The sequence below is a fragment of the Gordionus sp. m RMFG-2023 genome, chromosome 1 (genome assembly GCF_954871325.1).
Source record: "Gordionus sp. m RMFG-2023 chromosome 1, tfGorSpeb1-WG-v2, whole genome shotgun sequence".
NCBI lineage: Eukaryota > Metazoa > Nematomorpha > Gordioida > Chordodea > Parachordodidae > Gordionus > Gordionus sp. m RMFG-2023.
Genome location: NC_088775.1, coordinates 13,482,069 through 13,554,157, shown reverse-complemented (window position 1 = coordinate 13,554,157; position 72,089 = coordinate 13,482,069). Strand labels below are relative to the sequence as shown.

At 26.8% G+C, this 72,089-nt stretch overlaps 3 protein-coding genes and 1 long non-coding RNA gene across 11 annotated transcripts; 2 read left to right on the top strand and 2 right to left on the bottom strand.

Moving 5' to 3' along the window:
• The first annotated feature begins 7,310 nt into the window (after positions 1 to 7,310).
• LOC135931839 (uncharacterized) lies at positions 7,311 to 9,325 on the top strand. Its single transcript, XM_065469149.1, has 5 exons — positions 7,311 to 7,320; positions 7,366 to 7,516; positions 8,299 to 8,545; positions 8,661 to 8,856; positions 8,946 to 9,325. The coding sequence occupies exons 1-5, from the start codon at positions 7,311 to 7,313 to the stop codon at positions 9,323 to 9,325; spliced, it is 984 nt and encodes a 327-aa protein (XP_065325221.1).
• Positions 9,326 to 25,657: 16,332 nt separating this feature from the next.
• Positions 25,658 to 60,744, top strand: LOC135922996 (uncharacterized). 4 transcript variants are annotated; one of them, XM_065457574.1, is made up of 11 exons: positions 25,658 to 25,840; positions 25,886 to 25,996; positions 37,983 to 38,131; positions 38,622 to 38,844; positions 44,284 to 44,454; positions 56,301 to 56,589; positions 56,875 to 57,044; positions 57,438 to 57,671; positions 58,922 to 59,005; positions 59,234 to 59,421; positions 59,903 to 60,744. In XM_065457574.1, exons 1-11 carry the CDS (start codon positions 25,765 to 25,767, stop codon positions 60,380 to 60,382), a joined length of 2,175 nt encoding a protein of 724 aa, XP_065313646.1. In that variant the 5' UTR covers positions 25,658 to 25,764; the 3' UTR covers positions 60,383 to 60,744. The 4 variants fall into 4 exon arrangements, with proteins under 4 accessions (XP_065313646.1, XP_065313645.1, XP_065313648.1 ...); XM_065457573.1 differs by having other exon boundaries at positions 59,231 to 59,421; positions 59,903 to 60,742; XM_065457576.1 differs by lacking the exons at positions 25,658 to 25,840; positions 25,886 to 25,996 and adding an exon at positions 33,635 to 33,747 and having other exon boundaries at positions 59,231 to 59,421; positions 59,903 to 60,742.
• On the bottom strand, positions 33,485 to 40,185 carry LOC135922998 (uncharacterized). Of its 2 annotated transcripts, none has more exons than XR_010571091.1 (4): positions 40,005 to 40,185; positions 39,839 to 39,956; positions 39,649 to 39,767; positions 33,485 to 33,639 (listed from the first exon to the last, which is right to left on the bottom strand). It is a non-coding gene; the product is annotated as an uncharacterized LOC135922998 (long non-coding RNA). The 2 variants fall into 2 exon arrangements; XR_010571092.1 differs by having other exon boundaries at positions 40,008 to 40,185.
• A 736-nt stretch (positions 60,745 to 61,480) lies between the features above and the next one.
• Positions 61,481 to 70,964, bottom strand: LOC135931590 (phosphatidylinositol 3-kinase catalytic subunit type 3-like). 4 transcript variants are annotated; one of them, XM_065468919.1, is made up of 14 exons: positions 70,760 to 70,964; positions 70,604 to 70,719; positions 70,481 to 70,556; positions 70,336 to 70,441; positions 69,962 to 70,191; positions 69,702 to 69,879; positions 68,274 to 68,378; positions 66,110 to 66,215; positions 65,268 to 66,019; positions 64,624 to 64,809; positions 64,229 to 64,433; positions 63,864 to 64,050; positions 63,249 to 63,508; positions 61,481 to 61,823 (listed from the first exon to the last, which is right to left on the bottom strand). In XM_065468919.1, the coding sequence occupies exons 1-14, from the start codon at positions 70,962 to 70,964 to the stop codon at positions 61,758 to 61,760; spliced, it is 2,778 nt and encodes a 925-aa protein (XP_065324991.1). In that variant the 3' UTR covers positions 61,481 to 61,757. The 4 variants fall into 4 exon arrangements, 3 of the variants coding, with proteins under 3 accessions (XP_065324991.1, XP_065324924.1, XP_065325056.1); XM_065468852.1 differs by lacking the exon at positions 61,481 to 61,823 and adding an exon at positions 62,108 to 62,349; XR_010573148.1 differs by lacking the exon at positions 61,481 to 61,823 and having other exon boundaries at positions 63,369 to 63,508; positions 63,864 to 64,012.
• Between the last annotated feature and the right edge of the window lie 1,125 nt (positions 70,965 to 72,089).

The window sequence follows — 72,089 nt, the reverse complement described above, 5'->3', positions numbered from 1 at the left end:
GAAAGACATTAAAAGATTACTACGGAAAGATAGGAGAATTTTTATAGCTAAAAGGGCGGCTGATATTGATAAAGATATGAAAGAAAACTGGATCTATGATGCATATAAAAAATTAAAGTACTTCTGTAAATCCAATTGCTTCGTGAAACTCCCTATGATTGTCTTAGCGAATGGGAAAACCATAACAGACCAAGATGAGCAAATGGCACTGTGGCTGGATTATTATATGTCGATTTTCGACTCCCGCAAGGCTACTCCTTTAACTATCATACAATTATATCCCCGGCTGGTTTCTCTTCAAATGAAATTTCAAACATTATAAAGAAACTACGGAACAATAGAGCTCGGTTTGGATAACATTATTGCTGAATATTTAAAAATATCCCCGAACATAATCTCTTCTTTTCTCCTTGCTCTCTTTAACAAAATTTGGGAAAGTGGGAAAACTCCGACAGAATGAAATAAATCTCTCCTGTGTAACTTCCCGAAAATCAAGGAACCTAAGAAATTCGCGGACTATCGGGCAGTAACTCTGACCTCCTGTGTATCGAAAGTCTTTATGACACTCATCAAGAACAGGATCTTAACTTCCACACCCCATCTTCTTTCTAAATATATCTGCGCATATAGGCCAAATAAAAAAATTTTGGAACCTATTTTATCGCTGAAAATAATTATGCAAAAGTGCTGGAAATACAGGATTCCGTCTTATTACACTTTTATTGATTTTAGTAGGGCCTTCGATAATGTAGACCATAACGCCTTATGGGTAGCACTATCAGAGTGCGGTATCGAACAAAATATTATCTCCATCTTAAGAAATCATTATTCCAAATTAACTTCATGTTTTAAAACAAACGATAAAATATCACCCTCCTTCAAGATAAAAAAGGGAGTAAAACAAGGTTGCACTTTATCACCGCTTCTCTTTAACATCATAATAGATAAAGTCATGAAGGAGGTAAATGCTGCTGCAGACTTGGCTGACTTTGGGTCTAATGAAAATTTTCACTTTGTTAATAAGATCGTTTCGTATGCCGACGATATTGTTGTAATATCAAAAAAATTGAAGAGACTGTAAGTCTGATCTACCTTATCGAAACCATAAGCCTCAGAGTTGGTTTAAAAATTAATTTCAATAAAACGGTTATTCTTTCCTCGCCAAATACACCACCGATTCAAAATCTTTTGGTAGGCGGGAACGTTATCAAAAAAGTAAATAATATCAAATACCTGGGTGTGATGCTCAATAACAAGGGGGAATGCAAAGAAGAAATGAAGATTAGAATGCAAAAAGCCAAAAGAGCGTTCTATATGTACATGAAAATCTGGAAGTCTACGGAAATATCGGTTTTTACGAGGTTGAGGCTATTCAACTCTACTATTATCCCCATTTTATTATATGGAAGTGACATATGGGAAGTTAACAAGACTGACTTAAGACGCATTCAATCCTTTATAAATAATTGTCTGAGAACTATAAATGGTATTTTTTATCCCAGAGTCATCTCTAACTCTAACCTCTGGAGGAAATCTAGCCACACTCCAATAAATATTACGTTAAAAAAACGTCGGATACAGTTCCTAGCCCATATAATAAGGAACTTAGATCACAACCTTGCACATGATGCTATTGTTTGGTTATATACACATAAAGGGAAACAGTATACTAAATATAAATCGTTATGGTATTACAAAGCTATAAAAGACGTGATGGAGCTGAATGTAAACATGAAACAATTTATAAAGCTTAATAATTGCAAAAGGTCTATCAGAAAACTCTTTCGCATCAAAGATAGATATTTCAGATGAAAATTGTTCCTAGGGATCTCTAGTTCACATACCTTTTTCTTAATTTTCTTCTTCGATTTCTCATGTGGATTTATTCCTCTCGAAAGTATTTTTCTTTTTACCTCTAAAATAAATAAACTTACAGTAAAACTTTTTAAGTTAAATTATCCATCTCCCACCTTTAAAGTAATTAATTTTAAAAGCAGTTCTTGGGTATAGGCTATTTTTTGGTCCCGCTCTTTTCCTCTAAGCCTATAGACGTTTTAATAACATTTCTTAGAAATGTTGTGCGTACAAGTACGTGCGGCTTGCCCACAAACGTGTGGAGGGCTCCTCATATTTTTTTTTCTCCCCCAAATTAATAAATTCCAATTAGATGGAAATGAGGAAAACCTAGCGTTCCTCTGTTGTGTATTCAACGTTAGAGGGCGAATGCGCTATATATCACGTATCACGTAATTTAGCCAGATCTTGTTCAAGAGACCCTTCAAAACCTGTTTCTCCTCTAGGTAAAACATAAAACTTTTTAAAAATTTATTATTCTTAAACATTAGTATGAACATATTTATATATTAAAGTTTCAAAAAAAAATATCATATGATTATTTAAATATTCCAATCAAATATTGGAGGAAATTAGTTCATTTTTTTGTGAAATCATCTTAAACATTTTTATATAAATCAGTACGTTATAAAATTTATCACACTATGTTGTATTTATCGCACCATTTACAACGACCTTGACCATTGGCTTTAATTGACATGACTTTTCTCTACCTTTCGGATTGAATCATTTAGGCATTGATTGTCCCGGACGGTATTGCTTTTCAGGTGTATTCCTCATTATAGATCCCACTATAAATATTTTGAATAGGAGATGAGATATATTTCGAGTCGAAGATATATGTACCCTCGGCTACAACCCGTAAATTGAGTTTAGGAAAAAGGCACCAGGACCAATCTTTTTGCTGCGCAGTCGGGAACGATAGCCTCTTAAAATCTATCAAATTAATTAATTCATCTCATACATTCTGAGGGAATAATATTGATTGATCGATATTAAAATAAACCTTGTGCTAAGAACTCCATCGCTTGTCTTTATTTAGATGATATTTTCCTTAATGCTAGCTCACCACTCCTACTGGACGCCTATCATTTTACACAAAGCAATATTTTTATTAATGATGGCTTCATAATACTTCTATGACTTTCATTAATGTTTGGACAAAGAACATTTTTCGATTTATGCGGATTGTTCCTGCATAACCTAGATCTTTTCTTGTAACATTCTTCATAAATTTGTGGATGTAAAAAAAAAATTATCTAAGAATAGTGTAGGTTCTTAAATGCTAGAAATAATTTTTAATTATCTCAGGACTCCATCACCAAAATGACTAGTTTTATTGTTACCCTTCCTTTTATAACTATCAAAATTAAAGGAATATGGACAAGGTGAAATAAAATCCAACTTTTACACCAAATTTTACTGGCTTTCCTGTCATCTACATTTTTATGATTTTATTTCCTTAATTGAAGATCATTTGTTTATCCAGACTTAAATTTTTTTTTGACTATCTCAAATTTGAAAATGGCCTAACCTTCGCTTATTTATTAGTTATCAATATTGAAATTGTTTGCCAGATGTAGGAGATAATATCCTAATAAACCAAATGCTAATTTATAGCTCTTTAAAATATTAACCTCAGAGGTGCTCATTTCCCAAAGATATAAAGCAAAATATTTTTAAGTTCCATTTTTTAAACATTGGTAAATAGCAGACTAATAATGTGTCAAGGCATTTTTAAATTATAAAATTTTTGTCAACTATTAAAAATCTAAAAAATAATTATTATAAAAAATTGAAATTTAAATATCGCTATTTGCCAATGTTTATAAAAATGAATCTTAAATATATTTTGCCTTATATTTTTGAGAAATGAGCACCTTTCAGACTAATATTTTAAAGAGCTATAAATTAGCATCTGGTTTATTAGAATAAATTTTTTTTTGAATTAAAATTTTATCACTAATTTTTTTAAAGTATTTTATGCTCGAAAAAAATCATAAAATCTGGAAATTTATGCAAATTTAAAAAGCCAATAAATTTAACAAAACGAGTTCAAAAATTTGTGTTTGCATATTTAGAAATAAAAAAATATGGCGAGACAGGCCACACCTTTTTTAATTTAGATATTATAAAACATGGGAATTATTCAACGCCAAAGTTGATGTTCCAAAAATTAAAAATTAGAGATCAATGTTAAATTTACAATGCGTAGTAAATCAAATTATGAGCATTAGCAATCAAATCAATAAATATCTTTAAAAAAATTATAATACATATGAAACATAATAATAATATGTGAAAACCTTTATGAATTACAACAACTTTATCTGTGGGGTAGGAACAGTTTGTATCCTATTTTTTTGAGGGGGTAGGGGGTAAGCTGCTTTAATGGGGTAGGATAAATTTTTTTGGGGGTTATCTATTAAATTTTGAGATAAAATAGGACAAAATTTATTGCTGTAAAAATTGATACTTTTATTTTAGTATTATTATAATACAATTCATCGACCAAATCTATATATTGCAAACAATCATACACATTGTTTTCCAAATAAACTATCCTTTTAAATGTAATTTAAAAGGTTTAGATATTTCAGCAAGCTCATAATGGCATAATAATTAGTATATAATAGAGGTTTTAATTGAATTTATTTTCTAAAAAATAAATTTTTTATATTCACAAAATATCGATAGTTGGTAGTAGAGATAGGTTAATTTAAGTTATCCTTTTTATTTTCTTTGAAAAGAGTATCAATAAATAAAAAATAATGATAAAGACACACCGCCGCCGAAGGTGGTGGAAATTTTTCAGGGGGGTAGGCAAAGGTTTTTGAAGGGGGTTTACATCCAGTGAAAATCCTGTCATGTAGACGCTCTCTGTATATAAGCAAGAGTATATTGCAAGGGACACCACGAGGGGCTAAGCTCTCGCGAATTTATTTTTGATTTCTAGACCCATTTCTATGAAGAGGTTCTGAATCCCTAGGCCAAAAAAAATTAATTTTTTTCAAAAGTGTTAAAATTAAATCCCCCTTTTATATATTATTGTTATGAAAATTAAATTTAGTCAAAATCTTTTTAATATTAATTTTATAGCCATCTAGTGAATAGAGAAACTAGATTTAAACCTAAAGTATAGCCTAATCTTGAAAAAAATATACGCTTGCCTCAGGGTTTAACGAATTTTATAAACTGTTATTATTGAAACGATTTAACAACAGTAAGGGCAAGAAATAATGCAAATATAACAAAATCATTTTTATTATCAAAGGACACGATATTTACTCACCTATTATGCTATAACTAACCCCTGATTTTAATTTAAAGAATTAATAACTTCCAAATAATTCTAATTAAACTCCTTCATGCCTCATGATAATACTAAAATGTTATTTATGAATGAATAGGAAATAATTATCTATTAATATATTAATTTTTTTTATCAATTATTTTTATCTTAATCTATAAATAATGTTATTTTCTCAACCTCACTATGATGCCTACCCCACTCCCTACTCAAAAAAAAATTAAAGCAAATTACCCACATTTTCAAGTATATGCTATATGTATGTAAATATTTACAGATGTCCCTCAATTTAGAAATTTCACTTTATTTAAAAATATACCATTAAAAAAATCCAAAACTTACAAAAAAAATAAAATATACCTACTCTAGAAAGTACGCGCGCTCCCTTTAATGGATAGCTTTGAAAATGATGGTAAAAGATTTAAATAAATTTAAATCGAATTATCTTTTTTATTTTAGAAATTCTTTCCGATATATTCATTATGGCCTGAGAATTTAGGCGAAATTTGGTGAGAAGCAAAAAAATCTACCAAATATCAAATTAAATGAATATGAAACATTGCTGAGCTTCGACAATACATCTGAAAATATATCCAATAATAAATTTAAAAATTTCTTAATTCTGTGAATACCTTATCCTGTAGTACTGCCGAGTGCGAAAGTGGCTTTCATCTTATGATAATTTGTCAAATGGTTCATTAATATTAATATACCTTCGATATCAGAATGGATTCCATATCCATGTATCAAAATATGAAAATGAATCATCGCGGGAGGATGAAATCTTTTCAGAGAAAAATACAGCTCAAAGAAAACGAAGAAATAAAAGATGCATGGAATTTATTAAAATTCATATTTATATATTTTTTAATTTCTATAGATATCAATATAAGTGGTATTTTTTGACCTTATTTTTAAAATATAATATATAGTAGAAAACCCGTCAAAAATGACGGGGAATGAGATTTTTATTCATTTTTTTACGATAGATGTCATGCCAGATCGCTCAGATTAGGATAGAGAACTGCACGGGCTGTCCGTAGCCCGACCCGAAAATAAATAATAATATTAATATCTTAAATAGTCAGTATAATTTATAATATTAATTATAAAATCATATTATTTAATATTTATCACATTTTAGGATTAAAATGTCAATCATATTAACATGTCATGTCATTATTAATTATTATTTTATAAACCTAACAACCGGGATACCAAACTATTTTATCACTAAATTGTGTGTTTCCCGTGAATTACAAGATAAGACATATTTTATGTACTAAAGATAAGTTTTATTCATTATTTATTATTTATCTAGCCTATACATTGTCTTTTTTAACATTTGTTTTAAAAAATTTCCATATAAGATTTAAGATTGGGATTTGATTCAGGGGAACTTATTTCTATAATTTAAATTTCACTACCATAAATGTTAATCATCCTAGAAATTAAAAAATATTATATAAAATTGGTAATGATATTCTAAGTTACATTTATATATAAAATATAATCTTTACTTATTTCGTTTTGGTATTATTATTTTTTTATCTATCTACCTTAATATGAGTTGTAAATTTTCCAGCTAATTTTGGTTGTCAATATTTTAAAATATGGCAGAAAAAAATTAGGAAATTAATACAAGATTCTCAAAGAAAATAAGATGTATACTGTGATATGTAAAATTTAAAACATGAATATTACAAAGAATCTGTATCTGTATCTTTTGTCAGGAAAATGAAAAAGATACAAGATTCTTTTCAGAATTAAGGATCTTAGATACAGATATTAGTATCTTATTAAAAATGTCAAAATATACTGAGTACAAGATATAAAGGGATCATGTATCTTAGATACAAGTATTCGCAGTACTGCCCAACTCTGTTTATTTCAATCTAATTGATTAAAGTCATTTTAAATATTTTTTTTAGATTTTAGACACAGCCATATTAAAAAAATTATCTCAATGGATGCAAAATTAAAAAGAATTGGTGAAAAGATTAAGACAAAAGAGTATGAAGTAAGGGAGAATCTTAATGGAAAATCCGATGTATGGAAGAAATTTTCATTTATATATGATGAAAATAAAGAAAAGCTTAATTATGTCATTTGTATTATATGCAAATTTATTTATGTATATAATTCAATGACAACAGGTTAGATATTTATACATAAAATATGATCTTATTAAATTATTTTAGGCACAAATCAACTTAAAAGACATAAATGTGTATATACAAATACAAGTACAACAGCAGAGAGTAAAAAGACGCAATTAACAATTAATAGTCTTTTTGGTACTGATCCGGAAAAACTCAAAAGTTGTACAAAATTGAAAAAGAGTGCACAAAGGTGCTTACTATGTTTTGTGGACGTGATTTGAGATCATTTGATACAATTCATGGGGAAGGCTTTGTTGATTATTGCCAATATTTTGCCAAAATTGGTTCAATATATGGAAATATTGATGTTAAAAGCATCATTCCTAATCCTACGACAATTTCTAGAAATTTAGTAGATACTGCTGATGGTATCCGCAATAAATTATTTCCTATATTAAACTCATATATGAAAAAGGGTCGATGTGCTGGTAACAAATTTATGAAAATATGGTTAAATTATTAATAATTTTTTATAGCCACCACAGACCTTTGGACTGATGATTATAAAAAATATCATATGTAACTCTAAAAATTCATTTTATAAATGATTCCTGGAAACTAAATAAAATTGTATTGTTTACATGCAAATTTGAAGCGGAAAAAAAGACAGGGGAAAATATCAAAAAGGAAATTATTAGAAATTTCACCTTGTTAGGTATTGATTTCATTAAAAATATTTATAAAAATCCATGTATTCTTTGTATCAGGATACAGCAGGGCCTATTTATCGGAAATTCCAATTATTACTGACTAAGGAGCTAATATGATTAAAGCTTTTGAAAATCATAAGCGTTTAAATTGTGCTTCTCATCTATTAAATACAGTATTGAGAAATACTTCTGATAACAAAAATATTGAATCTTGTTCGGAGATAAATCAATGTTTTAATGACTGTAAAAGTTTAGTAACGTATATGAAACAGAGTGGGTATGTTAAATTAACTTTTTATTAAAATATATCATTACATTTTAGATTAGTTAATCGCCTCGATAAAACTCTCCACGTGTGTGTTGAGACTAGGTGGAATATTAGGTTGAATATGATTGAATCGATCTTTAATCAATTTAATGACATATTGGAAATCCTCAATTCCAGAGGAGAGTCGATTAGACTTGAAAATATTGATTTTGAAATGATGAGGGATCTGATCAAGTTTCTGACGCCTTTTAAAATTGCGAGTGATGAACTTGAGAGTGATTTAAAACCTACTATTCACAAAGTTATTTTATGTTATCATAAAATATTGAGTTTTTTAGCTAATCCTAGCTATAACTATCAGCTAAACCAGCTTTCATTAAGATGCCGGGAAATATTGGTGGATAAATTTAAAATAGATTTATTCCACCAAATTTCGACGTTTTTGTGCCCATCGGGATATGAAAATGTTATCCCGGGAACATTATAAAGATTTGTGTCAACATATCAACACGTTGATTAATGCAGAGAAAATTAACAGAGATGTGATTGAGCAAAAGTCTTTAAACAACTCACCATCTAACTCGTGCTCAACCGATAGAGTAGTAAATAAAGGTTTATTAAATTAATAATAAAATTATTTATTAAAAAATAATAAAGTAAATATATATCTTAATATTATTAATGAATATTTTTTTCTTAAGAAACTATAAAGGTGGTAGATACGTTTTTGGACTTCTCTCTATGGGAGGCTGACAATGCGTATTCTGATGCTAGCGCCGAAGTTGACGAGCTAAAAAAATACCTAGATCCGAAATTATGTATTGATGACGATAATATTTTAAAATGGTGGAAAACAAACCATTATGAGTTTCCAAATTTAAGTATTTTAGCTCTTAAATTCCTGGCTATCCCTGCTTCGTCGGCTAGCAGTGAAAGGGCGTTTTCAGCTGCTGGTAGGGCCTTTGAGGAGAGAAGGACTCGTTTAAAGCCAGATAAACTGGACGCCTCTTTATTTATATATCATAATTATTCACTTTGTGATAATTTTGATAATGATATTGATGAGGTCAATATAATATAATATGTTCATTATATTTTTTATATATTTATTAACTTTTATATCCTATATTCGCATAAATGATGCTTATTATATTATATAATCGTTATAATTTTTAAATTCGCTTGTATATTAATCGTTTTATAATATTTTTTACAAATTTAATAAAATGCAACTTAATATATATCTTGAATAGATTATGGCCGTCAAATAAACTTTTATTTAAGGTGGCTGAACTGAATAAATACACATAAAAATTTTTTTGGTTATTATAATATTAAAACTTAAATTGCAAAATTTTATTCGGGTCGGGCTCGGGTTGCGAAAAAATTACTTTGCAGTTCTCTACATTAGGAAGCATATAATTATTAAAAAGTTTATCCAGCCCAGCTCAACCCTTAATAATTTGTTAAGGATATTCCCAGGTGCAAGCTAATATAAATTTTGAGGTTCCAAGCCCAGTCGTATCCATTATAATTTTGAAAAATTTTTCCCACCTCGGATATAGTTAAATTTTTAATTGATTTATCATCACATGAAGGGGGAATTATCTGATTTATTAATTAGTTTAAGATGTAAAAAAAACATGTGAATTCCGTATTAAGGGAAACTGGGAAGGCCTGGGCAAACCACTTATTAGAGAATCATAACAAATAAAATAAAATTAACCTACTCTTATACTTTTTGGTAATATAATAAATTATAATTATATATAAAAAATAAATTGTTGTTTATTATATAGGGTTATTGTAGCTTTTCAGATAAATTTAATGTATTTTTTGCATTTCCCAAATTATTTGTCTATATTTTATGTTAAGTAAAAAAAAAATGCTATCTAATTAAATAACAAAAATGCCATTGAACACTAATGAAACTTGTAAATTATATATCGTCGGTCTAGAATTGGAATGCTCCACTTGCGCAAAAGTTTAAAATGAGAAAATCAACATTAAAGTTTAAAATCAAATATAGGAAAAACTTATTGCTCAATTTAATTCAAAATTTCAGAGATAATTTATCATATTGTTAATTAATTATAGCCTAAAAAAATTTTAATCAAAAAATTTATTTGATAAAATCAAAATGCAAGTGAAGCAAATATAACACTTTATGATTTTTTTTTAATGTTATAAATGCGCGATTTACATTTTTTTAAATTTAATAAATAAATTAACACTATATCTTTATTTATTTTCTAATTTATTCTTACAATTAATAAAAATGGATATAATATAAATCTAATATTTAATTAATAATATTTTCCATATATTCTCTATCAACTCTTGGCATGAACTCTAACATTAATCTAATATCTTTTTTAGTTTCATCGTTTATTTTGCCATTCGTTTTCGGGATCAATTTAATATGCGAAAAATTTGTTGCAACTAATTCTTTGTCAAAATTAGGCCTACGTGTTTTTGAATCCTGTAAAATAGACACTTTAATCATATTATTAGATTTAAACGATAATCTATATTGCAAATAAAAAGGTTCAGTTTTTGAAATTTTTATTGATTTTAATTTAGTGAACGGTATGTGGTAAAATTTGAATTTTTTTCCGAAGCAGAATAAAAATCGAAATAATTATTTGAAGTCATTTCTTTTATGTTTATACACCCAAATATTTTATATCCCAATAAATTAGATTCTTTAATGCGGTAACTCTTTATTATTCTTCAATTAAAATATTTTAATTTATTTCCACTTTTAAAGACGCGTCAAAAAAAAATATAATTTACAATCCAAAATTCCAAATATAAAATTCCAAAAAAAAATATATAAAAAAAATTCCAATCCTTTTTTTTCTTTGTCTTTTATAGATTCACAAAAATAAATATATATTTATTAATAATAAAATAAAATAAATTAATTTCTAAAACAATGATGACTCATCCAAATACAATATTAATTTATATAGCGATGATTCATCAAAATTACAAATTTATTTTTAATCCTATGATTTGACAAATAATAAAACAGAATAATTTGATCATTAATAAAAATCTTACCCTTCTTGACAATTTCAATTACCTCAAATGGGTTTTTGCGATTAGTATCTCTTATTAATCTATAAAGAGTTAGAAGGCTATGGATCTCATTTTTTCTTAAGCATCTTTCTATTTGGCTATGTATTGAATCTACCTCTTGTAAAATCGAATGGCCTGGAGCACCATATTTGATTTGTATTGTTTCGATTTGACTGGTCGTGTTATTTGCTAAATAATGTTTTAAACCATAAATTATAATAGAATTTTTTATTTTGGGCGACACAGGAATCAGCCCACAGAATTAGATGAGGGATATTTGGAATTTTTTTTAATATCGCATCTACTAATGCTATCACACTGCAAGCTATGTCATTACCAGTTCTTCCGGTTTGGCCTTGATGCCAAATAGCACAATAACCACGTTTGTCTTGACTGCAATATGTAGTTTCATTATAAACAGATAATTTTCTTTTATAATAAAAGATCCAACCTCAGATCTTGGTAAGGTTATGACATTATGAAGGTCAAATGATATGACTAAAAAAATTTTTGACCTTGCTATGATTCTGTCCATACCTCTTTCAATACTCGTCTCAACATAATCGTCATGGTGCTTATTGTAGTTACAAATCTATTCTTCATTCATATATTTTTTATTAATTTAATACCGCTCACATTTATCGCACCTATCTTTTAGTGGTTTAGCAAATCCTATATTAAAACTATTTTTAAATATTGTTGTATAATAATGCGCCTTAACAGGAATTCTCGATAATTCATCACATTTTTAGAATATAGATCATAAAGTATTTTAAAATTGAGACTTCCATCAAAGTATTCCTTGGAAAAATCTTTTCGCCTGTAATGAGATTGGACCTTTGGAATGGAGTTTATGTGATCGATAATGAAATCTTTATCTTGATCAGAAATAACTTTTTTAGTATTTTTACCTTTTCTAGGAGCCAAATAAGTTCCAGTATTTTGGTATAAATGTTTAAAAAAATAACGTTTATTACTAATATCAAGTGTTTGTAAAAAAAATTGTTTGCAGACTCTAACTTTAACATTCTCCACTTCAAAAAAATATAAGTATGAATAGTTTTTATAATTTAAAGAATCTTTTATCCTTCTTTTACATGGAGTCCTAACAATAAATTTGCTATAGAAAGAACCTTTAGCTTCATCAGCTAAGCTCCAAAAAACCTCATGAATAATTTTACTCTGATCTTCATTAACTTTTAGATGACACTGAAATCTACATTTTTGAATGATCATTCTGAACCATCCTTGCTCTTTTCAATTCACCTTTGATATTGATGTAGGCCTCACCACATTCCCCTAGTCTTTTTCTTTCATTTGCTATGCTTCTAAAAATATTAAAAAATTATGATACATGTAAAACAATTATTTAATCAAATTTAATTTTATGTTATTTAAATTATGAGAAAGGTAATTCAGTAAAATTTTGAGAGTTGGTTCTTAGCCCTGTTTTTATGGTAATGCTTTATGATTTTTTTTTCATGTTTATTTAAAACTAGAAATTAAGGGTTTTATAAAATATATCAGGTTAAACCTAGTCACAACAATAATAACTTAGAAATAAGCAAATATGTGGATGAAGCCACAATTTGTAATAATACAAATCCATTAGACTGGTGGAAATTAAATAAAAATAGATATCCAATATTATCAAAAATTGCCAGAGATTATCTTGATTAAATAAATAAATTTTATATTTACATCACCTAATAAATTCCTAGTTTAAAAAAAAAATTGGATTCAGGAAAATTTTGAGAGTTGGTTCTTAGACCTGTTTTTATGGTAATGCTTCATGATTTTTTTCCATGTTTATTTAAAACTAGAAATTAAGGGTTTTATAAAATATATCAGGTTAAACCTAGTCACAACAATAATAACTTAGAAATAAGCAAATATGTGGATGAAGCCACAATTTGTAATAATACAAATCCATTAGACTGGTGGAAATTAAATAAAAATAGATATCCAAAATTATCAAAAATTGCCAGCTTGATTAAATAAAAAAAAATGAAATTTATTATATTAACAAACTAATACATAATAATTCAAATATTTAATTTATAATATGTAATAATATAAAATTTACCTACACATTAAAATAGGAATAGAGATAAATGTAATGAAAATTATACGATTCAATATGGAAAGCAAAAAATTAAAAAAGGAGGGAAATACAACACGTGATTAAATAAGATATAAATAAGTTATTATCCACTTCTAACTCAAAAATTTTGAAAATGTCGAGTGGAGCACTCCAATTCTATATATAAATATTGAAAATATTTTTTATTGACATATAAATTTAGGATAATTTTTTTAAAAAATAATGAGGAATAATTATTATGTTGTGTATTTGATAAAATTAAGAGCAAATCCTTGTTGACATTTTTATTTTTGATGGAAAAAGCGACAAAATAAATCTGGAAGGTTGCCTGGAAAGGAAATAATTAATGTACAATTTCATATCATTTAGGGTTGTAGATGAAAGTAATGACGGAACCAAAGCAGTGTACAAAACATAATACGTCCTGATAAAGATGAGTCATATGCCTATGCCTTGGGATACTGGTAAAAGAAGAACGCAAAATGTTATTTCTGTTAATGTCAGCATTGGTAGCCCCCTCTAAAATAGAATCATGAACGAAAATGTTAACTCAGCCATAAAAATGTAGTAAGAATTTATAAAGGCCATGACAGAATTACTGCATATTCTTCCATTAATAAAGTTGATGAAAATGGCCGTATTGCACATTCAGGTTTGAATATTCCTCTAAATAATCATGAAAGTTTCTCAGAGAATCAGATAAAGTACTATTTATAATAACTCCTAGTGAAGTGAATGATAGTACGGAATTGAATGCTTATATTTGTTAAAAAATAGGCAGATGTGGCATAGGGATTGTGGTAGTGGTAATAGAAATATCATTTGAAGGCAACTGGGTGAAAATAAAATAAACATATAAATATAAAACATAAGAAAAAAAAAATAAATAAACCTCCAGAGGAGTTAATTTTAAGCGTAGTTTTTTATTATTTTGGCTACCAGTAACTCTAGAACGGGCAAGGCGTTTGTTTATTCGTCATTATTTTCCTTGCTTATCTTTCATAGATTCATCATGTTTTGTAGCAATGTGAGGATTAAGGTTGGGTTAGCCTAGACAAATAAAGGGCAAAAATATAAATAAACATCATTATTGAAATAAAACGAACATTAAAATTCTGTAAACCAGTAGATGGGTCAATATTAGATGCATATATCTAGTAGTTGGAGGGATAACATCAAAAAAAATTGGGGGGGGGGGGGCAGAGATATTAAATTTATAATTAATGAAGGGGAAATCTCTGATTTACCAATTAGTCTACGGATAAAATATAATACTTTATAAAAATATTAACATAAGACTAACATTTAACATTAAAAAATCCCAATATAGGTTCGCTTACAATATTTGGAAAAAATTTCCAAGCATCCAAGATCTTAATAATTTAAAAAGATTTTCTCAAGCCCATTTCAATCCCTAATAATTTTTGAAAACCAAGCCAATATTAATTTTGAGAAATATTTTTTAAGCCCAATTCAACCCACAGCGTCTACATGACAGGATTTTTACTGGATGCAAACCCCCTTCAAAAACCTTTGCCTACCCCCCTAAAAAATCCCAGCCGCCTTCGGCGGAGATGTCTCTTTATCGTTATTTTCACTTATTTATTTATTGATACTCTTTTCAAATAAAAAGGATAACTTAAATTAATCTATCTCTAATACCAACTATCGATATTTTGTGAATATAAAGAATTTATTTTTTAGATAATAAATTTAATTAAAACCTCCATTATTTACAATGAATTAATTATTATGGCATTATGAGCTTGCTAAAATATCTAAACCTTTTAAATTATATTTAAAAGGATAGTTTATTTGGAAAACAATGTGTATGATTGTTTGCAATATATAGATTTGGTCGATGAATTGTATTATAATAATACTATAATAAAAGTATTAATTTTTACAGCAATAAACTTTGTCTTATTTCATCTTAAAATTTAATAGATAACTCCCAAAAAAATTTTATCCTACCCCCATTAAAGCAGCTTACCCCCTACCCCCTCAAAAAAATAGGATGCAAACTGTTCCTACCCCTCCCGCTCATGTAGACGCTGCCAACCCATAATAATTTTGAAAAAATTTTCCCCAAGCCTAGAGATATTAAATTTATTGAATTAACTCAGTTATGAATTTCTATATAAAATATTAATAATTTGTAATATTTAGTAAATAATGTATTACTTTTACAATTGGTTTTAATATGGCCTCCTCCAGTTGCACTAATTTTGAAAAATATCATGTGAATTGGTAATAAGGGAAACTGAGAAAACCTGAACAGCACTTATTAGAGAATCATGACAAAATAAGGTCTGCCCTAATATTATTTATGTTTTTTTTACATTTTAAACTAATGGGTAAATCAGATATTTACCCTTCATGTGATGATAAATCAATTAAAAATTTAACTATCTCCTAGGTGGGAAAAAATTTTCAAAATTATATTGGATACGACTGAGCTTGGAACCTCAAAATTTATATTATCTTGCACCTGACATGGGAATATCTTTTACAAATTATTAAGGGTTGAGCTGGGCTTGATAAACTTTTTTATAATTATATGCTTCCTTAATTATATGCTTCCTTAATTATATGCTTCCTAATATTGTGCCTCCTACAGTTGCATTAATTTTAAAAATAAATTCCCAAGCTTAGAGATATAAAATATTAATATTTTGTAATATTTAGTAAATAATGTACTTTTTGGTTTTAATATGGCCTCCCATAGTTGCATAGAAAATTTAAGTTATAGGATCATCTGTTTGTATAAAATAATAGTAAATAATGTATTACTTTTTGGTTTTAATATGGCCTCGTACAGTTGCATAGAAGATTTAAGTTATAGGATCATCTGTTTGTATAAAATAAATAAATTAATTAAATAAATAAATAAATACGTACCTATGACATGACGTAACAATGATATGACGTAGCGATGACATGACGTCACGATGACATGACGTCACGATGACATGACGTCACGATGACGTAGTGAGGACATAGGAAAATTATAATATAGATAAAGAATTTTCATATTTGTTATTAAAAAAAATCGATTTTATATCATATCATATTTTTAAATAATATGTAATAAAAATTCGTAACCCCCCCCCCCCCCCCGTCAAATATTTATGCATTATCCTCTATAAGGATAAAATTATCACGTGACCTAATATTTAAATTAAACAGATTTTTTTTTGTTAAATTTTTTCCAAGGGGTTTTTTTGCCAATAATTCTTTCCACTAGTTACTTCATTTTTCTTATCACCTTATTAATTCTATTAGAATTATATTAAAAAATTTTTTTACTTTTTCAGAATTTTCTTTATTTTTAATGAGAAAGAAAGGGCCATACAAAGTGAATAGTCAGCATTGGCTATATTGCTGGAGTTCAAATATGATAATTTTTTGAATTTAATATTTATATATTATTAAAAGATTTATTTTATTTAATTATAAAATGTAATATGTTAAAATAAAATTCAATATCATCATTTCTGGTATTATTATAAATTTAAAAAATGGTTGGTAAATAACTCGTGTAAGAACTCTGAAATCTGACTCCAGACTTTTGTTATCTTTAAAATTTAATTTTCTGGTAGTTTAAACCATGTATGCGAACTGGGCAAAATTTTTGCCTGGGTTCGGTTCGGTTTGATGTAAAAAATTAGGTGGGCTTGGTTCTGGTTCGGATAAGGGAAATATTTTTATAACCGGGGTTGGTTGCGGGTTTAACTCGGGTTTAAGAATTTTTGAATTGATAATAAAAAAAATTCTATATTTAAATCATAATTGAAAAACTTGACATAAATTTGGTATAAAAAATACATTTTTTATTTTATTTAAAGGCAAAATATATATTATAATTTTCCGATGTCCTCACTCCTTCATCGTGACGCCATGTCATCGCTACGTCATGTCATTGGTACGTATTTATTTTTATTTTTTTTATTTGTTGATTTTATTTATTTATTTTATACAAACAGAACAGATGAATGGAATTTCGAGAATTGTTGGTGTAGGTGTACACATATATAACATGGATTGAGAGATTTGAAAAATCGTCTTTGAATTGATAAAAACAATATTCCCTCAACTTTGTAAATATGAATGAAACTTTTTATTTTACTTAATCCTTTCTTTATTTCTTAGATTACCTTATCAATTTTCATCTCATATTATCAATTACACATTAATGAAATCTCTACAAGATACTCAACTTGTATATTTATTTTGAACATACTCACAATTTTTGTCAGTACTTACATTACTATTTTTTATACTCATATTTTTCTTTCATAACCAATAATTAAGAAGATAACCAAGTATATTCAAATATTTAAATATTCTTATCCTAACCTATTCATAATCTCCAATCCTTATAAATAACTCTTTCTTTATTTTTTCCCCTCCCTTAATGAATTTATTTATCACTAAATTATTATCTCATTCTTTTCTTTCTATTTCTATTATCTATTAACCACTATTTCTCAAAACCTTATCAATTCCTTCAATTTAATTTTTATAATATAATAATTTATTTTACCTTCTTCCCCCCCCCCCATTTTTTAATCTTATTTTTTAATTACCTTACAATTAATTAACCTTAATCTTAATAACATTACATTCCATTCATCATATTATTTTTTAACTTTTAGAATATCATAATAGGCTTGATAAGTCCCCCCAAAATTTTTTTTGATGATAGCCCTCCAACTACTAGAAATATTCATCTAATATTGACCCATCTACCGGTTTTACATTATTTTAATGTTTGTTTAATTTCAACAAGAGTTTATTTATATTTATGCCTGATTTCTTTATTAGTCTAGGCTAACCCTAATCCCTCACATTGCTATAAAACATGATGAATCTATTATTAAAGATAAGCAAAGAAAATAATGACGATTTAACAAACTCCTTACCCGTTCTAGAGTTACTGGTAGACAAAATAATAAAGAACTACGCTTGGAATGAACTCATCTGGAGGTTTATTTTGTTTTTTTTAATCTTATGTTTTATATCTATGTTTATTTTATTTTCACCCAGTTCTCCAAATTATACTATCACCACTACCATAATCCCTAAGCCTCCGCCTATTTTTTAACAAATATAAACATTTAATTCTGTACTATCATTCACTTCACTAGGAGTTAATATAAAAATTACTTTATCCGATTCTCTGAGAAACTTTAATGAATATTTAGAGGAATGTCCTAACTTGAATGTACAGTATGGCCAATTTCATCAACTTTATTAATGGAAAATATGCAGTAGTTCTGTCGTGGCCTTTAAAACAATACTTAAAACCGAATTATGTTGAGTTAACATTGTCGTTCATGATTCTATCTTAGAAGGGGATACCAATGCTGACATTGACAGAAATATCGTTTTGCGTGTTCAAACCTGAATGTACAGTACGGCCAATTTCATTAACTTTATTAATGGAAATATATACAGTGATTCTGTCGTGGCCTTTATAACAATACTTTCGACCGTTTTATGGTTGAGTTAACATTGTCGTTCATGATTCTATTTTAGAGGGGTACACCAATGCTGACATTGACAGAAATATCGTTTTGCGTTTTTTTAACCAGTATCCCAAGGCATAGGTATATCATCTTTATCAGGACGTAATGTGTTTTGTACACTGCTTTGTTAATCCGTCATCCCTTTCATCAACAACCCTAAATGATATAAAATTATACGTTAATTATTTCCTCTCCAGACGACCGCTCAGATTTATTTTGTCGCTTTTTCCATCATAAATTAAAATGTCAACAAGGATTTGCTTTTAATTTTATCAAATACATAATAAATAATCCTCATTATTTTATAAAAAAATTATCCTAAATTTATATGTCAATAAAAAAAATATCTTAAAAAATATATAAATAATTAGCATATAAGTTTCATTAGTGTTTAATGACATTTTTGTAATTTAAATAGACAGCATTTTTTTTTTACTTAACATAAAAAAATATATATCCCTTATCAAATTCTTTGACAAATAATTTCAGAAATGCAAGACATACATTAAATTTATCTGAAAAACAACAATAACCGTATATAATAAACAACATATTTTTTAAATATAATTTTAATTGATCATATTACAAAAAAGTATAAGAGTCGGTTATTTTTATTTTATTTGTCATGATTCTCTAATAAGTGGTTGCCCAGGCCTTCCCAGTTTCCCTTAATACGGAATTTACATGTTTTTTTTCCATATTAGACTAATTGGTAAATCAGATATTTCTCGTTCATGTGATGATATTAAAAATTTAACTATCTCCGAGGTGGGAAAAACTTTCAAGATTATAATGGGTAGGACTGGGCTTGGAACCTCAAAATTAATATTAGCTTGCACCTGACTTGGGAATATCTTTTACAAATTATCAAGGGTTGAGCTGGGCTTGATAAACTTTTTTAAAATTATAAGATCTTAGATGCTTCCTAATATTGTGAGCTTGAACCTAGCATGACATCTATCGTAAAAAATGAATAAAAATCTCATTGCCCATCATTTTTGACGGGCTTTCTACTAGTATAGTTAAAAATACAAAAGTTTACAAAAACTTCCCTACATCTTTGCTTAACAATTTTTTAAAATGATAATTTTTACTTTGACTAGTTAACTTTAATTTTTAACTAATTAATAATCTTTTAGAATAAGTTAAAAATTAAAAATAAATGGCGTGAATGAATTTGATTGTTTAAAATTTATTAACAATCCAGTAGGAATCTTTGAGAATAAATTTAAAAAATTTTAAAAATGGCGTAAATGAATTAAATTGTTTAAAATATATTAACACTAATTATTAATATTTGTATTTGCAATTATACAAATATCTTAATATATTTGTTTAAACAATACACTGAACCTGGTTGAACCCGGGTTCAATAAAATTCCCGTGTTCGGTTCTTGAAAATTTTATCACTGAGTTTAGGTTTTGGTTCGAGTTCAGATTTTTTCAAAAACCAGGGTTTTCTTTTCGGGTTCGGCTTGAATCCTTGGTTTAAACATATACTAATATTAGGATATATCACCCGCCCTTTAGAGTTAGGGGTACTGATAGATAAAAGAGCAATTTTAATTTTATATAGAATAGAATAAGTTTGTTTAATAATATATATATATATATAAGATAATTATTCGATAATTTAAACGTATTATTAAATATTTTTGAGATAGTCATTTTTAAGGGTTTAAAATCATATATTGATTGAGTTATAAATTATTTTATATGGGATCAAATATTGAATATTTGAATAATATAATTATACATTTTGGGTAAAAAAAAATAAATAACTCACAAGTTAGGTATAGATGAAAATTCTGGAGTTCATAAAAATCCCAGGCTTATAAAATTCCCGGTGTCCATTAATGTTTAAAAAAAGATTTATTTTAAATTTTTTGTTGGTTAACTCTCTCAATTCTCTGAGCAGTGTATGTTTAAATTCAATATGATTATATTTGGTTTCCAATTTTAATTATAATACATGAAAAGGTTTTAATAATCAGAGTAATTTATTAATTGAATCTTTAGATAATTTAAGTTGCTTACATCCATGGGTTTTATTAGAGATCCCTAGTAAATCGCGCCCATTAACATAATAAATAAGAACTAATTTAATCTCTTTTTTTCTATTAATTTTTTAGGCACATACGGGTTGTAATTATTCAGCTGAAAAAGAGATTCAAGAGTTTAGTTAATTTTCAAAGTAGAAATATTTTGCAATTGGTTTGCTATTTTATTCAAAAATATAAGGTATTATTTGTGCAGTTTATAATTTAACTTTAACTATATTGATTTTTAGAGAGCATTTATGTCTTTTTTTAATAGATTTATTTTCTTAATAATTCCTTTATATAAATACTTTCTATTAATGGTGCAATTACCTTGATATGTCTGCAATAATTTTAGATATCAATAAAAACTAAATGTAAATGATTAAAATAAGAATTATAATTTTTGTTCATATGTATTTATTTATTGTATCATCTAGTTATTTAATTTTTTTTATATAAAATTAAATCAAATGGATAAATATATACTTATAATCAGTAGCGTCACTAAGGGGGTGGGCGCAGGGCTCCGGCCCCCTGAAAAATTTGAATATCCCCTTGAAGCAAAAATATTTTTTTTAATGGCTCCTTACCTTGAACTAAAAATAAATTTTATTGATTGCTACCTGAACTATTTCTTTTATAATTCTATCACGTAATATATAGATTTAATTTTTTATTTAAAAATTAATAAGACTATCTAAATTTTTATTAAAAGAATACTATTTTAATTATTTGATTAGATTATTACATATAAATTATATTTTCACTATGTCAGCTTGCAATCAAATTCTGTTATAAATAGAAAATCAATATCACTCACTAAATATTAATTTAGCATGACAGTTGAAGCTTAATTGTTTATTATTTAAATTATTACATAACCCTAATTAAATAAATATAATCATTTATTAATTGTAAATTAACAAATTTAATATTGTATAATTAGCCGAGTTCAAATTTTCAAAATCACGAATCAACTGTATTTTTAAAATTAATTACCATGCCTCTTCCTAATAATATTTTCAAGGTCCAAATATGTATAAGAGATTTCTTTATAAAAAGTAAGTAAGCATATAGTTTATAATCTTCTATTATATATAATTGTTTAAAATGCCACTACAGACGTATTTGACAGTTATATAATATATTACAGTTAATATTTTAATAAATTTTACTAATAAATGCTTTTGATAATAAATATATAACAATTTGCATTCCAATTCTTTAATGCCATCTATTTATTAAAAATTAAACATCTTATTATTCATCCCACAATGGATGTAATAAATTAAAATCTTATCTTATCTTTTTTACGTGTTTTTAGGAAAGTTATTTTTTTTCTTCTTTGAAAAACAGTTTAAGTTAAATTTTCTAAACATTAATATTTTAATATTATTACAAACCATAGGTGATGCTACAATAATATATAAAATAATTGCTTTCATCATATCATTCTGGTCCTTATTTTCTAGTTAGTAAATGATTCATTTCTAATATGGCATCCTACCATGCAAATAACTCAAGACTTCAATATATTTGCATAATTATTTCTTCTAAAGATTTTTAGTATTTTTGTTTTATCAATTTATAATTTCTGATATGAGTTTACATTGTGAGTGTCATGGCTATGACTGGAAATTAATCAGCATCTATTATCTGTGTGGCTAGGTAATTTAAGATTATTACTCCTGCTGCTGAGTTCATTTGATTGCATAATTTAGATGAGCAATAATGGTCAACTGTTTAGTCCTTTATATATCATTAAAAATAGAAGATAATCTTTTAGAAATTCAATATCTCTCAATAATTTTCTTGCTTATCTAGCTTTCATAATGTGATCCAAGAGGAAGCTCTAACTACCATATAGTTTTATGATTTGGATTAATCGTTTAAATTCTCTTCTTCAAGAATTATTGATTTGGTTAGACCTAAAAATTTTTCCTTATTAGTCTATTCAGTAAAACATTGCTAAAAATGGTAACACAACGTTATATTAGTTTTATGATAAGAATTATATTATCATGTGGTTACCCATTATCAATTGAGGCAGTGTATGAATTAATAAACTTTTTTTTTATCACTTGTAATTCTTTAGACGCAAATTACTTTTATATCCGCAATCAAAATTATTTAAAGTTGTAATAAATGGAAAAATATTTTGTATTAAAAATTTTATCTTACAAATGTCTTGTATTGTTTTACTTTCAATATTTATTTGCATAATAAATGGGAAAATATGAAATTCAGAATAATTGTTCAAAGTTAGTAAATTTCAATTAAAAAATTATATTTATTCATAATAGAATGTATAGGGGGCTTCCCCCTCCTATAATTTTTTTTGTTGAGCCCCATGATACGGTTTTAAAAATAATTAACTAAATTATAAAAACGTTATTCAAAATCCCCAAAAATATATAATCAAAATGAAATTTTTTATTTATATATTACCTATTCCCGTAATGAGTTTTCTAGATTTATGTTTATAACAAATAATTAAATTCAGTGTTGTTAAACGCTACTCTCAAAAGTACCGCGCTACATCTCAAAATAATTTTCAAAAAAGGTAGAGCAATAACTATTATATTTAAAAATTAAGAAATGAAACATAATTTCTTACAAATTATGTTGTTCGTTATCGTTATTTGGGTTTTATTTCAAATAATGTAATAATTGTAACATATAATTTAAAAAACATTTTTTTTTGCTTTAAAAATAATATTTTTACGCGTTAAAAAGGTAGTTTGTGTTTTTCACATTTAAAAAAATGCTGATTCAATTTAAATAGCAAAGCGTTTCCTAGTAAACACAACACTAAACGCCTCTGCTCATGTTTTAAGCACTATAAACAATAGTAATTTATTAAAATGATATATATTATATTTGTCTAATATTTCAAACATTCTCAATCATTCTCGATAATATAATAATGCCTTCTCAACTCAAGTTGGTCTAAAGGAAATTTTTTATTTAACAAAAATATATTTCAAATTAAAACATATGATTACTGAGGTAAGGATAAGAAGTAGGATTAAATGGCGTGGTTAATTAAAGGTTTGAAAGATATGGATTAGGTTTTATTAAACAAATCTTATAAATAATTATTAAGATGAATCTACTCTCTAATCACCAACTTATTCTCAACAGCATTATATTATTGGCGAATAGAAATTGACTTGAAATAAAGATTATAAATTAAATGTATTGCTATTAGTGGTGATACACTTATATATATTTTTTAATTTTTAAAACACGTTTATGAAAATCTTTTATTAATTCATTTGATGATTCTTGAAAGACTTTAAAAAATATATTTAAAAGCGTAATTTATTATTTATTATTTATTATTATTTTTTTATAGTTTAATTATTTTCTTTAATTAGTTAGAATTATTAATTAATTTTATATAGTAAAGCTTAGTATGAAGTCAAAAATGATTATAGAATTTATAATTTTCGCAATTATTGGAAAAGAAAAATAATTAGTAAATCACAATTATATAAAGTCATTAATTTTTGCCGTCTTCTATTGATTGAGATCTAAATTCCCTCTTAGCCTCAACGTTATAATTGGGAGCAAAATAGCCTAAGTCTATCCTATGCATAGGATGTTTAATTAGGGGGTTTCTATCATTGAGAGTATAAAGCGGAGATAGTTGCATTTTACTATGTTTAGGGCTAACCATTGACGTAGGTAGAATCTCTTGCTGGGATATTATGTCCTAGCAGAGATCCGTTTTTCCAGCTCTTTAAAGAAGGTCTAGACATGAGAGCTGAACGATATTAGAGTCGTGGCGATAGTGGTAGGAATGTATAGTTGCCAGGAAGTCATGGCGAATATTTAGCTAGCTTATTAGTTTAGGCGTTTAGTAGAGCATCCCTATTTATATTAGAGGCCAGAAGATCAATGCATGAGAAATCCCAAGTTAGAAATTCCCCCCTCTTCCAGGGGACAATGGTAGAGCAGGTATTTAAATTTTAAAATTATCTTGTCTTGTATTAATTAATGTTTATAAGTGTTTCGATTTAGGTCTTTTAGTAAAAATGGCTCAATTAAGATTTTAGCCAAAATAATATTAAGTAGGGCTGGAAATTTTTCTCATAGATGGAAGAATATTTTAGACCGCTATTTACCTAATCTCGATTCTTATATAATATTATTTTGGTTAATATCTATCGGGCCACTAGTATCAATAATATACATAATATGATTATACGAATAAAACGTGAAGTTCTGATATCACTGAGTTAACCTTTTAAAAATATTCAAAATTAGCAAATCATAATTATATTAAATATGGATATTGATTTCTTGTTTTAAAATAAGAAGCGGCATGGAAAATATAAGTGTTAAAAAGTTATAAATGATCCTATTTTTAAAATATAAAATTACCACTCTGGCACATGTCCCTCTTTTATTTCTAAACTAACTGTAAGAGTAGTTCTATTTCAGGGAATTGAGCAAGGCTTGTGCCAAACCTGCCATATTACCACATTGAGTTTGTTTTGTTTACCTCTGAGTCATGTTGCTAAAACCTAATTATTAATTTTAAGGTGTAATCGTATAAGCATATATATATATAATACTTATGCTGACAGCTAGCTGTCATTATGTCATTGTTCACAACACATGACCTATTATGATATCCAATTTTATTCGATAGAGATTGAAAAACTGACCCAATATAAAAAAATTTATAGCATTTATTATAATTTTAATTCAGAATGCGTTTTGTTAAATATAATCAACCTTCAATTTGAAAATGGAATTAATAGTAGGAGAGCAATATCGTTTAGGACGAAAAATTGGTAGTGGCTCATTTGGCGATATATATTTAGGTTGAATATCAAAGTTGTATTATTAAATATTAGATTAATTTAAAGGCACAGAGGTTTATACAAATCAAGAGGTTGCCATCAAATTAGAACATACTGCAAGCAAACATCCACAACTTCATATTGAAAGCAAATTTTATCGTTATATGAGAGGAGCAAGTTTTAAAAATTCTATTATATGTGCTATATAATTTTTGGAATTACATATAAATTAAATAATTTTATTTATTTATAAGTAATTGATTTATTAATATAACCAGAGCCTATTTTTACAACTTATAAATTTGTAATGAATATTTTTGATCTTATTAAATTTTAATAAAATATTGATCTAAAAAATATTTATTTATGTTTAAATTTCTATTGTTTCCTATTATTTTAAGGCACAGTATATATTTTTATATACCAAATTAATAGTTTTTTTTCATACTTATATATTAGAGAACTGACCTATTAAAACTATAAAAGTTTTTCAACCTGGTCTGCCTATAAAAAGTTTGGTATTATGTGCCTATAAAAAAAATTTCGAAGAAATAAGTTCATACATTTAAATTATTTTAATCAAGTCAGTCTGTGCAGATCTCTAGTTTCATATATTCATCTCCCCCCCTTTTTTTTATTGAGCTTTATTTTTTCAATAAATTATATAACCCAACCATTTATTTAGAGCTTATAAAAGTCTTGCATTACTAAATAATGTTAGGATAATCTTATGATAGTCTCTTCTTTTTATATATAGATTGATTTCATTAATTTTGAATTTTTGGTTCAAAAAATCTTAAAATTTACCATTTCCAATTTTTTGCATTTAGAACCTGTTTTACATTCCCTGTTTTAAATGTCTTCAATTTCTGGTCCAATTTTTTATTATTGGTTTCTTTATAGTCCTCTGCATTTATTTATTATATAAATTATGATGTTATTAAAATTAAGTTATTTTGTCTTTTATTTCATGTTTATATTAAAAAATTTTTAAATGATTAATCATTTGTCTAACAATTAGGAATATTAGATGTTAATGTCAATATTTAAGAAGGGTATATAAAATCATTCTAATCTCATCTTGATTACATATTTTATTTTTATATTATATGAATAGCAAAATTTTAGCCTTATATCTATTTAATATTTCTATTGTCAATTATTTAAATTCTTATGATGCCATTTTTAATTACTGATTATTTAGTTATATTACCAATATTCATTCATACCCAATTATAAAAGAGTGCTGAATAATTTTCAAATTAACATTGATTTCAAAGAATAATAAACTTCTGCATGGATAATTTTTGCTCTAAAAAACTAACTATACAAATATAAGTATTATTGGTATAGTAATTTATTTTTAAATTACATGTTACATAACTTTTTTAAAAACACATAATTATTTGAAAAATGACCTTTATCAATATTACAATAATAATTTATACATGGTTAAAAAATAAATTATATATGACGCAACTTCAAAATTGATTTATTTGATTTTTAACTTATTTTTTTTAAAAAAAAACTTTCTTATTTCAAATGGTTCATTTAAAAAAAAAATGTGACAATCACGTGATTTATATGATTTCCAATTGAACACTATTTAAAAAAGTATATATAACCCTGTCTCAACTCTTCTTAAATCTAACTAGCTCTCTTCCATTAAATTATTTTGATGAAATCCTAGTATTGGGGATATAGACCAATTTTTTTGTAATTCTGTATGTTGGAAAGAGCCTTGAGGCACGGATAATTTTTTTTTGGCTTTCCTGATGTTTAAATAATCTTTTAATATAATACCTTAAGAATGAGATGATAGTTCCCAGTTAACTTGGTTTTAGCTGCTCAAATCCACCTTGAACCGGTATAAATAAGAATACCTTCGCGATATAATTTTGGTATAGAAAAAAACGAGATTAATCTAATTAACAAATAATTTGTTGACTTTTTATTTATAGGTATTGGATATTATTTAATGTATATAATCTTATTTACTTCAACCATTTCTATTGCCCCACCCAACTATCCATTATAACTTAGTGGGAGGGTTCGTGGGGTTAATAATGATTGATAATCAATAGTTCTGTCCCGATCCACAAATATTTCGCCTATCTAAAATAGTTTCTATGCAAAAAAATTTCTAACTAAGAACTATGGCCAAACAAGAAACACCTTGAAATATCCCATTTCTCACGGCCAAGGCGATTTGGTGCATTATCACGAAAGTGTATTTTGTTTCTTTATTCCCCAAAAGTTAATCACCTCATATTAAAGTTTATAGCGAATTATCTGATTCTTTAAAATATTTTAAAATCATTTTTTGCTGCAAAAACAAAACAAAAAAATAATATCTAATTTTTAGTTACTTATTAAGAAATATAATTTCAATTTTTTTTTATAATAAAATTTTTCAATTTATAAATAAATTGAATATTTGTTCATTTCTTTAATTATTTGGGAAATTATATATTATAAATGAAAAAAAACAGCTCGATTTTTAAAAAAAAACGGCTGGCCCTTATTTTATCCAAAAATATTATGCGAATCTCAAGATTATGCCTAAAGTTGGCGGACGGGTTTGGACATTAACGAAATCTAGAGGCCTGCATAATATTATTTTTACTAAAATCTACATCGGATAAATCGAGCCTTTTAAAAATACTATAATTTTATGTAAGCATAAAAAAACTAAAAAAGTATAGACCCCATTCGATTAATTTTAAAAACTGTAAATATCGATACGATATTTAAATTAAAAAAAATTTTAGCCCTACTAATCCGTTGGAAAAATAACTTATCAACTTTGTACTTTTCGGCACCCGGAATAAAAAAAATTAACGGCAAAAATATTATAAACTGATAAAACTCTGTAAGTTTTTTATCCGTTTAATGATGGAGACGGATAATTAATACTCTGAGTTGTTAGACGGCACGATTTCGCCAATTTTAAATAAAGATTTTTCTAAAATAATCAGACGCAAGCCTCCAGGTTTCGTTAAAAGTTTCCGATCAAAACATTTCTACCATCTATTAGCAAAATCTCCCGTGCATAATATTTTTTGACTAAAATATTGGGTTAGCCATTTTTAAAAATCGAGCCCTTTTAACAACACTGCCATGAAATGCATGTATTTTCGTCTATTTATAATTTAAAACAACAAAAGAAGTAATTGATTATATGAAATTGAATTATGTAAAACCAACGTGGCTATTTAATCTGGCAAAATATTATGTATAAGACATTTATTTATTATCGGAAATCAATATTAACACTTTATATACAATTATACGATACCCATCCCCTTTAATTGTTTTTAAAGGGTTATAATAAAATTTTTGAAAAGGGGGTTATTAGGAAGCATTTTATAAAAGAAAATATCATCAACCATTGATATTAAATATTATTAAAATTTTTTGATATTACCTTAATGACATATAATACTTGCCTTTAGACTCACGATTCATTCATTATAATGTGTATCAATACAAATCAGCTGATGGCACGCCAATGGTCTCTCATATAAATAATTTAAATTGAAATTTTTTTTCATAAACTTCAAAAAAATTAAAATTCACTTCATTTATGTATAAAATTTTTTATATGAGAAACTGAAATAGCGTATCACCAGCTGATTTATATTCAGCTACGCCTCCAAATCCATTTTAATGAATGAATCACCAAGTGTAGGTAAATATGATATGTCATTGTATTACCTTATATCTAAAAAGCTGATTTACCTATTTACCTTTCGTAAATCTATAATGTATTAGTTCACACAATTTGAACGTTTGCGTTTTGCCATATTTTTTAATTAAAATAACGTAACGCACTCCTTGTTTTGGAGATCGCATTTTTATTAATGTCGTCGATTGGGTTTTGTAAATTATATTCTCGTCTGCCGTTTTATTTCATCAATTTTTAAATATACTATTTTAAAAGATAAGTTAATTTTTTTAAATTTTATGTAATATTAAATTTAATTTTCATACAATTAAAATTAAACAAATAGGAAGGAATTTTAGTGCCCATCTCTATTATACTTATCTGGGTAACATGTCAGTTTTCTTGCAAAAAAACCCAGTTTAACCAACGTGCAAAATCTGGAAATTTCTTAGAATGGTTTTAGCTTTAAGGAGAGGTACACCAATACCAAGGCCGATATCTTTTTGTAATCTCTCTTTGAGATACCACTGCACGAAATCGCAAATTTACTATAATAAATATTTTTTCTATGGAAAAAGAAAAAAAAACCAAACCTTAAAATTATATTAAAATGATTTTTCTCGGTAAAAGTTTATTGGACCCCATTTTCAAACTACCCCCAAAGGTTTGATATTGCACTACTATCCAACAAAACAAATTTTTTAAAAATTTCCCCGTTTTATTCATGTTTAGGTTTTGTTATATTGTTTTACTACTCAAAACTATTTATCTAATTCTAAATCAAGTTGTTCAAAAAAAAATTACTTTTTTCCTCGTGGAATAAACGCACTATCGATTTTAAACCATTCCTGAAAGGTTTATAATTTTTTATCCAATTTAAAACATTTTTTAATAGCACTATTAACGCCACCTTGCTTTAAAAATTATATGATAAAATAAAATATAAAAACCATTTATCATATTATTTTCCTTTCAAGCTGAAAAAAATCAAGTCCAATATTAAAAAAGATGAAGATGATGAATTAATTATAAAAATTTTATCAATCATCTTTCTAAATTTATTTAATAATAGTTTGATAAATGAAATATTTTTATATAAAGCTCAATAATATTCATATCATTATATTTAATATCTTATGATGAATAAACTATTTAAATTATACTTATAATATTTCCATTTTAACATGAAAACTGCAAATAATATTACGCAAGCCTGAAACATTTGCGCATAGATGGCACAAAGGTTTAGACATCTATTAGCGAAATCTCGAAGCTTAGGAAATATTTTTCTGGCTAAAATACTAAGTCACCCTTAAAAATAGGTACAAATGGAGTGATTTTGCATCACTACTCAGATGATATTTTGGCAGATATCATGATCATTCGCTTAAATACAATTGTTTAAAATATAAAATATATTTTTTTTGATGAATACTATATATAAAATAAATTTTTATAAACAAACTGATGTTTTTGTTATTTTGAATGATCGAATCTTGAACAACCCGCTTCAGGGTTTTTTTTTTACTGAACCCGGTCCAACCCTTTTTTTAGAGAGAGGGTATCACAACCCTGGTAAATAGTGGCGATTATCATAGCGCCAGTGGTATGACGAATGAATTTATGAATCGGTCGACGGGCCGAAAAATACGCCCTTTTTGGCGCCTTTGATCTTAGATTAAACGTTTATCCTAAACAACACAAATTTTTTAAACGTTTAACACGGAAACCTTTATATTAAGATTCAAAAACGTACTAATCAAATACTGAATTATTCGTAATAGATTTCTCAAAACAAATGCAATAATTAACTATTCGAATTCAAACGAATAATAGAATTAACTATTCTTATTTGATTGAAATAACGAATAATAAGTTATTCGAAAATAACGAATCATACATTCGATTTATATTCGGTTAGGTTTAGTTGTATTAATAGATTTCATAGGAACACTTAACCCTGTATTGCATGCTGTGTATCTCATTCCACATACTACAAATTGTATAATAAATATCTTATAAATAAATTTTAAATCAATTGGATGGTGTGTATTTGAAGCCATATTCTATATCTTCGATTGGAATATTAATTTGGGCCACGTGATCTATTATTTATTTTTAATTTCGCATTTTAATAAACCCTATTTTTAAAAATGGCTATTTTTTTATAAAATTTTTCTTCTCAATTTTCTACCCATCGGAAAAGGAAAAAAAATATATTTGACAAATTTCAAAACATTAAAATTAGATGAATAAAAGGTAAAAATAAATGTTTATGAAATTATTTTATATATATTTATTATTTTTGATAATTATATTTTGTAATAATCATACGTGGTTTTAAAGACACATTATGCAAATAAGGTATTTGATTTGAGTTTTATATTTTTAGAATTATGAATTGTGGTGGCATACCTAATGATAATGAAGAATCAAATTTAAGTGAAACGTCTGATGAGGAGTTTCTATCAACAGAAAATAATGATTTAGGTATATTTAAAATTTATGCTCTTATATAATCTATAAATATATAGATTTCAATGAGACAGATGATTCGGAAGAAAAAGAAAATATCAATAATGAAAAAGAAAACACTAGAAGAAAAATAGTTTGGAATTCCACTTGGAAGTGAAGGCCATGACCCACTACATAAAATTAGACCCCTAATAACTCTAACCAATAACATACTAAAATCTTTATCGATAAACGAAAACATTTGCGTAGATGAGCAAATTATTCCATACAAAGGGATAAGCTGGTTGAAACAATATAAATAACCCTCAAAAGCCCAAAAAATGGGGCTATAAAGTATTTCTACTATGCGGAGATGATGGCCTTCTGTATAATTTTGAAATATATTCTGGGAAAATACTAGCAGCGGAAGGATTGCCTGATGTTGGAGCAATTGGCAATGCTGTGCTCCGTTTAATTTCTTATATACCGCAGCAAATTAATTATAAATTATTTTTTGATAACTGGTTTTGTTCCCCAAATTTGCTAGTCGTACTCGCTCAAAGAGGGATATTTTGCGCGGCCACGGTCAGAGGTAATCGACTTCAATATAAACTTCTTAACAGATAAGGAGTTTTAAAAAAAGGCGAGGATTTTTTGTTTCAAAAAAAACAATAATAAACGGCACGCAAGGATCGATTAAGTTTGTACAATTTCAAAATTTCAGTGGCGAAAGTCTTTTGCAAATATGACAAATGCACTTCAAACAATATTCCAAAACGAAAATCAGTTCAAACTGGTTATCGGGAAAAATGTAAAAAAGGACCAGCCCAATCTTTACCAAATAAAGAGGTTAGGAAAGACCTCACAGCTCACTGGCCCAAATATAATGATAAAAAGGGTAGATGTAAAATGCCAGGATGCATATTTATTACAAAAGTATCTTGCAAAAAATGTGGTGTATATTTATGTTTTACGCCCACAAATAATTGTTTTATAGATTTTCATGAAAATTAAAATGTTCAAACATTTAATATTTGTTGTATTTATATAAAATTATATATATTTATAGTTTAGAGTATAATAAAAATTATTGTGGAAAAATTGAAATTTGTATCCTTAATTGCATAATGTGTATTTTAATCCACATACCGTTCATCTTCTAAGAAATTTAGAATTTTTTTAAAAAAAGTGAGCCATGAGATTATCAATAGTATCGAGAGAAATAAAAAATCTAGTTTGCCAAAAAAAAATTATTCTAACATAGTACATGCAATACAGGGTTAAGGTATAATTACTTTGTGTTTAGGAAATAATTATTTTTTATTTTTATTATATCATTTATATCGCAATCAATAAAATCTTCTTTTTTTTATCGTTTCATTCGAAGAAAGATTGTTTTTATTTTTATATTAGTACATCATTCTTTCTAATATTTTATTTTATTCATTTCCAATTTTTTTTTTTACAGTTGTCGGATGTTATAAATTTTTTATTTCTATCATTTTTTTCGTGAAAAACAAACAACAAACTTGTTTTTTAAAAATTTAATAATTTTCAACAATCTTCATTTATTAAATATCTAATAAAATTCAAATTTTTTTCTGGTCAAAATGGAAATAGAAGTATTGATTGTGTTAGTGGTGTTCGTTCTATTATGCCTAGTCTTTCTCATTTGCACTTATATTTGACTTCTTTCCCCCTTTTTAAATAAAATATCATTCACATTATTATTATATGGTGCAAATAGCTTTCGCGTGTTCAAATCATTTTTTTTTCTTACATTCAAAGATCCAAATTTAGTGAGCAAGTTAATATATAAAAATAATATATTTTATTTTTTCTATAAAAAAAACTAAATTAGAAGTTAAATACAAATATTCACATCCAGTATGTATTTATAATTTTGAAATATAAATTTTAATAATGTTTAAGATGATCTTAGAATTTCAAAATAAAATCTTTAGAAAGAAAGAAATGTGAAAATAGGTTTATTTTGTTTTTTCTCAATGTGTTTTTAGTAACGGTGCAGTCACACAGATAACATAATTTAATCCTATTTAATAAATAGTGTTGTTGAATAGCAGAATTTCACCAAAATATTATTAATTAAGCCATAAAAAATTTTTCCAACTTTCTGCCACATCTTATGGGCGAAATTTCCGAGATTGGGATAATTTGAATTAGCCATTTTTAAAAATCAGCGAAAACGAGCCGTAAGAGTTGTTAAAACTCTTTAAATGAATCTAGAAGAGACAGAATGTATGTCTTATACAGATACATCGAGAAATAGTTATCTATATACCAATACATTTTATAAACATTTATTTAGACACTGATACCATATTTTATGACTAGATACTTTAACAACTCTGATAAATACTAATGAATTTACCATATGCAAAGGACTTGGAGGCAATCTGATTGTTAAATCAGCCTCTATACCATTGCATCATTGTAAAAATTTTGAATCGGATGGGGAGGGGGGGGGGGTACTTTATAGTCAACCTATATAGTAAGTGTCCAAGATTATTTTATATTTTAATCATCGGAGGGGGGGGGATCTCGTTTTAAGGCCTTTTAAAAATTTTTTTTAATCATATTTGGGACCATAAACGCTTTAATATTGGGTTAAAACCCACCCATTGCATACCTCTAGTACAGATAATCTAATTTTTTTAAAATATAATTAATCTTTAATTAGCTTGTGTCCTAAAACTTGTTTCAAAAATTTTAAAAACTTTAAAGAAAACCAAACCTAATAAGGTTTTTTTCTTATTCCTAATAAGGTTTTTTTCTTATTTCGCGTTTTTTCTATAAAGCATAAAAAGTTTCGAAATTATTAATTTTTTTGATGTTTAGAACATAGCCTAAAATTTCCAGAGTTTGAAATGCTCTTCAATAAAAAATCTTTTCAAAGATTTTTCTGAGAATACTCAAACTTGATCAAATTTTACCTTTAATCTTTTGTGATTTTTTTTTGCATAAAAATATATGAGATAGGTTTTAAATCGCTAAAACAAAAAATTTCTAAAAATTATGAATCTCACTTAAATCTCTCTAGAAAATTTTTAAAGTAAATTTGAAATTAAAATCGATACTAGAGAAGTAAACATTTGCATTTAAATTAAGTTTTTAAAAAAATTACTAAAAATAGAGGAAATATTATCATTAAATATTTCATGATGAAATCCCAAATTTTCAATAAATGATTTTGATCTTCTTAAAAAATATCAATTTTATGATATTCAAAGATTTTTTGCTCAAAATTTTGGACTTTTTTTTTCAAACTCTGAAAATTACACAAAAGAAATATTTTATAAATTTGCATCCCTATGTCTTCCCAAATCAGGTTCAACTTGCTTCAAATTATTAATTTTTTTACAGATCAGATAAATATTTTAAAAACTTTTTTTCAGCTGATTTATACATATATATTTAATTTCATTTAGATAGATAAGTTCATTTTTTTTCAACTTAACTAATATTATTTATTAGCTAAAAGGATTTAGAAAAGGGGGTTCGATAAATCAAAAATGAATAAATATTTTCTATGCGATAAACCTATATCTTCGCTGCCAATTAAAAATGGGCATTATTCGTGCATTTTACTTTCGCAAAATCTGTAACTAATATAAACAGACAGACGTGAGCGTCTTGCAAATATTCGCACTTTTACGCGCATTAATAATTTTTTTAATTGCCTGTGAAGACGTAGCCTAAGGTAAAATATTAAAGCATTTTTTCTGGAACAAGTCCTTCCAACCATTTTACAGAAAGTTTAAGTTCTAAGTTCATGGAGTTTTAATCAAAATACCGAAACATATGGTTTAATTTATTAGATAATGCTTCTTTATAAAAAAAAATTTTTTAGCAGTTTATTACATGTCGATATTCAAGCAGGATAAAATATCTTTTACTGTTTAATTTTTAAAGTTATTTAAGAATTCAAATAATAATTTCAATTATTTCTAAAAAATAATCACTTAATTTAAAAAATTAAAACATTAACTTTTTAATATATTTTAATGATATTATTATGAAAACGATAAGCTTAAAAAAACCACTACAATAAATAAAACGAAATTAAGTTGGATAATCCCCCCTATCAAAAATAACTATTTTTTAAGATTATTTTATAAATAAGACTTTAAAAACTTATTTTTATATTTTTTTGCATAACATAATATTATTTTTTAAATAATATTAAAAATAGGTATGGTGTATCAAATTGATTATTAAATTTAGGCATCAACGAGAGTCAAAATAAGATCCTTTTAATTTATATATAGATAAATTTCTATCATTTTTTTTCTTCTATCTATCATTTAATTTAGAGAAATTTTGGAATCTTTTATGATATATATATTTAATAGTTTTTTTAGGGCTGTGCCGATATTATATATCGGATCGGCATCGATATCTAGCTTTTTCCAAAAATATCGGATCGGGCTGATACCTGTAAAAACCGATCCGATCTTGTTATTTTATGTTATGTATATATTTATTTTACATAATTATAATATTTTTTTTATCTATTATAATATAATATTTTTTAAATTATAGTCTTAACTTTTAATTGTAGAAATGAAAAAAATAAATGCATAATTCGATTTTTTGCAAAAAAAATATTGATTTCTTAATTACATTTGGTTCAAAGGGGGATGGATCGGATCGGTATCAGATCGGTTTTCAACCAATATCGGATCGGATGGATCGGTGAAAAATATGTGGATCGACACAGCCCTAGTTCTTTTTTAAAATAAATGATAATTTAATACTTTTTATATTCGTCAAATTTTAATTTTTTTTAATGTTATGTTTCAATTTTTTTCCCCATTTTTACTCGCAACTAAAGATATACATAATTCTTTTTATAAGTCTTATAATGTCCAATCCGCTCAAATTCCACCCGGATATAATTTTTAAACCGTTTTGAATTATTTTTTTTAAAAAATTTAGTGATTTATTAATATACTATTTACCTCTTAAATTTATGAAATTTCTGCTTTGCAACAATATAAGTTGATATATTTAAGTTAGAACGATTAAACGATCAAAGTAATATTTATTTTCAAGGATTATTAGGCTTTTTCTATTTCATAAATGATAGCATAATTTCCATCGAAAATTTGAGCCATTATGATATAACTCAATAAAACTTTTTTTGTCCTTTATATATATTCTATAGATATAATGTTTTATTGTAATTCAATTTTTTTTACCCCGATCTTGGCCCGAAATATTTTAAACCTGGTTAGATTTTTAAGGTCCATGGTTAGGTTTTCCTCTTATACAAAATACGTGTCTTTGTACAATATATTTTTTGAATAGGATCTTATAGTTCCCATCAAAGCAAAATTAATCAAGAAAACTTAAATTATAGTATGAATTTTTAAAATCAGATATATACCTATACTAAAGGTCTGCAATAACGGGTTTTTAGCCAAAATGCCCGCCCATTCGTTGTTTTGGAAATTTTTAACACCCCCCCGCCTACTTATAATTTTTAAAAAAAATACCCGCCTGCATATTTTATCTATTAGTTTTGTTTTATTCGTATGCACGCTAATGTTTAGAAATTATAATGGCTGGGTTGGCTCTTTATTTATTTTAATGTATTTTTAATTAAACATATAAATATGCAATATTATGAAATAAAACTATTATTTTTAATAAATTGAAATCTTTTCTGCTCATTTCACCTAAAAAATATTAAAATTACACGCGCCCACGCCTCCCATTAATTTTTTTAACCCGCCCAATATTGAAAATATTTTAAAAACCCCACCTTGCCCTCCTGAAGTATGGGCGGGCATAAGCGGGCGGGCTAAAATCCATCACAGACCTCTAACCTATACTATTATTTTTAGGTTATACAACAAATATTAAATAGTATCAGTTAAAATACAAATCTACCGATGCCGATATCTGCTCATTCTTTTATTACAATATTTTTTGGAATGATAGGTGTGTAACTTGAATAAAATCAGTTTTGATGGTATAATAAAAAATTTTTTTAAAATATATTTAACAAACTCGAAGCCGGAATACCTTCTTTGTTTTGGTGTGGGCAAGAAGGAGAGTACAATGTTATGGTTTTGGAATTATTGGGGCCCAGCTTGGAAGATTTGTTCAACTATTGCTCAAGAAAATTTTCACTCAAAACTGTACTTTTATTGGCTGATCAATTGGTTTTCTATTTTTTTAATAATTGTTCTTTTTTTATGCGATTACGAATTTATTTATGATTTGTATTGGACGTTTTCCTGAAGGGTTTAAACCCGGTTTTGCGAGATTCTAAGATTTAGAAATTGTGTTGCTGTAATTTTGTTTAAAATAACAAAAATGGGATAGAAATCTCGCGGTTCCAAATGTACTCTATTTTGAATGGTTGTAAAAATTGGTCCATGCCCGCAAAAACGTCCATACAATTTCAAGTTTTTATGAATCTTGCAACCGGGCCCATAACACCTCATTCATAGATAACGCGTATTCGCGGCGAATAGTAAAAATACAGCATATTTTATAAACTCCCCTATGAATTTGTGCTAACTACAAATGTAGGGTAACCTCTCATTCACAATTCACGCGTTCGCGCTAACTATGAATGAGGGGTAACCCTGGTTTTTGGTGGTCCATCTGGCTCCAACGAATAATCTCAAATTAAATTAACGACAAAAGATTGATAGAGTTCAAACGATGCACGATCGCCATTTCATCCACCGAGACCTTAAACCCGATAACTTTTTGATGGGATTTGGGAAAAAGGGGAACATCGTTCATTTGATCGACTTTGGTTTGGCCAAAAAATATTTCGACAGAACGAGGCATATCCCTTATAGGGACGATAAGAATCTCACGGGCACAGCTAGGTATGCCAGCGTAAATACTCACCTGGGAATAGGTTGGTAATTAATAAAATATTATTATCGTTGGTCGTTTGTTTTTATAGATGACATTTAAAAAAAAATTGGATAGATTTAGGTCACTTTAGGTTTAAGAAATATTTCAACGTTAGAGCTAAGAGGTAAGCAACAGCTTGGTATTTGTATTATCAGCTGAAAATAGTTTTATCATCTTGACTATATAATTTTACTAACCTTGGGGAATTCATTATTTGTCCTAGTATGATGCCATATTTTTAAAATATTAAAATGATGGGGAAAATTTGGAAAAGAAATAGACCTCAAATATATATAAATTTTTTTTGAAAAAAAATTCTGTGATTCAATATTTGGAATAATAAATAAATATGTTTTTTATCCGCCATATTGATATATCTGATTGACTAATTTTTAAAAAAAATTATCAACCAATAATGGTTATATCTATATATTTTTTAATGATTTATATTTATATATAGGAAGGAAAGAAAGAAAGATATATATATATATATATTTACTATATGATACTTAAAAAATAGTAGGTTTATCTTTTAAAAATAATTTCTCATTCATTTTTGTTTCTGTTTTTTTTGGAAAAAAATAAATTATTATTTGATATTATTCTCTTTGATTTACATTCTTTGAACTCTATCATGTATATTTTTTTAAAAAATCCAAGTATCCTTAGTTACAATACAATAGACTTAAATATTTTTCTTTTAAAAGGAAATTATATCTTTTTTATTTGATCTGTATATTATTGTATTTCCTAATTTAGGTTAGGAGGATTAATAGAAGACGAAGGAAAAAAACATTACGCATACCTTTTTTTATTAAATGCAGCAGAGTTTGAGTTTATGAAGAAGAGAGATATGTTGATCAAATTTTTTTGAGAGCTCTTTGAAATTTTCATGCATAAAAAAATCTTCCAAGATTAAATCATCTAAAAAAAATTGAACATTTTTTTCCAAACTCTAGTTAAAAAAGAGGAGTCGTCATAATCAATAAATTTACAAAGTTTATTTGTTTTAAAATTATTAGTTATATTCACTGTAATTACTAAAATTATTGGCAATCAAAGCTGATAGTTGCCTTTAAAAGGCCATACCCAGAGACCAGAGAGCTCGATTGCCTAGTGTTTAAGAAAATAATTAAAATTTGGATTTTTATTAAGAATTACCACTATTATTAAATCCGAAGAATTTCCATATTTTAAAGTAAATATCTGTCTTGTTTTGAATTGTAAAAACGAATAGATGAGAAAACTCATGTCGAATTCATCGGAAAACAAGGGATATCTTATTCTAAATTTAAGAGTATCGCCTCTGTAATTTAAATAATTTACTATGAAGCTTTTTAAAAATTTTTCTATCCTTTTTAAAAAAATTAAAATATAAAATGTTCACGAATAATAAAAATAAAATGAATTATCTTTACAATTTTTTTTAAACGTAATAAACTAAAATCAATCCTCTCGAAATTAATACATCTGTTAAAATGAATCATTTTATCAAATGCATTATATCGTCGCTTGTGAATTAGAATATTCTATCTCCACTTTTTGTAATTAATTTAAAAAATTAATTTGCTATTGATTTCAGTACGATGGCTAACCTTGTATCGGATTTTATTTGAGTTATTTTATAAATATTTCGAATTTTTTAATGTAAATAGAAGTGGTAAAAAAAGTCATTTTTGATGAAAAGGATATAGAATAACTTAATTCTCAGGCGACGATTTGTTAAAAATGATGGAATAACATATATTAGACCTGCGTAGGCCAGCGGTAGCATCCTTAATAAAATTTTAGGCCCGCAAAAATATCAATGCTATTCCTACTCTTCCCTTTTTTGAAAGTCAGAAGTTGGGTAATGTTTACTATTCATTTTTTTTTCAAATTTATTTACATATTTTTGTATAAAATTGAATAAAAGAGATAAACATTAAATTATCAAAAGTTATTTGCCGAAATAAATCAAATGCATAATATTACAAAAATAGAGAATAAAATAAATATCTCGTGATTTCTTAGCTATAAAACTCTTTTTTAAAAACGCGCCACGGACTGGACCTAAATCTTAAAAAAAATTACATCGCCGCTGACCGTCTCGGGCGGAAAAATTTCGATTTTGCAGGCCCTCTAGTTTTTATAATATTTAAAATGACATTGTGTAATTTATAATTTTATATTTATAGTTTATATTTTTTTTAATGTCTACCAAATGCTTCATTTTTTAATTGCGAGAACGCTCTGATATAGCCTTTGTCATATTGTGTGCTATGTCATTTGCCTTTCACTAATTTTTACAGAAGGATATAAGTGATTTACAGGTTTACCATTTAAAAAAAGGAAAAATTATGATCAAAAAAAGAAAGTTCTTTATTAAATAAGGAATAGTTTCACAAGAAAAGGAAGAGATTCATCGAAAAAAAATCGTTATTTATTTTATTTTTTTATATATTTTTACAAAAATTTTTTATTGTCTTTATTTCTAAAATGCAATTTTTATTTCTAATTTTCTTCTTTCTTAGTTGTTTCTTACTTTTTGCGAATCTTTCTAATTTTATGTCATCTTTCATATCTATTTTCGTATCTTCGCTTAATTTTCTTCATTTTTGATTTAATCTTTAATTTTCCTTTTTTCTATAAAAATTTTTTTAAAAATCATTCCTTTTCCCTTCTTCTCTTATCTCATTACAACTGCAGGGAAAAAAACATAGCCCCCCCCCTCAGGTTTTTAAAAAAATTGACTGGCACTTGAAATTTTTTATTTTTAAATTAGCCGTGGATTTTTTTAAAAAATTTTTCGATCCATTTCCTGTCCGGGTTTCTGATCTGCAAGGTGTCTAAATTATATTTGATAATTTATTTAGACGTTGGTCTGGAACCAAGGAGAGCTCACGATTCATGTTTTTTTATGAAGTAAGTTGGTCTAAACCTTGATATATAACAATTCTTGTCATTTGATATCGTAGTTAAAATTTTATTACTTTTAGAATGACAATTTATTACTTGCCGCAATTGTAATAAGATAAAGGTTTTTTTAAAAAAATAATAAAGGGGGTAGGGGAGAATGGCTAAAAATGACAAAAAATAATTAGAGAATCGAAGTAAAGATGTTAGGGGATATTATAGAAATTATTATAGAAAAAGCAATAAAAAAGATATAATACAAACGAAATGAGTAAAAGAAAAGTATAGAGAATAGATGGTTTCACGTCTTTATAGAGAAACCATTATTGAGAATGTATTTTATAGAGAATGTATTTTATAGAGAAACATTTATAGAGAAAACAATTATAGAGAATGCATTTATAGAGAATTGTTTTATAGAGAATGTAGTTTATAGAGAATGTTTTATATAGAGAATAATTTTTATAGAGAATGTAGTTTATAGAGAATGTTTTATAGAGAATGTTTTATATAGAGAATAATTTTTATAGAGAATTAATTTATAGAGAATGATTTTATAGAGAATGATTTTATAGAGAATGATTTTATAGAGAATGATTTTATAGAGAATGATTTTATAGAGAATGCCGTTTATAGAGAATGGTTTTATAGAGAATGGTTTTATAGAGAATGGTTTTATAGAGAATGGTTTTATAGAGAATGTAATTTATAGAGAATGTAATTTATAGAGAATGATTTTAAAGAGAATTATTTTATAGAGAATGTCCTTTATAGAGAATGACTTCAAAGAGAATGATTTTATAGAGAAAGTTGTATATAGAGAATGATTTTAAAGAGAATTATTTTGTGGAGAATTATATTGTAGAAAATTACATTGTAGAGAATTATTTTGTAGAGAATTATTTGTAAATCTTGGTTTATAGAGAAATATTATATATGGGACAATTATAGAGTTCAAAAATTTTATGCGGGATTTGAAAAAAACACCCCCCCCCCTTTCAACAGAAAAGTTTGAATAAATAATTAGTCCTAATGACACGAAAAAATTTAAATATTAATGATAATTATACTTGCTTATAACCAGATCTATCTACCAATAATAAAAGGACACTTAACCATTCAAACAATGTTAAACAGGACCTTTTACCACAGGGTAAGGGGTTATAATTCAAGTTAGACATTGAAATTAAAAGGGGTAGTTTGTATTTGGAATTCCGTTATGTTTAACAAGTGCAAAAAACCTATAAAAAACATTTTAAACTTTTTGATTCATCTTTCTCTAAACTGATAAGGAGTTTACGGCTTGTAATAAGAAATTTTCATTTTACTAAAATCAATTTAGAGAAAAAGGTGTATTATTTTAAATTTTGTCGATGTATAATTTTTAGGTAAGAGTTTGAACTATCATTTTGTAAATTCAGATACAATTATTTTCGGACCTACAATTCTCTGCAAAAATATTCTCTAGAAAATCATTCTCTATAAAAGAGATTCTCTATAAAATCATTCTCTGTAAATTAGATTCTCTATAAACGACATTCTCTATAATTGTTTTCTCTTTAAAAGTTTCTCTATAAAATAAATTCTCTATAAAATCATTCTCTATAAACGAGATTCTCTACAAAATCATTCTCTATAAACGAGATTCTCTACAAAATCATTCTCTATAAATGAAATTCTCTAATAACGACATTCTCCATAATTGTTTTCTCTTTAAAAGTTTCTCTACAAAATAAATTCTCTATAAAATCATTCTCTATAAACGATATTCTTTATAAACGACCAATTGTTTTCTCTATAAAGGTTTCTCTATATTTGCATTCTCTATAAAAGATTCTCTGTAAAGACGGGATACCAGAATAGATGACAAAGATAGGTTTAAAAATGACATAAAATTAAAAAGAGATTCAAGTTTCAAAAGCGATTTTTTTTTTCATTGATCCGTTTCTTGCGGAGACTTTCATAGGCCTGGATTTTTTGATCGAGCCCGGACCAGGTCCATCGTAAAAAGTTTTTTACCTGGCCCATATTTAATAAGCCAAATTTAAATAAATACTTTTTCAGGGCTAGGCCCATTAAAAAAATTTCAAAAACCCAAGCCCGCTAAAAAATATAATATTAGGCCTATACCCAGCCTATGGGTCACTAGTCGGCTTGGCGCAAGGTCTCTATATTCTTGTGGGATCTTAACTTTTTTTTGATTGACTTTTTTTTTATTAATGGAAAACCATATAAACACGAATAATTTCTCCCTATTTCAAATCGACTTTTATCATTTTTTAAAAAAAATAAATTATTCCTAAGAACTATAGTTGGGTAATGGCTAAATGTCGGCTAATTCGACTCAATCTTCAGGCGTTTGCTATAGAAAATCCCTTAATATTAAGGCGTTTTAATTTATATTTGTTTCTTCCAAATTTAAGCTGCTATCTTTTTATAAAAAAAACCCCTAGGTCAAAATGATAGCTTTCGGTCGGCTTAAAATTGGCTTAAACGAAAAATATATTAAATTACCTAACTCACATTATTTTGAAAAAAAATCTAGAACAAAGTCGAAGAGATGATATGGAATCTCTAGGTTACGTGCTACTTTACTTCATCAAAGGTTTCTTACCTTGGCAGGGCCTAAAAGCGGTCAACAAACGACAAAAATACGAGATGATTATGGAGAAAAAAATTTCTACCAATATCGTCGAATTGTGCAATGAATTACCAAGTTCTATATTTTATTAATTATTATTTTTTTAAAAAATATATATTCTTTGCCTTTTTAACAATTTTAATATATAATGGATATGATCTTCTAAACATTATTATTTATAGCAGACTTTGGGAAAAAAATTTGCTTTTTTAAAATTTTTATTTCATCTTGAAAGATTTATTTATAAAAGAATTTGGCATTTTTAAAGCTAAAATTTGATTAAAATTTAATATTCAAAGATTTTTTTACTCCAATTTTTATTTTGAAGATTTTTTTACACACTCTTATTTATAGTGATATATATTACGTTACGTTTATTCGGTTTACATTAATTTTAAAAAATGCTTAAAAATTTTGGCTTTTTTTTTATTAATAATTTTTTAAAATACATTTTTACAAAATCTCATAATTTTTTTAAAGGAATTTTGGATATAATTTCTTTTTTAATATGATATAATAATTCGAGATTTGCAAAGCCCCACGGTCATTCCATATCAAATCAATCACTTTACAACCCAACAATCTCAGATTTTGTTAAAATTTGGTAAGTATTATAATTGAAGAATCCAAAATATTAGTCCATTAACTATGCTAACCGGAGATATAGGATCTTAAAGTGGGTCTGCTTTGCCATTTTTCGAAAAAAATGATTTTTTAAAATTGGGATAACTTTAATATTAGATGCACTATATATATACTTATATATATATCTATGTGGCTCGATTTATAGCCCTGAGTAAACTCTTGTGCGTATTTTGAATAAATTTATTTTTTAGTATATATTTTTTCTTTAAAATGCGGTTAAAAATTTGTAATGAATTTTTTAAAATGTTAGACTAAATTTTTTTTTCTAAATTTCAGATATTTTGTAAGGAGTACCAAAAACTGTTCATATAATAATTTTCAAAGTGGCCCCAAAAAATTAATTAGGAAGAATTCTTATAAAATTACCTCTAGATTATAGAAGAATGCCCCTTACTCTCAACCCTTCCCTTTAAAAAATATAACTTATCAATCCCAAACAATCCTTTTCTAATAATTAAATAAATACCAACAATAAACATTACCAACTAGGACAACCACATTGTTTAATTTCATGTTATACCATATTTTATTTATGTTCACATCAAAATAATTTATAAATGTTTCATATTCATAAAAATAGTGTGAAATGCAATTTCAACACATGTAATTTTCCTTATGTCATGTAAAAAAAATCAAAGCTACATTTTTTATAAATATCTCCTAAAATAAATAGAAGAATCCATTTTTAGGTATTAAAAATAATTGCGAAAATTTACCGAACAAAGATTTTAAATAAAATTACAAGGAACATGTATAAAAATAAATTTAATATTTTATAGGGAGGAAAAATATATAATACGTAGAAAATACAATATTTTCCATCTAGGAATTACTCAGTATCCTAAGAAAAATATACCATTTCCACCTAACTCTGTCATCACAATTAGCACAAATTCACAGAAATGTAGAATGTAGTAACAAAAATTGAGAATATAATGGGATATATGGTATGTAAAGAATTTTTAATATACATTCATAATATAAAATAATTTGAGTCTTTTCTTTTTTTTTAAAAAAACATGTTCATAATGTTTTAAAAAAACATGTTCATATTGTGATGTGATGTGCTATAAAATTATTGCAAAGATAAACAAAAATGTAATACACAAAATAAATTTTAAAAAAAAAACTTTCCCAAGTATTTTTACTAAACAATATTTCCATCTTAAGGCCTACCCATCAACACACGGCTGACCTTATCTATGAAAATATTTTCCTTTTAGTATAATACATGCAAATAAAATTTTTATAAAATTTTATAATTTTAAAACAAAATATATTAAATATAAAGATTTCATAATTTAAAAAAAAACTAAGTCCCATAATTTCTACCAATATATCATATAAATACATGTCACATTTATATATATATCAACAATATCAAACTTATACCAATATATCATATAAATTCATACCAAATTTATATATATATCAAACTTATACCAATATATCATAAATTCATACCAAATTTATATATATATCAAACATACCAATATATCATATAAATTCATACCAAATTTATATATATATCAAATTTATACCAATATATCATATACATTCATACCAAATTTATATATTGCCCATATATCATATAAATCCATACAAATTTATATATATGCCAAATACATATTTTGCCCATATATCATATAAATCCATGCCAAATTTATATAATTAAATTCATACCTTAAATCAAAAATAATTAAATAAAACATATGTGTAATTCACATTACACCATATTTCATAAAAATGATTAAAATAATATATCAACCGTAATTGAAACTGGATTACATATACAATACAGTAACATTAATTAATAATAAACCATCCCACACATGTCCATCCAAAAATCCACTTCTATATATATTTTCATAAATCCCCAATATTTAAATATTAAGCAATCCTTTCTGTCCTGCATATCTTGAGGTCTGATTTTCCTATGACGAAATACCTATAACACCATTCAATGAGTCTTAAGGCCTACCAAATAATAAGATCATACCTACTGTTAAAATTGGATGTACAATATACATCTAGACATATAATATAACAAATATCATTAATTCTTAACCAAGTTTATTTTTAAGATAATATATAAATTACTATCTTAAATTCATGATTTTATTTTCAAGCCTAATACTCATTACATACTTTCTATCTTGTTATTAATTTGCTAAACATCTACAACAAAATTCTAAACTTCCTTAATCTCACCTCTGTCCTGTATAGTGGTTAATACTTGCCTTATGTACCGAAACCCTTATGTTGTCGATCCTGGTTCGCGGTAAACATAGAAGAATGCCCCTTACTCTCAACCCTTCCCTTTAAAAAATATAACTTATCAATCCCAAACAATCCTTTTCTAATAAATAAATAAATACCAACAATAAACATTAACAACTAGGACAACCACATTGTTTAATTTCATGTTATACCATATTTTATTTATGTTCACATCAAAATAATTTATAAATGTTTCATATTCATAAAAATAGTTCAAATCCCAATATTCTTTGTTCTTTCCCAGCTGGCATCTTCTGATCTCCCATTCTTCCTTCTTCCCCCAAGGAAAATTAATTCCTCATGTCAAAAAATGACCGACATTTAGTATATTATATTAAATTTATTTCTTCTTTTTTCTAACTGCTACAACATAGATGGCGTTAATAATTTAAAATAGCTTAAAACTTAATTTTTGAAAATATAAGTTAACATTTTTTTATATTCCATAATAACATATTTATTCGATAAAATCGCATTTTGGCATAGAAATAAATTTTCCGCTAGATAGCCCAATTAATTTAAGATAGTAAAAAACTTAATTTTTGTTGAAGTTTTTATTTATTCGATAATATTTATTGAATTAATTCATACTAAAATTACTTATAGTATAGAGGCTTAGTTAAATGGATTTCCTTAAATTTACTTTGTATATGGCCATTTCGGTTTCTTCACTAATTAAATTATAAGTGCTTTCTGTAGTGGTCAAAAGGTTGACGACAATTAGAATATCATTTTTCGTAAGAATAAGAATATTAGGCATTGAAAGATAAAAATGGGACTTAGTTTTATTATGGTGTAAAATATTACCATTACTTTATCACAGGGACCCGAACCGTTATTTATAACGGGTCAGTTTGGTTACGGTTCAGTATGTAAAAAATTATAATAATCACGTTTTGGTTACGGTTCTTAAGAAAAAATTTACAAAGGTTCGGTTCAGCTAATTATGAAGGTTCATAATGGTTAATTACGGTTAGAATTTTTTTTTTATTGAAGCAACACCAACGTCTAATTTATTTTTATTATAAGCATCTATGAATTATTTATCCCCGAAAAGGCCCTTTCTACAAAAACTTGTGTTACGGGAACCACCAGTACTATAAGATCAAGTTTATATAATTCTGGATATTCAATTTTTTTTGATTCCTAAAATATAAAAACTGTACTGGTTTAAACCGGACGTTTTTTATAAAGGTTCTTTTTACTCCTTCATAAAATAATTATATCGGGTCGGTTACAGTTCTGATATTTAAAACGGTTTATGGTTTAACGGTTCGTTACGGTTCACTCCGGGTCCCTGCTTTATCAGCACTAATAATCGCTAGAATATATGTCACCCACCATTCATTATCTAAAAATATGTTACATATCCTTTAATTGGTTGTTATTTCATCTAATTTTGAATTTTTGTGGTGTGGTTGGAACTAGAGGTGGGCGCGAGCCATGAATGGGTCACGGCGTGAGTGTGAATAAATTTTAAATTCCAAGGCGTGACGGGCCTTCCCAAAATTTTCCCCGGGCGTGATCTGGCGTGAACATAAATTTCCTATGAATTATAATAAATTTGCAATTTTATAATTATATTATATATTTTCTTATTTAATTTAGTTCTTTTTTAAAAAAGAATAATTTATGAAAACTAAAAATCTTCCGCATTTTATAAACAACATCCGGTAACATTTCGTTAGTTCTATTTTCTTTTTATGCTTAGGTGTTTTTTATCGCGAGACTTTATGCTAAATTTGCTTAAATTTTTTACAGAAAAGTCAGTTATATTTTATTTGTAAAGATCTTCAATCTTTAAATGCATTAGAAAGTGAAGGATTTTACAAGCTAGGCCAAAAGATAAATGTTGGTGTTACTATGGATAACATAATATAAAAGTTGTGAACCGAAAAACTCTCATGAATACTATAGGTCCAAAAATATACCATGAAATAAAATTTAAGATTAAAAGCATGATCAATAATAATTACTTTTTCATAATCACTGATATTTGGACGGATGACTATAAAAATATAAGTTTTTTAACCATTACAGTACATATTATCATTAAGGATTTTTAATTAAAAACATTTGTTTTGGCCACAAGGACAATGGATGAAAAAAAAGTTAATATTAAAAGTGTAGTCAATTCAATTTTAGGAGAATATAAAGAAGTAGAAAATTACTTAAATAAATATAGATGTGAGTGATAACGGAGCAAATCTTATAAGTGCATTCAAAGGACGAAACGCTAGCATGTATATGCCATATACTAAATTATATTTTTAATTGTTTAACTGAAATAGCCTTAAATATAAATGGTGTAAAAAAATAGTACAATATTTCAAACAATCTACAGCTAATAGCAAACTAAGCCACACCCTTAAACAAGATTTAATAACGAAAATAACGAGATGGAACTCTGTATATATCATGATATAGAGTTTTAAAATCATTCTGAAATACAGGTGTACTTGTTTAGCAAGCAAGAATAGATTAGTTACGATTGATATCAGCATCATACGCGAGTTAGATAAATTTTTATCAATATTTAAAGAATGCTCGGATAATCTGAGAAGAGATTCTCGTCCCACAATAAATGAAGTTTATCTATGGAAACAAAAATTAGTAAAATTTTGTTAACCTTCTGAACGTGATACAATAATAATCAAAATTTTAAAATACAGAACAAGGTTTTAAAAAATTATTATGGAGCCACTACATAAGGTAGGCTTAATTCTAGATCCAAATTTCAAAAGACTTAAGTGTTTAATAAAAGAAGAAAAGTACGATATATATAAAACCATCTTAAAAATGCTAAATGATATAAAATTAGATGATATGCATAAGTCGATGCCAACTATCATTTATAACTTTTCTAACTTATCCTAAACTCATAAAAAACCTTATATTCTAAATGATCAATACCAACTATCATTTATAACTTTCCTAATTAATCCTACACTCATAAAAGACCGTATATTCTAAATGAAAAATTTAGACAATTTCTAGATAATTCTGCTGAAGCATCGACATCACCGATGAAAGCTGTGAGGATAAACTTAAAAGATTCATATAAGTTAAATAACAAGACAATATTTTGAAGTTTTGGAAGCAGGAATATTCATTTCCTTTTTTGAGAAAATTCGAGTAAAATTTTGTCAGCTAGTAGCAAATCTCTTGTTAGAGGAAAGACGTACACAATTGAAATAAAAAAAGATGGACATTTTTCTTTTTCTTAATAATTTCGATTTATAGATTGTATTTTTTTTTTGTTTAGAGAAATAAATAGAATGAATTCAAAAAAGTGTAAAATTATAGTAATAGTTTTGAAAAATTTAAAAACACCATGAATTTTCGGGCGTGAATCAAAATATTGCTTTTCGTGAGCGGGCGGGTCGGGTCGAAAATTTTTTAGTGGTAAGCGTGAATGGGCGTGAAATTTTTTTATTGCCACCGTGAGCGGCCTGGCCGTGAATGAAAAATTAAGCCCGCGCCCACCTCTAGTTGGAACAGCACTGGAAAATTTTCTGATAAGCTAACAGGAAAAATTGCATTAATTTTTTGAGATCTAATGGAAAGAGCTTATGATCCTTTAAAAGTTCTGGCTCCTCTTAGTATTCTTGATGGGATAGGAGAAATAAAATTTTTTATATTTTCTTCAACGAATTTAAAGCAATTTCAAGGAGATTTTATTTGATTTTCATAAGGTCATTTTAATCTGCTTCGTGTAGTCAGGCATTCAACAGTTCTCCCTATTCCATCGCTAGCACTTTTCCCATAGGCAGTAGCAGAGAAATGCCATACTAAAGTCTACTTGATGAAAACACAAATATGATAGTTTTCTTTTTTTTATATTGGGCTGAGAACCCATCCCGATTAAAGGTAATTTTTTATAAAAGTAAATAAAATAAGCACGTATTATGTTCCAGCAACTTGTTTAAACCAGAATTAGCTATTTTAAATTACTTGCATTATCTAGCTGAAATTTTATTTTTGTGCCAAAATGCGATTTTATTCAATAAATGCTATTATGGAATATAAAAAAAATGTAGATTGACTTATATTTTCAAAAATTAAGTTTTAAGCTGTTTAAAATTATTAACAGCGGTAAGTATATTAAACATTTTCTTAATTATTTTTTTTGAGGCCACTCACTCTAAAATTTTTATATGAAGAGTTCTTGGTACTCCTTACAAAATATCTGACATTTGGGTAAAATATTTAAGACCATTAAGTGGTATTTATCTAAGTTTCAAGTGCTTAAAAATACAAATACATTTATATAATAGAAGAAAAATAGTTTTAATGAAGAATTTTTCAAAATTTTTATAAGCCATATTTTAATTTTAAAAAAATAAGAATTTTTAAATAAATGTAAATGCCATTCTTTTCGGTTTGCGATTCTTTTCTTTTTTTCTATAGAAAGGCACCAATCGGAAGAACGAAATATAAAAATTATTTATTAGAAACAACTTAATAAAAGATTTTAGCTTACGAATCCCAAACCAATTAATAAAATATTAATTTTTGAAAATTAAGAAAATATAAATTTCAAATTATTTTTTTCTTCAAATATAATTAACTATACAATACATATATTAGTAATAGAATTAATAATTTAATTTTGTGAGAAAATATAATATTTTAAAAATGTATTCTCTTTTTAGTGTTTGAGTTTGAGTGTTCTAAAATTTGCATCTTATTTTTATACAACTAAAAGATAAAAATATATTTAAAATATTAATAGGTATAAATTTATATTACCTTTATTTGATTGGTTGTCCTCGGTAAACTGTACGGTATGTACCGATTTAATATCGAAGTGACATTATTTACGATTTAATCTCTATTGTTTGGCCTTGGATTTATTGACTTATATTTGTTTTTCATGACCCCGGAAAAGTTTTCAATAGGATTTATATGAGGTGAATATGGCGTAAGATATTCAATTCGATTTTTATAGCTATCTTGTGTATTACGGCATTATCCATAATGATAATTCCATCATTTGGAAGAATTGTTACTACTCTCAGATAATTGAGAAAAGCAACCCATTATAGGGTCTTTCAATAATTCGATAGGTTATAAGGCCCGAATTCCTATCCTACATAAAATGCTAACGTTCTTGCCTTTGGAAGATGGAATTATCAAAGTTGGTGTGACATTGTAGGGGTCCAAGCATACACAGGTATAACATTTAGGTTTATACCTGTTTCATCCAGAAAGTTCCATAGGAATGTTTAGCATTTTAAGGCAGTAGGTTTGGCGATTTTGAACTGCTCCTTTTGTATTTCGTCGTTCTTTTTCCCAGCCATTTTTTTAGACTATCTATTTTTTGAATATGTTTTCGGATGGTCCCCTCATTTTTGGGGAAACCTTGAGGTAAATTTTCTATGATATCTTTGATAGTAGACGTGTTATTATCCATTAAAAGATTTATCACCTTTCTTTCGATTTCGGATGTATCTTTTTTTTGCAACCCTTTTTTGGATTTGATATTGCTTCAATGGTTATAAATTCTGTAAAGGTATCTTGCCTTAATTTGTTTACTGAGGCTATTGGTATATATGTTTAGCAATATCCTTTATTTGCATTCTTTCCATTTCGGACTGGAATTAACGATTTTGTTAAATTCCAGTTTTCTCTTTATTCCAACAATTATATTTACTTTTTGGGTTATGAGATGGAGTGCTTTTATAGGGTTTATTATTGTAGAATTAGCACTTATGGCAGATTGCGAAAATGCTGGTTAGATAAAAAGGAATCAAATATTGATGAATATTTGATAATATTTTAATTATTAAATAAAGTGGAATTTCTAAAACTATCATTTGGTATTATTGGATAAAATTTTATTAATATTAAACATTTTAAATTTAAAAAATTATTTTTTTGTAAATAAAAAGAAAATTTTTATTATCTAATTAATAAATTTTTATTCTATTAAATAAATAGGCCTACAAAAAAACGAGAATAAATAATTCATTATTCTTATGCGTACGAATAATAAAATCATTATTCGATTCGATCCTAAAAATTTTCTAAAGCTTATAAAAAATAGATTATATTTTGCAAAAAAAAATATATAAATAGATGTGGATATTTTAAAATGACACTTTTAAGGATTCTACTAAAACTAATTGTCATTAGCATTTCAAAATCTACAAAAAATAGCAAACGAAATAAAACCTAATGATTTCATAACGTTATCCTAATAATTGGCCAAAAATACTTTTTAGAATTAGAATTGCTTATAAAAATAATAAATTCTTTTCTATAATACGTTATTTCTTCGATCTAACATTCTAAAATATCAAATATTTTTAAAAATGCACAATGATCTCATTTTATAGACATCAAAATATAATACGGAAAAAATATGATTATGCTAGATCCGAATTTGTCAACAACTAGTTTTCCAAGTAAGTTTCTAATGGTTTCTTCCTTCAAAGACTTTCTATTCTTCATTTCCATATTTGTCCTTACTGAGAATAAGCGCTTACATTAAGTCGAAGATCTCTGAATGGACAATATATAAGTTGCCATTTTTGACAACAAGGGAAAATGATCACAACGCGGTCTCCACCATTCTAATGGGCTCTTACTAGAAGCTATTCTTATTCATTAAGATATGTTTCAACCTCACATATTGATGAGATGATATTCTGTTTGAATATTTTATCCATTTTTGACTGGACTATTGTTTTATCAGGTGAGTATTATTATAATTAACTGTATTCATTATATTTTCTAATGAAGTTGTTTTCTTTATGCTATGCTATATGAGGTAGGTAATTGTTCAAAGAATTCCATTATAAATAATTTCAAATTCTCGAATAATAAAAAATTTAATACTCGACAAATACTTTTTCTCATGATTCATATTCGATTCGAATTGAATAATTGTGTTATCTATATTCGTAATACGAATCTAAGCGAATCGAATAATAATCCGTTTTAGACCTATACATAAATAAGGTATTTCTATTTTTTAAATATTTTTTAAACATTTCAAACTATTTAATATACCACTTAATGATCTTTGTTTTTAATATATTACCAAATAAAACACCTGCGAAGATCCTGTATAGCGCATCTAATATTAAAGTTATTTATAAAAAAAAATTTTTTTTGAAAAATGACAGACCCACTTTGAGACCCTAATCTCCGGTTCTAGTAGAGTTAAGGGGTTAATATCTTGGATTCGTCAATTACACTACTTCATTAACTTATATGCTAAATTTTACAAAAATCTGAGATTGTTGGGTAAGTGATTGCCCAAAAGGGCTTCGGGCAGGGCCGGTCCTATTTTTTTAAAAAAAGTCGGGTTTAATAATTTTGAAAAACTTTGAGCCGGGCCGGGCTTAAATTTTTTTAAATATAATAGCATTCAATTTTGTGAAATAAATTGATATATTTCAATTTTTTTCTTCAAAAAACAAGGCGCCAATATCTTCTCTTTATTTTTGTAATTATAGAAATATTAAATTTTTCTATATTTAGATAATTTCGGGCAGGACATTTCAGGATAATTAAAAAATAATTTTGTTTGAGGTAGGGCACGACAAATTTTTTTTTAAAAATATTTAGAGCCAGGCATGAAAAATTTAGGCCTGATGCACATTACTAATAATAATTTGATAGTTTTACCTCTTCAAAAATGTTTTTTTTAAAAAATAATAATGAACTGTTACATTTTTTACACATATATAACAGTTATAGCGATCGCCAAAGCTTGCAGTTTTTATCACCTTAAAACCGGATGCTTAATTGAGGCTACAGTTAGGGGCTAAAACGTAGTTTTATATCTAAAATTGATAACTCAGTTTCTGGGTTTTTTTGTAAATATCGCTCGATTTTGAAGAAAGCATAAATATATTTTATCGCACGTCAATGGTTAGCAAATTTTCTTCGCAATGCGTCTGCAGATTATTACCTAACTACCAAGGACAGATCTTTGTTATGGTTTTTGAGTCAATATTCGCGATTTTTTTTTACATTTTATTTTGGCTTGTATGATATAATTGCAAATGTCACATTTCATATTTATCAAAATCTTTTCGATTTGTTTTTTTCCAAAACATATTTTTATAGCAACCACAGTGTCCTATTAATAGTAGATTAGTATGTTAGTAATTTTAAAATATAAGTTATTTTTTTTAAAAAATTTATAGAAAAATCAATTCCCGCTAGATATTGTATGATAAATTTATTAACATATAAAGAATACAATAAAAAAAATTGAAATTCATTAAAGTTTTTTCGACGTATCATTTATTTTTTTCTTTCAGATAATGATATTTTTCACTATTGACAAAAATTTATTTATTCCCACATACAGGCTCGATCCTTTTGATATGTAGGTTTTAAAAATTTTTCAAGCCCGGCCTGGCCCGAGTTTTTTTTATAAATTTGTCCGGACCGATCGCGAACGGAATCTTTTATCCGTCCTGAAAAGCCCAACCCGTAATAACAATTATTTGTCAGATTGGTCCGGCCCGAATTTATTTAAATATAGAAAATATTTTAAAAAAATTGTAAAATTAATATTCTACAATAAAAAATATTGACGCCTTGTTTCTTGCACAAGAATTTTAAAATATATCAATTTATTTTTACAAAATTAAATGATATCATATTGAAAAATTTGAGTCATACCTGGTCCGCCCGAATTTTTTTAAAAAATAATTGGCCCGACCTAGTCCAAGCCGGAATTATTTTTTAAAATAGACCCGAAGCCCGTTTGAACAGAAACTTACTCGGGATTTGCAGATCTTTATGGGTTGGGTTCGGTCATGTTTCCAGAAATAATTATATTAGGTTTTGTTCAGGTTTAACTTTCAATGAAAGCTGTTAATTCAATAATTATATTTTTTATACAAGATACCCATATATAGTTCATTAAATTTTGTAAATCTTAGTTTATTATAAATATAAGGGGAATTAGAAAAACAAAAACATCACTGTGAAGTTAGCTCCAAAATTTTATTGTCAATTTTTATTTGTAGAAGAATTTTTCAACTACGTAAATTACTGTCGTCATTTACACTTCGAGGAGATGCCCGATTACCTGTACCTAAAAAAAATGTTTCGGACTCTGGGCCACTCCAAAAAATACAAATATGATTATTTGTTCGATTGGAACGTGAAAAAGATGAAGAAAGTTGCCGATAAGAAAGTATTTTACCGTTGCGTATCGCCCACCAAATATTTACCGACTCTCGACAGCATCGAACTGCATATGAATAACAACGCCAATGAGGGGAAAGATGTGGACGAATCAGGGGACAAAGAAAGGTTTAGATAGTTGCTCTTGAGCAATAGGGACCCCGTAAAACAGTTTAATACATTACAAGTTTCATTTCTAATGATACATTAAGTTTGAAATAATGCTTTACGGGATAAAATACTATCAAATATTATTAGTCTACCTTTAGAATTATGCACTTTATAAATAATATGCTTTGAACTCATTCTGTAAATTTTTATGATTTTTCTACTGGGTGTCAACATAATGGATAAATTAATTATTATATCATCGGCATTCATATGTATCATTAAATTATCTCAAAAAATTTAAAGGATAAAAGTGCAGGGTGGTGTCGAGGATACAAATAATTTCGGCCCAAGAAGAACTCACAAAGTTCATAAACACAAACACAACCGTCATCATTACGATTACGATCACGAAAAAATTATCAATTACTCATCAAATCCGATTGTGGACGTTGAAAATCAACCTTGTCCTGATGGTTAAAAATTTTTATTTTGGGACCATATGCACACCGATGGTTGCATCTGCCAATGACCATTTTTTGTCAATACCTTATGAAACAAAATTTTAAAATAAGCTAGGGATTTTTTTATATTAGACAAAAAAATTGAAATAAAATTTTTTTTTTAAATTTAAAACAAGAAACTCAATATTATTTTTTTTTGAAATCTAAAAGTTTTTGTTTCCAAAGATAGTTCTTAAATAAAATAAACTATTTTTTTTTGTTATTTAGAAAATTTTGGTATTTAAACTCGTTTTCCAATAAATCCCTCACGAATTTTTAATTTGTAAACATTTATTAGTGATATAAACTAGACAAACTTAACAATAGAATACTTTTTTTAATAATTAAAAACAACAAATTATTTAGATCACCAATGTCAAAAATCTACCGGAAATATTAAAAAACAACATCGTCATCATATAATTACCGACCTATTAACGAAACCGGAAGAAATTGAAAGCTTTAAGCCCTCGGTTATCCACATTCCCGAGAATCCAAACATGTTGATTGACTCGAGCAATGTGACAACTAACAATGGTAGCAAGGTGACGTTCTTGCCTTCAATTAGACTCAGCAACGCCGAAAATAAAAATGATATAGGTAGAAGTATTAAAAAAAATCAATTTCAGATTGATTAATGATATATCAATGTACCAAAAGCCATTTAAAAAAGTATATACATAATACTGAGCTATAGACATTCTGTGATTTGCCTAATGACTAGACATTTACGTTTTATAGTATAAGTAGATTCCAATATGATTGTGGTATTTTTAGTTTATTATTAATTAATTAGTTTTAAAATAGTTATGTAAAGTTTTTATTAAGAAAGAAAAAGAAGATATTGTTAGTTTTTTAAAATAATATGAAGGAATAAAAGATTATTCAAATCAATTTGGAATAACCATTTAAGTTAAAAGGTAGAGTCCAAAAATTGTTCTAGATCCTGAAAAAATGTTAAGATCCAAATTATGATAAATAAACATCACCTTCCCATTAAGGTAAAAAAAATAATATTGGACTGTGAACCAAGAATTCCACTTCCCTAGCTGTAATAATCCGATCATTCTGATGGTTTTCGTTTTAAATTGCTAAAAACAAAATTGGGAATTTTATCTCCTATAAAATTTTAAAAATAATTGATATTGGGAATCGTTGATTATATTTTCCCTCATTATAGCGATTTTTTTAAAACTCAATTTAAATACAAGTGTTTATACTTCCAACATCTATTATATTACTTTTAAAATTAATTGGTTTTGGGAACCTTGATATTTTCCCCCTTTTAGCGATTTTTTTCAATTTAAATTCTTGTGACTTCCCTAGCATTTATTATATTACCTTTAAAGTTTAATGGGATATAAGCGAGATTTTCAATTTTATTTTAGCGATTTAGAATCGATCCCATTCATATATTCGAGTATTTTAAGTGTTATATAAGTTATAGATGTTAACAAAAGGATTGGTAAGATTCCTACTAAAAATTTTTTATAGATGTCGTCTATGATACCCGTTTTTTAAAAATATGTGTTTTACATGAAGATTTATGTGTGCACACTTTTAATAATTGAATCTCGATGTTAAATTATAATAGATTTTAGTGATAATATTACTCAAGCCTCGAGATTTTCAATAAATATCTAAACCTTTTGCCATCTATGAGCATAATCTCCAGGCTTACAACACTGGTTTGTTATTAATTTTCAATAAAAATTAACATTTAATCCGGATAAGGGGGTCTAGTCACTGGATGATAACCCTATAATTTTAGCAATATTGATCTAGCATTACTTCTTTTTTTAAAAATATTTTAGATATATTATCATATTAAATGAAATTATAAACGAAAGGCTCCCCAGACATCCTTAAAACGCACAAAAAAATTGCACCAGAACACCCAGATACCAGCCATTATTCTACAAAAACAAACGATAGTAATTTTACAAAATAAATATCAAATTATTTTAAAAAAAAGAAAGAAGAATCAAACATATATACATTAATGGTCTGTAATGGGCGGGTTGGTTATAAGACTATGCCGGTATGGCATCATAAAATAGAGCCACTCGTTGGGCAGCCTAGATTAAAAAAAATTAGGCCTTTTAATTTTGCAGGTCTCTAATTTCTTAATAATATTAAAATAATCACTCGTACAAAAGTAGAAGAAAATTCTTCTAATTTCAACATGGAACATGCGGACCTCAACCACATGCGCAAACATGATGGAGAATATTTGTCGAAATTGGCTTACCACAACCATCACCATAACAACGCTCATCAAAAAATATTTCATAAAAAGCATATTACAAATAATGACAACCACTTTACTCTTAAACCTGACCAAACTGAGGTATCTGTTACCATTTTATAATGTTGCTTTTTGATACAAAACGTAAGGTTAACTAAACCCTCATAAGAAGTATATTTTAAAGCCTTAAGAGTAGTGTTGTTAAAAAGCTTGATTCGGGTCGATTTTGAAAAACGATCCAATTAAGATTATAACCAAAATAACATTATGTAAGCCTAAAGATTTTGCTCTTAGCTGTGGAAATGCTTGAACATCTATTTGTCAAATATCAATGCTTACATAGCCAAAATCTTAATCGGGCCATTTTGAAAAATCGACCCAAGTCGGGCTTTTTAACTGAAGGTAACGGTCCGATTTTTAAAAATATATTAATTCATATCGTCGTAAAAAATAAAACCCCACCTTGACCTTCACTACATCAGAGGTAAGATAGTTATTTAATTTTCAATGGAGAAATATTTTAATAGTTTTAAAAAAATTGTACAATCTTATGCACTTATTTTTTCCCCAATAACTATTTCAGCTTTTCTCTACTACGGCTCTTCTCAATGGTGGTTTAGAACGACATTCTCACGATCCAAATTATCGTAAACCCCATCGTCACCATCATATTATGACAGTCACCACGCCCATTCATTTCAACAAATCATCGAATATTATTACTAGCTCTCCCTCGATTACTTTAACTAATACAGTAACCACGGACACAATTATTAATAATATAAAAAATACACCTAGTTCATCTACTACAAATTTTGCTGGCACCCCAAGTCGTTCGGCTCACAGATCTATAATCATTTCTTCTACCAATTCCGTTTCATCACATCTTTCCGATTCTTCTAAAAATGACGCTAATGCAGCACTTTCTAAAGAGGAGGGCGAAAATATAGGGGAAGATAATGAAGGAGCTTTGAATGAAGAAAGGATACAAGAAATATCGGAAGATAAAATTGAGGATGACGCTAATCTCTCTGATTGGCTTAGTAGGGCAAAATTGAAATGAAATAATAACAGAAGTGACGGGGACAACTGTCTGCCAAAATAATAAAAGGTGGATTAAACTGAGATGAATTAAGCCGTATTTTAATTTAGATTGTTATCAAGAAGTCGTTGGTAAATTTAAATTAATTATACATATAATTTTTGCTCCTTAATGATTTTGTGATCGCGAATTTGTAATTTTCTCTATACTATGTTTATTTTTAGGAAGTAGATTTATAAGAAATTAATATTGTTACCATATAAATTATATTACTGTGATTGCGACATTGAAATTATTTTATGAACGAGTATTCATGTTTTTAAAAAAATACTGCCTCTAATCGTTCTTCTACTTATATATTAAATATGCATACTTTTTATGGCACTGATGGATTATGTAAAAGAATTGAGATTAAAAATTTAGTCATATTTTTTTATGTTCATTTCTCTTAAAACGAAATCTCAAATTTTAGTATTTATGCAATTAAGCTTGAGGCATATGAAAACAAGAATCAAAAAATATCATAATTTTATATATATATCTCGACTATATATTTATATACACATTATAGTGAAATATATTTTACATTATAAATAAAAATTCTAATAATTAATTTAGAATATAAGGAAAAAAGATAAATATTATTCAATTAGCATTAAAAAAATGATTAGTTTGTATGCAAACATTAAAAAAAATTTTTTATAATAAAATAACAAATTCATTCAACAAATAATGCATTAAAATCCTATAAAATTTATGAAATCTAATTATTTTTTTCTTAAAAAACGAGAATATATTTAATTGTAAATATGTCCTTTTTCCGCTAAAATATGTTTTTTGGCTATTACCTTATGTTTAACACATTTTAAATAAAAAAAATTGTCTTAAAAATATAACTTTTTTCAATAAAGACGCTCATTTTGATATAATGGGATGGAACAGATAAGATCTTGACTTATTTTCTCTAAATCAAATTCAAAACTTAACATCTAAATTAAAAATGATTGATTTTACACTCATAAAATTGAATTAGTATTATTTAAAAAGAGTATCTGTATTTATAAATATAAGATACTTAATAACACTATAAATTATATATAAATATACAAGTATTCATGATGCTGTCGAACTTTCTGGTGCAAAATAGCCTGTGTGGTAACAAACTGACTTTTTTTGATTCCCCTTCTCCATTTAATGGCTGTTTACCGGGGTTAGTTTTCCCTATGACTTCTCTTCCACATTTTTTAAGGTCCTAAGCGTTATTTGTGATAACTATTTTATTCATATCGTCCCTTATTATTTTTACCCAGGCCACCTCGGGTCTTTCTCGATGCCCAGATCCCTTTACTTATATCAATGCACGTCTCTTTACATAATCATATTTTGCTCCACATGCTTAAACCACTTTGTTTCTATTCCAATCCTTTCTCGCAATTCCGTAACGACTCTTTTTCAAACTATCCTTAACCATATTTATTTTATTTTTTAAAATTATTATTTTAACAAGAAAGATTCGGATTATAATGCAGATAAACTATAAACTTTTAAAGTGAAACTTTTTTTTACAAGTTCTATTTCACATTTTATAAATTAATAATTGACTAAACACAATAAAAGATACCTAATCTAATGGAATTGATAAAGCTCTTTGCATGTTGAGATTTATTATATTTTTTTTAAAATTATCAAATATCAACTAAATAATATAAATGGAATTGCGTAGGGTTGTTCTATCCGTATATTTTATTAAATTAAAACTGAAATAATTTAGGCTAACATAAACATAAATAAATTTGTAATAAATAAAATCTTTTTATACAATAAAAAATATATTAATGAAGGTATAACTATTTCCTCCAATATTGAGCAATTTTGTGTATTTGCTCGACTAGAACCGCCATGACAGCGTTGGCACTCAAATCAATTAAATTTTGCATAAAACTAACGGCTTCTTCGTCCGAAATGTCTAATCGAAATTTTTCATATACCTTTAAAAAAAGGACTTAATGGTATTCATTATATACTATAATCATATTATATTGTTCATCAGATTCCAAAACTTCATTGTTTAAAATTAGATGAGATTAAAATACCAAATTGGCTTTATTTCTAGTCAATTCCAAAAATGGCTAAGCCTGCCATTTCAGCTTGGAGGATCACTTGTGTTATGCGTAATTTATCGCTAAACGACAGCATAGTTGTATAATTAAATTATGCATTACTTAAGCGACACCTCGGTATTTCGTTAATACTATAAACGAGGCCTTAGATTTAGTTTAATTAGCGCTGTCTCTACCCAACTATACTTATAAATGACAATATTTTTAGGAATTCGGAATCAAAATGATAAATAAAAACTAAACGGGAAGTTGGTTCATTATCAAAATAGCGACTAGTATATTAATTTTATCCTGGCCGCATTTGTGAACCCTTATTTTTTTCTTTAGCATACGAGTTTATGAAAAGTATATGTGGTCTGGGTTTCAGATTGTTTTTAAAAAAAATAAATTTTATAACGTGTTTTATTTTTAAATTTTCAAAAAATTATTTAATATAAATTTCCGGTAAGTTCAAATAACTGCCAATATTGTCAGATATTGCAGGGTAAATCAAGCTAGAAAACTATTCCGATATGTGAGCGATAAATGATGTGAGATTTTCCAAACATCTACGTCATATATCAAAAACTCGTCTCTTCAAACAAAAGCATCTCAAAAATTAGATTTACAATGACTGACATGAGTTATCTAAACTTAGAGCTAACCCAAGCTGGGCTAGAATCATAAGTCCACGTTCAGGTATTTACCCATATGGATTTATGAGACATGCTATTTTAATTAATAGTCATGTGTTTCTTATTAACTTAACAAATAAATAAAAATTGCACTTTTTTAACGGTCCTCTCCCTTTCCAAACATATGTCGGGTATATTGGCGTCCAGCATAAGCGAAAAAAGGTTCATGATAAGGTTAGCGTGTCGTCGTAAATGTAAAAATGCGGTGTAACAAAGTTTTTTAAAGTTTTGGTAATGCTTTGAAGTGGTGCCGCCCATAGCTTCCACCATTTCTTTGCTTAATTTCATAGGAGGGGGCATGGGTTTTGGATCTCTACCTAGGATGTACCCGAAATCGATGTGAAACAATTTGCCTTGAAAAGGGAGGTAAAAATATAATTATATAGGAGTTTTTTTAAAAAAGAGAGAAAAGAAAAATGGGCTTTTATTAGCTTTAAAATTTAGGGAAAGAATGATGTCGTTACCATATGAAAGCAACGAGTTTTTTTTATAAATGAACAGTAAATGCCAAATTAAACCATTATACATATTATAATATGTTTTCTTACGGCAATGTGTATATTGTCTAAATGAAACCAAATGTTTTATAATATTTAAGATTAATAATCTAAATTGAATGTAAAAATTTGCTATTAAAAGATAAAATACAATCAGCACTGTTTTTATACAAATTCTTTATTGAATATTAGCAAATAATATCTAGCTAACCAGTTTTAGTGATGAGAAGATTGTCAAAATGCCGGTCCCCTATGCCTAATATATAAGTAATGACACAATAACCAGCGCAACTCTTAATGTACGTTTCCATGACATTGTTCTTGATACCATAAGGATCTTTATCGGATGGGGCGAACCGCCTAAAATAATTTTGAATGCTTCCTTCGTTAGATAATATCTTAATTTAAACATAAAATAACCAGAATGGAAAAGTTTTTAAATTTGAAGATCATGCGCAGGTTTTTAAAAAGATTTGGCAACGTGATTTAAAAAAATACCCAGATTCAAATAGTAGTTTCGAAATGCATAAATATTATAGAGGAAAAAAAAGAAAGATGAGGATATTTGTAATTTACTTCAGCAATAGAGCAAGATTCGATGAATTGAACTAAGCCATGTTTGGTAGAAGTCGCCAAAACCTTGTAAGCAGTTAGTTTGAGATCCAAATTTTCTTGTTGCAGAAGTTTATCCATGAGTTTTATGATTTGTAATATGAGTTGATCTTGACGTAAATCATCTCCATGTTTAAAAATTAACTTGTACTCCTTTGAATCAACTGTTCTAAGAGTTTGTTATGAGATTATAATATATTATAATTTTATTTATTTATGTTATGTTAACAACTTATAAACATAATTGAGTTTAAAATTTTAAATTTAATAACTTTAAAAAACAAAATATATATTAAAAATGCATATCCCAATTGGTGATATAAATACTTATAAAAACTGTTGCTGTATAAATGAATGACTTGAAAGTATATTTGCAAGGCATCAATGCGCTTTTAAATATAAAGGTTTCCTGCGGTATAATGGCTCTAACAGTGATCTCGGGGTCTAAGGGTAGAGGTAATGGGTCAAAATTTGAAAAATTTATCGCTCTTTTGCTATCATTTTCCTCGCATAACAAGGCTATCAATCTTTCTTGTTTTTTTTTCCTTTTCGTATTTATTTAGAATTTCAAAAAAAAATTCAAACTTTTCCAAAAATGATTGAAAAATCTTTTATAAGTAAAATATTTTGTAATTTACATACATTAAAAATTTTACAAGAAAAAATCACAAATTTTTTATATTTGCTCAAAAATTATTAAAGATTTTTTTACAAACTATCGTTTAATGTAAGAAAAAATGAATATTTATTTATAACATTAAATCATATCCGAGTTAACTAACGATAATTAAAAAACAGAAAAATTAGATATTTGTATTTTTTTAAATTTATTTATCGGGCTGGGCTTCTAGTAGGATACATCTTACAACCCAAACCCGAGGAGAAACATTTTTCGACAGTCCGTGCAGAGCCTCTGGGTAAAATGTTCTGCTTAATAGAACTTTCGTATTATGCATTCGAACGACATGCAACCAATTCCTTCTTCAAAAAAATAAATAAATACCGATTAGTATTTTCCTTGGTGACGCAATTAACCACAGTGCACAATTTGTCCACAAAATACTGCTGTCTAGATAAAATCGACCGTCTAAGGAGACCGCGATCCCCTAACCCTACCAATTTTTGATAGAAACGTTTCATAACTGTCACGTAAATTTCCGCGACCCTTTCGGTATTATTATGGCGAATATCTTCGACCTCTTCGTTAACTTTAAAATCTCCACTTCCTTCCGAATTTTCTTTAGAGTCTAATTCATTATTTGAAATACTTTTCTCTTCTACCAATTCAGATGACCTTCTACGAAAGTTTCTAGCTGGACTTTTAATGGCATCAGTGCTAATCATGGTCTGTATTGGTGTAGAAGCAATGGCAGTAGCTTGAAAAGTAACGTTTAAAGAGTTTTGGTTGTGTAAGGAAGTTTGTTCCTCACATTCCACGTGAAGATACCAGTAGAAATAATTTGCAAGAGTGCTATTACGAGAAGCTCGGTCGATTAAAAAGGTTGCCAAATCTTGCGTTTTAAGAAGCGACGTTTTTGACGATGTTTCTTTGTCCCGTTTGTAGGTCTCGTCATTATTATTAGAATTGACACTTTTATCCTCATTTGCATCAGATGGTTTATTTTCTTGGGACGTATCAGCATCAGCCATTGGCCCAATATTTGAATCAGATATAGGCATGAGTCCACTTTTTATGTCATTTAAGTTTTCGTAACGCAAGGCCTGAACAAGTTGTAGTAAGTAGGATGAAAGATCCTTCGAAACAAATATGTAATAAACCATCATAAAATAAAAAAATAGATAGCCTTATCTATCTTATATCATTATGATAAAAAAACTATAAACTTCATCTTTAGATTTTGCTAGGCGTGAAACCGCGTATTTTCTAACGGCCTTCATTCTAAAGCGAGGAGTTAAAAGTTCTAACGCATTCTCGACGTCCACAGGCTGCCTTAATTCATTAGATAATAATAAATAGATAACCTCAAAAGATAATAAATTTAACCCAACCTACCAAGTGGGAAAACCCATTTCGGCATTTTTTTAAAATTTATCTTATTTATTTTTTAGTATGGGTGAGAAATAATTAATTTAAAATGACAGAATTGTAAAATGATCAAAGAATTCTCAAAAGGATTTAGATTCCAAACCTTTTTTGTAAAAAATCTTTCATGATTGAAATCAAAAACTTTTCAAAATTGGATTTTGATCTTCTTTATAAAAAAAAGCATCAATTTTGTGATCTCCCAATTTTTTGCTCAAAATTTTTGGCGAAAAAAAAATCTTTAAAGATTATTTTTCAACTCCTGAAAATAAAATACAATATAACAATAATTTATTCATAGCAATGATTAAATTCAAAATTGCAATAAATATTTCCAAAACCCGACCCAATCAAAAATTTACGGGTTTTCATGAAGCCCTTTGATTTCTAAATCTGTTTTAAATTAATTTATAAAGTTAATTTTAGATACCTATTAATAATTTATATAAAATACAAATCGATGATCCCGTATTTGAATGGAAGTGATATTTGTAACCATGAGTCAAGATTAAAGAGGAGATTACGACTCGAGATTTGACAGAATTTTGAATGATTTTATAAATCGGGAAATTAGGAAATGGAAGTGGATCAAATGGCGGTTACATCATTCAAGTGGCCTCAGAGTATCACATCATCTATTTATACCAGGTATGAATAGGAAGTTTGCATATGGCAGTAACGTTTTTGACCATGTGATTAATGCTTATGCAGGAAAGTATGAATCAACTTGGATCCTTTCTGATTATGAAAACATATATTCATGAATTTGGAGCAGAAATTACGGGGAATAGCACGAGTAAAAAAAAATTGAGTTGGGAAATCAATGGTATATTTATGAAAGAAAATGATAGCTGCGAATAGAATTTGAAAGCGTTAAAAAATAAATTTTAACTAGGATTTCGTCGCCAAGATTGCTTGATATAGATGCTAGTAGTTTATATGGCTAATTTGCCCCCTTTGTTTTCCGATGTCGAGATGGTGTACTATAATGGTGGCTGCAGTCATTAATTTTTGAAGATATTATTTTATTCACCACAACTCTTCACTAGGCTATGATGGTCTTCACCCAATCTTTCTCTAAAGACCTCACATCTCCCCTCATAGCCTTGTACCATCTATTAGCTAACTCTTCAGGCTTGCGTAATATTTTTCTGATAAAATATTGAGTTAACCATTTTTAAAAAAAGGCGAGAATCGAGCCGTTAAACAAAACTATTCATGAGGTTGTTCCCAAATCCATTAGATCACTTCTATTTGGCGCCAAGATAATCGTTCTTAAAAAACCATCTAAGAACGTTAGACCAATCGCAATTAGGCAGTAATTCACCGTCTTGTTTTCTAAAATTAAGGACATTGCAGCTATTAACACCCTACCAACTCGGTATTGGTATCAACAGAAGTTGCGAAATAACCCCACATCCTACTCAATCCAATATGTGAATTCATAATTAAAATTGATTTTTCCAACGGTTTCCATTCGCCGCTCTTATTTTCTTCCACAAATATATCATCTATTTCCTACTTATTCCCAATTCCTCCACTCCTGTTATTCCCCACCTATTATCATCTCCAATTCAATGAATTTCTGCTTTCATCGTCAGAAATTAACTATCCATCATCAAAACCCACTTCTAATTGGACTTTCAATCAAAGAGCAGAAAACTGAGCTCTGTCATATCCCCTTCAACCATAATTTTCATAAATCAAACTTTTGTCCCTACCCCATTTCGATTCTCCAGTTAGCAGTCTAGAATCTATCAACACCAATTAAAATATTTATCCAAATTCCCATATCATCAAGTTCTTTTCCTTCTTAAAAACTTCTCAATATTCCAAAAATGGTGTACTTTTTCAGAAACATTCCTCCTTTCTTTCTTTTAATACTACTGTTCTTTTTCAAAGTTAGGATGATTCTGGAAAAGAAGTAATTAAAAAGCTATGAATTTTAAGCAAAATATAAATTACCATTCATTCATTAATTGAAGAGCCTGCTTAGATTCGTAGGGATTATTCCATTTGACGCTTTGCAATAATTTGGATAGAGCTTTGTTATTCTGCTTTAAATGATACCTGAAAAATATTGAGATTAATATTTTTAATAAAAATTTATCAATATCCAAATTATATTACAATGGCAAAACTACTCAAAAGTAGAAGGTTAACAGCCTAATTTGGATTAAATTTATAAAAAAAACTTTTTAATTGGAGTTCATTAAATAGAGAACTTTTCTCAGATTCTTAATTCTATATTTTTGCTAAAAATTAATTTAGGAAGTCTAATAATTTTGATTAACGTTTTCCTGATAAAACTTATGTCCCATCCCTGATGCCCTATATTTATTCCTTAATTAAAATTTATAAGCATTATCTATTGACCTTTAAAAAAATATCTGAAGATTTTCATATATTTATCTATGATATATATAATCATTAATAAAGAATGAATAAGGAAAATTATATTTGACTTGATCACCTTAAAATTAGGTCTAGAACTCTTTTTTTTAAGTAAAGATAAATTATATTAGGGGTGTACCGATACCACTATTTGGAGGCCGATCCGATCCGATATTAAATTGATATCGCCCGATAACTGATCCGATATCATATCTAATTTTGTATTCTGTAAAGATACCGGTTTTAATTTTTAATATACTTTTTATTAGTAGAGCATCTATAATTTTACTATACCATAACATATGATTTAAATATATTATAATGATCAGTTATAATTTATATTCAATTCAATTGCTATTATTTATATAATAAGTAATAACATTAATCTATTTACATAATTAGTAATAAACAAATATATTAAATATATCGAAGATTTCTTTTTAGAAATACCAAAATTTCCAATTTATCAGAGATGATGGGGACTGTTAATATCACTAGCATCACTAAAAACAGATTCTGAAGAGATTAATGAACACTTTTTTAAACAGAATGCGAAAAAAAATAATTATATTGCAGAATGTTTATTAACTAATTATTACTATTAAAAAAATTAAACATAAAAATATATTTCGATTTTATTTATAAAAATAAATGGTTTTTTAGATATAACTTTTTTTAAATTTTGTTAAAAGCGCCATTTTATATTGGATCAGAAAATTTTATAATATTTGCCGATAACCGATATTTTAAAATGAGCGAAATATCGACCCGATCCGATATAAAATATCGGTACATCCCTAATTATATTTTTTAAATATTTGCAACAGGATGAAAAATATCAAATGTGGAGAGGGGCGATTCCCAACCCTATTCCTCTTACAATAATAAACATATTTAAATTGTTACATATATTGTTGTTAAGTATTAAGACTTCAAACATCTTATTATTAATTGTCAGTAGAGCTCCCCATCTAACAATATATTTATTAATTAACAAACCTATATTTCCACACTAAATCTTGTTCTTCACTATTTAATATAGCAAAAGGAGGGTAGTTTACAATGTTCAACAATTTATCTCTAACCACAGTGGAGGGTTTTAAGTCCAAATCAGAAGATATGCTGTTTGAACCTCTAGTCAATGCATGATGTTTAAATTCAGACAAATTTTCTTTGCCTTACAATAAATTTAATTATATAAAAATAATATTATATAAGAGATTCAAATTAATTAATAAGGCCATTTTTAAAAAAATTACTTATTTGAGGGTCTGGAATTATGACAAATTTTGGATTTTTAATCTGATATGCAATATCATATCCTTTATCATAATACACTACAGATATATGTTGATTATCACAACTAAATGGGGGGAATTCCACTACCAAGAATATTGAATCACACATCTTTCTTTCTTGCTCATTTAATATTTCAATTTCTCTAAATGTCAAGCGGTCTAACCATTCAACCTTTGGAAAATCTTTATCACTTTTTATTATTTTTATTAAAATAATTATGTAAAATAGTAGAACCGTTATAGATAAAAATTAAAAAAATGTATTACTATAATATGGATAAATATAAATAATAATTAAAGGTTGTATTTATTATAAAACCAAAATATTTATTTACCGGTATTGTTTTTTGATATCAGTCAATTGAGAGGATTTAGAGATATTGACTTCATTTTCATTTAATTTTAAGTCCAAAACACCTTGTTGTAGCAGACCATTAATTTCTATAAAAATTTGATAATGTAAAAGTAAAATAATTATACCAAAAATATCAACTCTAGCTTCTCCTATAGATATATCTTTAAAGGCACCATTGCAATCCCATATATTAAAAATAATCTTTAAATTAAGGAATATAAAATAAAATTTGATTAAAATGTACTAACTTGGGCATCAATTGGAAGTTGGGAATAATAAATAGGCAAAAATACAATTTCATTCCAACTCCATCTATTATTAAAATTTTTATAACTTGTTTGGGAGATCAACGAAAGTGGCTTTTCTAATAGAGAATTTAATAGAGCTGATTAAATATATTATACCTTTCAAAAATACTTGAGCAGTTACAAATAATTCTGATACATTTTCATCATATATATATATGGAATCTAATATTTTGCTAGAAAAGGTTTTCTTAAAATAGCTTTTTGTTAGATTTCCTTCAATCGTACCAATTTTAATTTGGAGATTTATATCCAAATCACAACTATAAACATAAGAAAAATTTTTCAAATTGTCCCTTTCCATATGATTATGGAATATACTAAAGATTGTCAAATTTTGAAGAATGACACAATGCTATCTGTCACATGTGAGATTATGAAAAGCAAGGCATAGGGAGAGGGTGGGAGAGGGATATAAATAATTATTATAAAAAAATAATAATTTAAAAAACAAATAAGAATTTTTAATTTTAAACGATCACATATTTTAATATATTTAAAAAATTCTGTCATGCCTAGGATTAGGGGTGGGACCAATCCCAATATAATATTGGTTTACAATACCAATACCAATATAAACCAATATATATTTAAATATTGGTATTGCTTTTACAACCAATACCAATACCAATTACCTAAATATATTGGTTTTGATATATTGTTTAAATACAATTTTAACCAATACCAATACCAATATTAAAAATATCATAATTATTTGGGTTTATCGTGGATAATTATATCGTGGTATTTTTTTTACTTTCATTGCAAAAACTGATTACATCTGTTATTTCTTCCAAATACTACTGTGATATCAATATTTCTGTTATTTATAATTATAGTTTATTTTTATTATGGAAGTAAATTTTTTACATGATATCTATCAATTTTATCTATTTATTTAGGATATTATAATAAATGAAGACCAAATAGAGTTAATAAATATAGATGCTGTTGGTACTAATAATAATAGCGATAAGGAACAAGAAGAATTATCAATATCTAATAAAAGACGAAATTCAGCAAAAATCTGGGAATTTTATACTACTTGTGATAATAAAAAAAAGGCAATTTGTAATAAATGTAAAAAAAAATATCACTTCCCAATTTTGGAACCTCAGGATTATGGACACATCTTAAATCCATCCACCCAACATTATATAAGAAATGTGAGCAAATAAATATTGGCAGTAAAAAAATTAAGACAATAAAATCATTTTTACTTAATAATATAAATAATAAAGCTAATTTAAATAATTTAATTGTAAACTTTTTCATTCAAAATAATTTAGCCTTTTCAATAGTTGAGGATATCACTTTTAAAAATTTAATAGCATATTGTAACCCTTCACTAACATTAGTTTCTAGAAAAACACTAAAAATAGAAATTATGAAACATTATCATAGTTCTTTTATCAATTTAAAATCTGTA

What these genes read in the sequence shown, in the direction of transcription:
- LOC135931839 (XM_065469149.1), top strand. An exon ending in TAAAACCTACTATTCACAAA is followed by an intron (nt 8,546 to 8,660) that starts GTTATTTTATGT and finishes AATTTAAAATAG; the next exon opens with ATTTATTCCACCAAATTTCG. An exon ending in CGATAGAGTAGTAAATAAAG is followed by an intron (nt 8,857 to 8,945) that starts GTTTATTAAATT and finishes TTTTTTCTTAAG; the next exon opens with AAACTATAAAGGTGGTAGAT.
- LOC135922996 (XM_065457573.1), top strand. Translation starts at nt 25,765, where the DNA reads ATGGAATTAATAGTAGGAGAGCAATATCGTTTAGGACGAAAAATTGGT. An exon ending in TCGTTATATGAGAGGAGCAA is followed by an intron (nt 25,997 to 37,982) that starts GTTTTAAAAATT and finishes ACAAACTCGAAG; the next exon opens with CCGGAATACCTTCTTTGTTT. An exon ending in CGAAAATAAAAATGATATAG is followed by an intron (nt 57,672 to 58,921) that starts GTAGAAGTATTA and finishes TATAAACGAAAG; the next exon opens with GCTCCCCAGACATCCTTAAA.
- LOC135931590 (XM_065468852.1), bottom strand. Translation starts at nt 70,964, where the DNA reads ATGGAAAGGGACAATTTGAAAAATTTTTCTTATGTTTATAGTTGTGAT. An exon ending in AGCTAGAGTTGATATTTTTG is followed by an intron (nt 70,442 to 70,480) that starts GTATAATTATTT and finishes AAATTTTTATAG; the next exon opens with AAATTAATGGTCTGCTACAA. An exon ending in GGGAGAGGACCGTTAAAAAA is followed by an intron (nt 62,350 to 63,248) that starts GTGCAATTTTTA and finishes CTTTTTTTAAAG; the next exon opens with GTATATGAAAAATTTCGATT.